This window comes from Triticum dicoccoides, chromosome 4A, assembly GCF_002162155.2.
Source record: "Triticum dicoccoides isolate Atlit2015 ecotype Zavitan chromosome 4A, WEW_v2.0, whole genome shotgun sequence".
Classification (NCBI taxonomy): domain Eukaryota; kingdom Viridiplantae; phylum Streptophyta; class Magnoliopsida; order Poales; family Poaceae; genus Triticum; species Triticum dicoccoides.
This window is the reverse complement of record NC_041386.1, coordinates 151,449,671-151,521,759: the sequence shown is the minus strand read 5'-3', so window position 1 is coordinate 151,521,759 and position 72,089 is coordinate 151,449,671.

Genomic DNA, 72,089 nt, shown 5'->3' with positions numbered 1-72,089 from the left:
CAGGGGCACGCCTGCTCCTGGCATTAGAGCCTCAGGAAGGGTGTTGGATCCCGGAGCTCAAGAACTACCTGATGCAAGGGACTCTGCCGGAGAATGAGGAGGAAGTGGAGCGTGTGGCGCGGCAGGCCACAACTTATTGCATCAGGGATGGAGAGCTCTACAGTAAGCGACCAAAGGACGTGTCCCTACGTTGCATCTCTCGAGAGCAAGGGAAGGAGCTACTGGCGGACATACACAGCGGAGACTGCGGCCACCACTCGTCGTCACGGACCCTCGTTGGCAAGGCGTTCCGTAGTGGATTCTATTGGCCCACAGCACTCAACGACGCTGTTGAGCTTGTGAAGGCTTGCGAGGCCTGCCAGTTTCACGCTAAGCAGATCCATCAGCCTGCGGGGTGTCTACAGACTATACCCCTCTCATGGTCGTTCGCAGTTTGGGGGCTGGACATTCTGGGCCCGTTTCCTCAGGCGCCAGGGGGCTATCTCTACATCTACGTCGCCGTGGACAAATTCACCAAGTGGGCTGAGGTGGAAGACGTCCGCACAATCCCGGCAGGCTCAGCGGTCAAATTCATCAAGGGCCTTGTGAGCCGATTTGGGGTGCCCAACCGCATCATCACCGATAACGGTTCGCAATTCACCAGTAATCTCTTCAAAACATACTGTGCTAACCTTGGAACGCAGATATGCTACGCTTCGATAGCACACCCCCGGAGCAACGGCCAGGCCGAGCGGGCCAACGCGGAGGTCCTGAGGGGCCTCAAAGCCAGGACCTTCAAGAAGAAGCTGGAAGCTTGCGGCAGGGGCTGGTACGACGGGCTCCAGTCCGTGTTGTGGTCAATCCGCACAACTGCGACCAAGACGACTGGCGAGACCCCGTTCTTCCTCGTCTACGGAGCAGAGGCTATTCTCCCTCACGAGGTCAGGCGTCGCTCCGCACGGGTCCTGGCGTTCGATGAGACACAGAAGGACACCATGCGGGGGACAGATCTCGTGCTGGGGGAGGAACACCGTCGAGAAGCCGCGCTGCGAGCGGCAAGGTATCAACAGGCGCTGCAATGATACCACTGCTGCAACATCCGCCCCAGAACTCTTGAGGTAGGGGATCTCGTGCTCAGACGGGTTCTCTCCAGGGAGGGGCTGCACAAGCTCTCTCCCATGTGGGAGGGCCCATTCAAGGTTGTTCATGTTTCCCGGCCTAGCTCCGCACGCTTGGAGACCCTGGAGGGGGTACCCGTCCAGAACGCGTAGAGCATTCAACATCCCCGGAGGTTCTATCCCTGAGCGAGGCCTAGCGCCTAGGAAAGGCCTGGTGCCTGTGAAGAAGGCGAATGCCTGTGAAGCTGCTGCGTTTTGGGAAAGGCCCGGTGCCTGTGAAGAAGGCGTATGCCTGTGAAGCTGCTGTGCTTTGGGAAAGGCCCAGTGCCTGTGAAGAAGGCGAATGCCTGTGAAACTGCTGCGTTTTGGGAAAGGCCCGGTGCCTGTGACGAAGGCGAATGCCTGTGAAGCTGCTGCGTTTTGGGAAAGGCCCGATGCCTGTGAAGAAGGTGAATGCCTGTGAAGCTGCTGCGATTTGGGAAAGGCCCGGTGCCTGTGAAGAAGGCGAATGCCTATGAAGCTGCTGCGTTTTGGGAAAGGCCCGTTGCCTATGAAGAAGGCAAATGCATGTGAAGCTAGCCGCCCGTGACACTCTCACGTAATAATGAGTGGGGCTGTACATGCCCCGGAGTCTCCGGAGTGCCGCCCTCGGGCCTCGGGGGCTCCCGCCCACGCCCAGTGGCAGCACTTACCTCCGGGCTGGTGAAAAGACGTCGAAGACTAGAATAGGTGCCGGACGCGGCTTTCCCATTTGCTTTCTGCAGTTGGCTTGTTTATTCCCGTTTGAAGTTTTATTGGAGTTGCTGACGTTCCTGGCTTGTGACTCTTTGTCTTTCTCTCTCGCTTGCCTCGTTTTCTCTCGCACAAGTCTCGCAAGGGAGGTTCACGGGCGCCCTCGCGAGTGTTTTCTGCCCCGATCGTTTGGAGCTTTCCTATCCGAGTCCTCTGCAGGAGCACCCCTCCCAGTCCATGCCCCACGGGCATCGTGACACGGGCGCAGGACCTAGGCCGATCGCCCCCACAACCAAGACCGTAAGTTACCCCTCCTACTGATCCTTGCAGGGCACGAAGTGCATGAGGAGGCCACGGCCTCAGGAGGCGAGGACCGCGCCAAGCCCCACCGAGCTAAAATAGTTCCCGCACATGGGTGCGCGGCGCGGAAACAGAGCGCAGAAATAGCGGAAACAACGCGATGGTTAAACAACAGCAGTTCTAACACGCCCCCGCGGGGCCCTACATTACTTTCTATTTTTGCGCAGGGTAAGAAAGAAAACAAAATGGGCGTGATTCATCCTGCGCCAGGCCACAGCGAAGGCTCGAGCTGCTCCTGGGGCTCAGGCGGATCCCTCCTCTCGCTTCATCGGGGCGCGACGGCGGGCTAACCCGCTACCTTCACCCAAGCGGGCGCGACGGCGCGGGGGTTGGTCGAGGCCACCGCTGGAGGAGCTGCTGCCTGAGAGGGGGTCGCCGAAGCTCAGCGAACCCCGAGCACCGCCGCATGTACGCCAGTCGCCATCTTCATCCTGGTTAGTGTCGGGGCTGGGCAGGCGGCCGCGGTCGTCGTCTTCAGGGCAGCACTCGGCACGACGACCATCTTCCCCGAACACCCTCACGTAGAGGGTGGCGTCGCCATCAAACTTGAAGTACATGGTGCACCACCGTTCCAGGCCGCGCGCGCGGGCAAACGTTTGCCAGCCGCGTGTCAGAGCCTCATTCCTAGAAACGGAGACCTCCAGCGATGCCCAGGAGGCCCTGCGGCAGCAGCCGTCTACCTGGAGCCAGAAGCCGCACCGAGCGCTGGCCGGCAGTTCATCTACGAAGAAATGGGGGAGCTGGAGTCGGGTGCTGGATGGGTCCGCAGACCACACGATGAACTCCGGCAGCACCTCCGCAGAGCGAAAGCGTGGCCTAGGGGGGCGCACACCCACGGCGTGCCCCCCGTCGGCAACTGGGCGCTCACCACCGCGCAGGGAACCGCCTCCATGGCCGTGGGAGGCCACCACAGGGACCGTGGTATACTTGCGAGGGCGGCCTCGGCCGCGCTTGGTCGGGGGGAGTCAGGCCCTGCCTGGGGGGCCTTTCCTTTCTCCGCGGCCGAGAATCTCTTTGGGGCCATGGGGACGGCGAGTAGCCAAGAAGAAGAAAAGGAGCAGCAAGAAGGGACGGGCTGAAGGGGCTCACGCAACCCCGTACTTATAGCCGGAGGAGACCAACCACCGAGCACCATGATCGCAGGTAATCATGACCGATCTCTCTGCATGCAAGGACTTGTCAAGTCATGCGGCCGCCGAGGCGTCGTGGGGAAGCGCAGACGCCCACGTCCAGTCAACTGCCACGCGGCGCCCAAGGCCGCAGGCTATTGGGGCCCATGGTGGTTCGCGCTTACCCCTTCGCTTCCCCGCCAGGCCAAGCCCGGGCGCGCCTTGGGCCCAGGGGCTACTGTCTGCGTTTTGGGAAAGGGGCTCCCTAGACTTGCCTGCCTGCGGCCTGCGGCGTGGCTCAAGTGGGGGGCCAGCGCGGCCCATCTTCATCAGCTCAAGCTCAAGACCCTCGCGAGGGGCCAAGCCTCGTGGGGCGGATGACAGAAAGCCTCCTCGGAGGCAGCCTCATCAGGCAGGCTCGCGAGGAGGCAGAGAGATCAAGGCAGGGGTACATCGCGAGGAACCCATGACACAAGCCATCACGATCGAGACCAGGCGGGCGCCAGGCCGGCGCCGGCCTGTGTAGTGTCCTTGTTTACCCTTTGGTGCAAAGGGGGCAAGCGCAGGCCAAGGCATCGGGCAAAGGTTGCCATTCCGGTGCAACGAGACCAAGACAAGCAGAGCGGCAGGACGGAGGTCACCGTGGAGCCCAAGACGGCATCATCACCAGTACTTTTGGCAGTCGAAGACCACCTTTGGTCAGGATAACTTGTACTAGATGTTCCCCTTCAAAATGGCCAGTTGTTGGCGCCCTTCCCGCTCATTATTTGGGGAGAGGCCCAGGGCCTCTATAAATAGAACTAGCCACACAGAGTAGAGGGACATCTAGAAATCTGGTAGAGCCCTAGAAGAGAGAGAGAGAGAGAGAGAGAGAGAGAGAGAGAGACGACTGAACTCACCCTAGCAGTTCATCGCACCAGCTCAAAAACACCTCTCGCGAGGTTGTTCTTCCCTTGTACTGTTCATCAGCAGCCCCTGAGGCAATCCACCACACCTCACACTGGAGTAGGGTATTACACCACAATGGTGGCCCGAACCAGTATAAACCTCGTGTCCCTTGTGTTGTTCGCTGTTTCCAGCTTTGATCACGCGAGGAGATCGGACGTAGATCGGTACGAGAGAGATCTCCGCGCGCACCCCAGTGTTCGAACCTCAAGGGTTTGTCGGAACCCAAAATCCGACAAAATACTAGTATGTATGTACTGAAGAGTTAAAGTACCAAGAAGAAACATAACATAGTTCTACTGGGGGCTCAGCACAACACACCTCTCAAATAAAACTAAGCACACCTGAAATTAAACTAAGCAACTAATCAGGTAGACACTCCATTAGAAACACCATGATCAACATCGACACTGCCACCTTACTCGGACTCCTCGTCCACGTCCTCTTCCTCTTGGCCGATACTTCTTTGCTTGAACCGCACACTTGGCTCTTGCTCTTCATCCAACCCTTGTAGATATTGAAACAAAGGTAGCCATCCATTGCAGTGTAGTGGATGTGGTCTATATCTAGTACATTCCACTGCCATGCATGATGAAACTTGGGCGGAGGTTTCTGTAGTTTACCGTATGAAGGATAAACCATGGCTCCTGCCAGGGTCAGCATTGAAGGCTGATCACGGGGGGGCACCAGCCCCTTCTTCTGGAAGTCGAGGGGTTGCCTACAACGAGTCCTATCTGACCCAGGATTGTTTTGTCGTCCGTAAAGTCTACAGTAATGAATTTGACTAGGCCACCATTGAGGAAGTTCTTAAATTCCTCGCACTCAATGTCGGCATGGCATATGTGGTAGACCAAGCATAAGCCATGCACGCAAACCTGGATCATGGTGGGTTGCATCTTCTCTTCCTCCTTCAGATTCTTCTCTTTGTCCAGGGTTGTGGTGTACTCAACCTCTAGCCCAGCGACCCACTCATCATTTGAGTTTTCGAACATGCGTCTGAAGCGAGCAATGCATCCTTTCACCGTCACGAAAGAACGGGTGTAGATGACGTCAAACTCATCGCCGGTGATGGTTCTAACCTTGTACTCACCGCTGATCATGGAGATTTGGGATGCAATGGATTTGGGAGGAGGGTTTGGGTTAGTGGAACTGCCGTAATGTGAAAGAATGGGGTGACTAGGAGTGAACTGCCGTAATGTTAAAGGACGTCAAGGGACAAGTAGGAGCGAACTACCATCGGTTTTTCGATTGTAAAAATGTTGAGTGGGGCGTGCGAACGGCAGGGTAGTGGCTTGCCTGGTGGATAAATGGATTCATGCACAGTACTATGGGGGCCCAATTAGATGTCATGTCTACTCAATGCCCAATTAAATGGCTTTCGATGTCATGTCAAGCATCGGGAAAATTACAGGTGACACAAAGCTTTCCATTCTCCCATGATACGGGCTTCCGATAGCCCTTGGGTCTGAGATTGAATGGTTGCATGGCGTAATTCTAGATGTATGGGTGAATATCCTATCCTGGAGGGTTATTCTGCAAATTTTCAGCAACTTAGCATGCGACAGTTCGATCACATATCGAAGGGCTGCCAGTGGCCCATATCATGGTCGCGCCTACCACGACCGACGCCTCGCTCGCGCGGTCGTACCCTTGGAGATTTAACATGGTCTGTTAGGCTATCTGTTGTTGGCATGTCATACATAGTCATCACTTAGTCACTCATACAACAAGGTTAGCTATAAGGTTGGCTATAAGAGTTTTTTTACTTCTCTCTATCTCTTTCTTCGTAGTATTTATTGCATTTTCCAAGGAGTGACCTCTTCCAATGAAATGGTGCTTAGATGAGGTGCTAAGGGCATTAAATGGCTTAGCAACTCAAGTCCCCAATGCATTATAGGTGCTTAGTTTTTTGTTGCTAAGTTTGCTTCATTTAATTAGCTATAGACTCAAAATTGTCTTTTCACCTAGGTACACGCGCTTAGCATAATTTCTTCCTAGGGTCACCAAACTAGTCTCTCTCTTCTTAATTAACTTGCCACATCAGACTTTATGCCTATGTGTCAGGCTTAGCACCCATATGAGCAAGTACAATAGTCGGCTATAAGCTTGCTTACATGGCATTTTTGCATATGTGGAGGAAAGAGGCAAGGAAAAAGTGGAGGGATGGGCTCTCATGCAAGAGCCAGCCTCTACATGCTGGAGCATTGGGAGAGGCACCTGCATACCATGGAGGTGGTCAGGAATCGGGAGACTCACGCCGGTCGTAGTGCCGTAGTTAAAATGATAATGGCAAGTCAAATCACGGGACCCAACCTGTCCAGCAGTAACTCACTGTTAAATCACACAACCCTACGTTTGCAGCAGCCTACTCCTTCATCTTCTCGCGTCTCTGTCGAACTGACTAGGCGGAACTTCCCCACCTACCGCACGGGAAAATGCCCGCCCTTGACTTTTAAATAGTACAGTATACTAATTTTGTATCCATGGATTGCGCCATGGAGCAAAGCCTCAAGAAAACGGTGATACACATGTACAGAGTATACAACACGCCCGTCACGTTCGTGTCGCACCCCAGACTGTTGGTCGGTCTGGCACGCCGCTCTCCAAATGGAACGCGCGTCATATTGCGTTTGCACACACATGTGGGACCACAATTGAGAACCCACCATAGACACACTCCCCGACCCCGCAAGTCGAGTAAGTTAATAGAAGAGAGAGACGAGTGATAGTACTAGAGAAGTGTTGTACAGACGTTGGTGCCTGGATGATCCCTGCATGACATGGAAGATCAGTTCGTCCATGCATGTGACCAAACTCCAGCAGACATGCCTGGATTAGCTGTCGTCTACATATCGTGCAGGTTGTGTTGTATAGGGTTGTAGTTCTGATGAGAAATCTAAAAAAAGTTATCTTGTCATCTCGCAATATTAGGTGTCATGTGCTTCAGATTACTGTGAGGGTTAAACAGCGACAATCGAGTTCCTCCAAGGCACTGGTCATTGGGGGCACATGTATGAAGACTACTTTGCTGCCATCTAGGTCAAGCCGGCTATGTTAATTAGGACATTTGTCGATGGACCCCTTTTCTATGAGTTTATCTTTAATTTGAGCTTTGATCCTTGTCGGGGATATATCCCGCGGTATGATTCGGCCGGAAGTATGACCCGACTGGGCTTGGCGTTTTCATTGGTAACCCGTCGGAGTGGCGACTCACGAGCCTGGCGACTCACAGATGGCCCTAACGGTGGGTCAGATAGAAGACTAGGCCAAAGGCCCAGAATGCCGGCCCATGTTATGGTGGGCCGGTTTACGAGGAAAGGCATAAGGAGTTCTCCCTTAAGGGGGCAGACTAGGATTCCACTTGTCATAGACTAGTCCTAATCCTAATAGGACTCCACATGTAACCCGCCCCTTCAACTTATATAAGGAGGGGCAGGGCACCCCAAGAGGGAGAGGCAACAAACAATCTCTAGGGCTAGACACAAAGGGGGAGCCGGCTTATGCGGCGGCTCTCTCATGAGCATAATGAGATCTAGCCACAAACAACATGTAGGGCTATTACCGGATGATGTTTCCCGGGGCCCAAAGCTGTCTAAATCCTTGTCTTGTGCGTCAATCCACCCTGCATCTCTCATCCCGATCAACCCCTCTCAAGCTACCACAAAGATGCGCTGGCCTCACGACTAAGTCCTCACACTAGGACATCTGCCGTGACAATTCCACGACAGTTGGCACCCACCGTGGGGCTCGCGCACGGTGGTGTTGAGTTCTTGAAGGGATCTCTTATTAGGGATTGAGAAGCTCGTGATTAGTCAGATGAGAAAAGACCTAGCTCGGAAGGATCGGCGTCAGTTTTCAAGTTCATCGGTCTGGATTTACAATCAGTGGGATTTAATATCGAGAAAAGATTAGGATTATATCTTTGGTTAGCCGCCGTCTTATGATCGTCTGGACTGATTTCAAGTCGGCAAGGCAGACGGATTTCTGAAGAAGACATGTCAAATCAACTGACAAGTCGCTGATTCATATGTTCATGGTTACGGCTACTCTTGAGAAGAAGAAAAGTTATACACGTGATTGATTCGCCGAGACCGACTGGGTGTCGTCCGTATCCAGATCAACTTGACACGATTCGTAGGACTACAGCAGTACCGAGGCGAACTCTGCAACAACGTGCAATTGTTTCCTTGTTGCAGAGTGCAGACAAGATCAATGGGCGTTGGTGGCTGAAATAGTACAAAAGGAAAATCACGTGATGCGATCTGCGGTCTTGGTGTCCAGATCAAGGTACTAAAGTGAATCAAAGGTACTATTAGGAAAAGACAAAACTATTACTACTACTTTTCTCAAGCCTGGGAAATACCTCCCTTACGTAGAGATAGATGGATTCCATCATACGAGATGTTAGTGCTACAGGCCACGAGCCCACCACCTGGAAGTGGAGACAGCCTTGACCCGGTCTCGTCGCGCTGCTTTCCTTTGCTGGCATTGCTTCTGGGCCGCCATAGTCGAGCCCCCACCTGCGAGTCTCCACCTCGGGCCGGCCCTCTCGCCTCCGAGCTGCGCGCCCGAACCGGGTTGCCATTCTGGCCAGCTCCGGCGCGCCCCGCCGCCTCGCTGCCTCTACTCAACTTTGCTCTTGCAGCCTCCGGGTCACCGCGCCCTGACGGCCGCTTCAACCGTCGCTAGCCGGAGCTGCTGCTGTTCACCTTTGCAGAGTTGCCAGACCCTTTGCAATCAAACTGACAACAACCGGGACAGAAATGGGAACGGGGAATTGATTCAGACTCTGCCGCCTCGCCGTTCTGCCTCCGCCCGTGAGCCGCCCCGGCAAGTCCATTCCTAGTCGCCCACGCCTCCAGGCGTGATGTCTACTACACAACCTTGTTCTTGTAGACATTGTTGGGCCTCCAAGTGCAGAGGTTTGTAGGACAGGAGCAAATTTCCCTCAAGTGGATGACCTAAGGTTTATCAATCCGTAGGAGGCGTAGGATGAAGATGGTCTCTCTCAAGCAACCCTGCAACCAAATAACAAAGAGTCTCTTGCGTCCCCAACACACCCAATACAATGGTAAATTGTATAGGTGCACTAGTTCTGCGAAGAGATGGTGACACAAGTGCAATATGGATGGTAGATAAAGGTTTTTGTAATCTGAAAATATAAAACAGCAAGGTAACTAATGATAAAAGTGAGCACAAACGATATTGCAATGCGTTGAAACAAGGCCTACGGTTCATACTTTCACTAGTGCAAGTTCTCTCAACAATAATAACATAATTGGATCATATAACTATCCCTCAACATGCAACAAAGAGTCACCCCAAAGTCACTAATAGCGGAGAACAAACGAAGAGATTATGGTAGGGTACGAAACCACCTCAAAGTTATCCTTTCTGATCGATCTATTCAAGAGTCCGTAGTAAAATAACATGAAGGTATTCTTTCCGTTCAATCTATCCTAGAGTTTGTACTAGAATAACACCTTAAGACACAAATCAACCAATACCCTAATGTCACCTAGATACTCCAATGTCACCTCAAGTATCCGTGGGTATGATTATATGATATGCATCACACAATCTCAGATTCATCTATTCAAACCAACACGAAGTACTTCAAAGAGTGCCCCAAAGTTTCTACCGGAGAGTCAAGACGAAAACGTGTGCCAACCCCTATGCATAGGTTCATGGGCGGAACCCGCAAGTTGATCACCAAAACATACATCAAGTGGATCAATAGAAAACCCCATTTTCACCACGGGTATCCCACGCAAGACATACATCAAGTGTTCTCAAATCCTTAAAAACTCAATCCAATAAGTTAACTTCAAAGGGAAAACTCAATTCATCACAAGAGAGTAGAGGGGGAGAAACATCATAAGATCCAACAATAATAGCAAAGCTCGCGATACATCAAGATCGTACCACCTCAAGAACACGAGAGAGAGAGAGAGAGATCAAACACATAGCTACTGGTACATACCCTCAGCGCCGAGGGAGAACAACTCCCTCCTCGTCATGGAGAGAACAGGGATGATGAAGATGGCCACCGGAGAGGGATTTTCCCCTCCGGAAGGGTGCCAGAATGGGTCTAGATTGGTTTTCAATGGCTACTGAGGCTTCTTGCGGCGGAACTCCCGATCTATTGTGCTCCCCGAAGTTTTTAGGATATATGGGTATATACAGGAGGAAGAAGTACGTCGGTGGACCTCCGGGCTGTCCACGAGGCAGGGGGGCGCGCCCAGGGGGGTGGAGGCGCCCCCACCCTCGTGGGCAGCCCGGGACTCTCCTGGTCCATATCTGATACTCCATGGGCTTCTTATGGTGCAAATATAAGTTCCGTGAAGTTTCAGGTCAATTGGACTCCGTTTGATTTTCCTTTTCCGCGATACTCTAAAACAAGAAAAAAAATCAGAAACTAGCACTGGGCTCTGGGTTAATAGGTTAGTCCCAAAAAAATATAAAAGTGTATAATAAATCCCATAAACATCCAAAACAGATAATATAATAGCATGGAACAATCAAAAATCATAGATATGTTGGAGACGTATCAACATCCCCAAGCTTAATTCCTGCTCGTCCTCGAGTAGGTAAATGATAAAAACAGAATTTTTGATGTGGAATGCTACCTAACATATTCATCATGTATTTCTCTTTATTGTAGCAAGAACATTCAGATCGATAAGATTCAAGACAAAAGTTTAATATTGACATAAAAATAATAATACTTCAAGCATACTAACTAAGCAATCATGTCTTCTCAAAATAACATGGCCAAAGAATGTTCATCCCTACAAAATCATATAGTTTGGTCATGCTCCATTTTCGTCACACAAGAATGCTCTCATCATGCACAACCCCGATGACAAGCCAAGCAATTGTTTCATACTTTAGTAATCTCAAACTTTTTTCAACTTTCACGCAATACATGAGCGTGAGCCATGGATATAGCACTATGGGTGGAATAGAATATAATGAGTGGGTTATGTGGAGAAGACAAAAAGGAGAAAGTCTCACATCTACGTAGCTAATCAATGGGCTAGGGAGATGCCCATCAATTGATGTCAATGCAAGGAGTAGGGATTGCCATGCAACGGATGCACTAGAGCTATAAATGTATGAAAGCTCAACAAAAGAACTAAGTGGGTGTGCATCCAACTTGCTTGCTCACGAAGACCTAGGGCACTTGAGGAGGCCCATTGTTGGAATATACAAGCCAAGTTCTATAATGAAAATTTCTCACTAGTATATGAAAGTGACAACATAAGAGACTCTCTATCAAGAAGATCTTGGTGCTACTTTGAAGCACAAGTGTGGTAAAAGGATAGTAACATTGTCCCTTCTCTCTTTTTCTCTCATATATTTATTTATTTATTTATTTTTAATTTTTTGGGCCTTCTCTTTTTTTATGGCCTTTCTCTTTTTTTTCCTCACTTGGGACAATGCTCTAGAAAATGATGATCATCACACTTCTATTTATTTACAACTCAATGATTACAACTCGATACTAAAACAAAGTATGACTATATGAATGCCTCCGGGGGTGTACCGGGATATGCAATGAACCAAGAGTGACATGTATGAAAGGATTATAAATGGTGGCTTTTCCACAAATACTATGTCAACTACATGATCATGCAAAGCAATATGACAATGGTGAATGTGTCATGATAAACGGAACGGTGGAAAGTTGCATGGCAATATATCTCGGAATGGCTATGGAAATGCCATAATATGTAGGTATGGTGGCTGTTTTGAGGAAGATATAAGGAGTTTTATGTGTGAAAGAGCGTATCATATCACGGGGTTTGGATGCACCGGCGAAGTTTGCACCAACTATCAATGTGAGAAAGGGCAATGCACGGTACCGAAGAGTCTAGCAATGATGGAAGGGTAAGAGTGTGTATAATCCATGGACTCAACATTAGTCATAAAGAACTCGCATACTTATTGCAAAAATCTACAAGTCATCAAAAACCAAGTATTAAACGCATGCTCCTAGGGGGATAGATTGGTAGGAAAAGACCATCGCTCGTCCCCGGCCGCCACTCATAAGGAAGACAATCAAATAACACCTCATGTTTCAAATTTCTTACACAACGTTTACCATACGTGCATGCTACGAGACTTGCAAACTTCAACACAAGTATTTTTCAAGTTCACAACTACTCTACTAGCACAACTTTGATATCACTACCTCAATGTCTCAAAACAATCATCAAGCATCAAACTTCTCTTAGTATTTAATGCACTCTATATGAAAGTTTTTATTATATCCATCTTGGATGCCCATCATATTAGGACTAGTTTCATAACCAAAGCAAAATACCATGCTATTCAAAAGAACTCTCAAAATAATATAAGTGAAGCATGAGAGATCAATTATTTCTATAAAATAAAACAACCACCGTGCTCTAAAAGGATATAAGTGAAGCACTAGGGCAATGACAAACTACTCTGAAAGATATAAGTGAAGATCAATGAGTAGTAGAATAATTATGCAACTATGTGAAGACTCTCTAACATTTAAGAACTTCAGATATTGGTATTTTATTCAAACATCAAGAAAAACTAAATAAAATAAAATTACGCTCCAATCAAAACACATATCATGTGGTGAATAAAAATATAGCTCCAAGTAAAGTTACCGATGGAAGTAGACGAAAGAGGGGATGCCTTCCGGGGCATCCCCAAGCTTAGGCTCTTGGTTGTCCTTGAATATTACCTTGGGGTTCCTTGGTAATCCCCAATCTTAGGCTCTTGCCACTCCTTATTCCATAGTCCATCGAATCTTTACCCAAAACTTGAAAACTTCACAACACAAAACATAACAGAAAACTCGTAAGCTCCGTTAGCGAAAGAAAACAAAACACCACTTCAAGGTACAGTAATGAACTTATTCTTTATTTATATTGGTGGTAAATCTACTGTATTCCAACTTCTCTATGGTTTATAAACTATTTTACTAGCCATAGATTGATTAAAATAAGCAAACAACACACGAAAAACGGAATCTGTCAAAAACAGAACTGTCTGTAGTAATCTGTAACTAACGCAAACTTCTGGAACCCAAAAAATTATCAAATAACTTTTTGGACCTGATTAATTTATCTATTAATCATCTGAAAAAATAATTAACTAAATATCACTTTCCAATAAAAAATGGCAGCAATTCTTGTGAGCGCTAAAGTTTCTGTTTTTTACAGCAAGATCGCAAAGACTTTCCCCAAGTCTTCCCAAAGGTTCTACTTGGCACAAACACTAATTAAAACATAAAACCACATCTAAACATAGGCTAGATAAATTATTTATTACTAAACAGGAGCAAAAATCAAGGGACAAAAATAAAATTGGGTTGCCTCTCAACAAGCGCTATCGTTTAATGCCCCTAGCTAGGCATGATGATTTCAACGATGCTCACATAAAAGATAAGAATTGAAACATAAAGAGAGCATTATGAAGAATATGACTAGCACATTTAAGTCTAAAACACTTCCTATGCATAGGGATTTTATGATAAAACAACTTATAGGAACAATAATCAACTAGCATAGGAAGGCAAAACAAGCATAACTTCAAAACTTTAAGCACATAGAGAGGAAACTTGATGTTATTGCAATTCCTACAAGCATATATTCCTCCCTCATAATAATTCCCAGTAGCATCATGAATGAATTCAACAATATAACCAGCACATAAAGCATTCTTTTCATGATCTACAAGCATAGAATTTTTATTACTCTCCACATAAGCAAATTTCTTCTAATGAATAGTAGTGGGAGCGAACTGAACAAAATAACTATCATGTGAGGCATAATCCAATTGAAAACTAAAATCATGATGACAAGTTTCATGGTTATCATTATTCTTTATAGCACACGTGTCATCACAATAATCATCATAGATAGCAACTTTGTTCTCATAATCAATTGGACCCTCTTCCGAAATAGTGGATTCATCACTAAATAAAGTCATGACCTCTCCAAATCCACTTTCATCAATATAATCATCATAAATAGGAGGCATGATTTCATCATAATAAATTTGCTCATCAAAACTTGGGAGACAAAAAATATCATCTTCATCAAACATAGCTTTCCCAAGCTTGTGGCTTTGCATATCATTAGCATCATGGATATTCAAAGAATTCATACTAACAACATTGCAATCATGCTCATCATTCAAATATTTAGTGTCAAACATTCTAATGCATTCTTCTTGTAAAACTTTGGCACAATTTTCCTTTCCATCATACTCACGAAAGATATTAAAAAGATGAAGCGTATGAGGAAAACTTAATTCCTTTTTTTGTAGTTTTCTTTTATAAACTAAACTAGTGATAAAACAAGAAACAAAAAGATTCGATTGCAAGATCTAAAGATATACCTTCAAGTGCTAACCTCCCTGGCAACGGTGCTAGAAAAGAGATTGACGTCTACTACACAACCTTCTTCTTGTAGACGTTGTTGGGCCTCCAAGTGCAGAGGTTTGTAGGATAGTAGCAAATTTCCCTCAAGTGGATGACCTAAGGTTTATCAATCCGTAGGAGGCGTAGGATGAAGATGGTCTCTCTCAAGCAACCCTGCAACCAAATACCAGAGAGTCTCTTGTGTCCCCAACACACCCAATACAATGGTAAATTGTATAGGTGCACTAGTTCTACGAAGAGATGGTGATACAAGTGTAATATGGATGGTAGATAAATGTTTTTGTAATCTGAAAATATAAAACAGCAAGGTAACTAATGATAAAAGTGAGCAAAAATGGTATTGCAATGCATTGAAACAAGGCCTACGGTTCATACTTTCACTAGTGCAAGTTCTCTCAACAATAATAACATAATTGGATCATATTCATATAACTATCCCTCAACATGCAACAAAGAGTCACCCCAAAGTCACTAATAGCGGAGAACAAACGAAGAGATTATGGTAGGGTACGAAACCACCTCAAAGTTATCCTTTCTGATCGATCTATTCAAGAGTCCGTAGTAAAATGACATGAAGCTATTCTTTCCATTCAATCTATCCTAGAGTTTGTACTAGAATAACACTTTAAGACACAAATCAACCAAAACCCTAATGTCACCTAGATACTCCAATGTCACCTCAAGTATCTGTGGGTATGATTATACGATATGCATCACACAATCTCAGATTCATCTATTCAAACCAACACAAAGTACTTCAAAGAGTGCCCCAAAGTTTCTACCGGAGAGTCAAGACGAAAACGTGTGCCAACCCCTATGCATAGGTTCATGGGCGGAACCCGCAAGTTGATCACCAAAACATACATCAAGTGGATCAATAGAATACCCCATTGTCACCATGGGTATCCCACGCAAGACATACATCAAGTGTTCTCAAATCCTTAAAGACTCAATCCGATAAGATAACTTCAAAGGGAAAACTCAATTCATCACAAGAGAGTAGAGGGGGAGAAGCATCATAAGATCCAACTAAAATAGCAAAGCTCGTGATACATCAAGATCGTACCACCCTCAAGAACACAAGAGAGAGAGAGAGATCAAACACATAGCTACTGGTAAATACCCTTAGCCCCGAGGGAGAACTACACCCTCCTCGTCATGGAGAGCACCGGGATGATGAACATGGCCATCGGAGAGGGATTTCCCCCTCCGGCAGGGTGCCGAAATGGGTCTAGATTGGTTTTCGGTGGCTACCGAGGCTTCTGGCGGCGGAACTCCCGATCCTATTGTGCTACCCAAAGTTTTTAGGGTATATGGGTATATATAGGAGGAAGAATTACGTCGGTGGACCTCCGGGCTGTCCACGAGGCAGGGGGCGCGCCCCCACCCTCGTGGGCAGCCCGGGACTCTCCTGGTCCATCTCCGATACTCCGTGGGCTTCTTCTGGTCCAAAAATAAGTTCCATGAAGTTTCAGGTCAATTGGACTCCGTTTGATTTTCCCTTTCTGCGATACTCTAAAACAAGAAAAAAAACAGAAACTGGCACTCGGCTCTGGGTTAATAGGTTAGTCCCAAAAATAATATAAAAGTGTATAATAAAGCTCATAAACATCCAAAACAGATAATATAATAGCATGGAACAATCAAAAATTATAGATATGTTGAAGACGTATCAGGGCGTCGCCCCCACCAGGTCGTCGTCTCAAAAAGTCACCGGACTCATCCACCGCGGTCGGCCCAGATTTCGCCAAGAGCTGCCCCCACTGGTTTGGTTCCGCCTTCTGTCAAGCCGGCCACATCGCCACCAAACGCCACCCCGTCGGCTGCGGCGCCTTTGTATCCGTGACTCACCACGCTGATACCTCCTCCGGCTCAGCTGCATGTAGACCATCCGCCCGCCGGCTCGTCTGCTGCGTCCTCTGCCATAACTCGGTCGCTCCGCTCCCTACTGCGGCCTCCTTCACGCTCCAGCATCGGTTCTACGACCGAGCTCTGAGTCGTTGCCGTCGTGCCTCGCTGATCTGCTATGGACGCCGCTTCAGCCGCCATGCCTTGAGTCGCCTCGATGGCCTCCTCTCTGGAAGTGCGCCTCGCTGGCCTCGCCAGCCTTGCTCCAAGTCGACTGCTTACGTCTTCAACCTACTGGCGTTTGCCTTTGACCCACTGTGGCTGTGGCCTCATCTTGTCGTTGTGAGCCGCTGCCCGTGAGCCGCCCCTCTGTTTGGCTTCCTCCAAAACCGCCATGAGATGGACTTCGTCGAACCGCCGTGGCCTCGCTGTCAAACCACCGTGGTCTTGTGTCACCTCAAGCGCAGCCCTTGTGCTTTGTAAACCGCCACCTTTGAGTTGCCGTCATGCTCACCTCTGCTTCAACCCGGCTCTGCCGTGCGTCGCTGTCGCACCGGGTCGCCGCTCCGTCCTCGAACCGTAGCTTTCTGACGAGCGCTGACGAATGCCTCGCGCCTCCGTTGGTGTTGCCCCTGCATTGAGCATCGCCCGCTCCGTACCGTACCAAGCTACTCACATCTGTATGGTGTTACAAGTTGCCAAGGATCAGATCTGGAGGCTACAAGTGAGCGTTCAAGTCACCAAGGTGTTTGTTTGTGCTATTGTTTTCCACTTTGTCACACAAGCGGTCAATCGAGTTGGTACTACTCGCTGTTGTGCAAAGCAAATTCAGTTATGGAGTAGTACTACATGAGTACTGTTTACACAGGCCAAGTTGATAAGGACACCCAAGTTCAATGCGCTGCTCAGGCATGATTCATTTAAAAATTGGATGGATGCGTGGTTATCATTTGGTCAAGTTATCGTGCAGTCGCTTCATCCGAAAAATACGTCAAGTGATACCTATCCTATTTATTTCATCTGTATATAATAATATGTCTGCAAACACCTACTCTGTTTTGCGATATTTTCTGATGCAGGACAATTGTTCGCTGCAAAAGCGATGGCCGTATCATGGATATAAAATTCACGCCAATATTATTAAGCACCAGCATCCAACCATACTACATTGTTCAACAAATGTGTGCGCAAGCCGCCGCCCGTGCATCTCGATCTACATCAACTCGCTGAAACCACCCCGCGATTGACTCGCCGACCGCGTGGCTTACCACTGTTGCGATTGATTTACCCGTCCGCACTGGCTTACAACGCCGCGACCGGCTCATCTACCTGCTCCCGTGGCCGACTCGGCTGTGATTGATTTGAGATTCACCATGGTAATCATCAACTCCGCGGTGGATAATTACTGGCCTAACTTATCAGGTGAAATCCGTCCAGTATATTTTATATTACATATTATTTTCTTTAAAAGAGCAATTACTTTGGCTTGCAAGTTCTCCCATGCAGGACTTAAACCGGTCTATATCACAGTCAACTATGGAGAATCTCAAGCCAACTCCTCAAGTCGCCTTGAGACTCGGGGGCTATGATGACATGGCTCAGTAAATGTTGCCTGTTTAAAAGCCATCAGAAAATTTCTGGCTCAAAATGAATAATTCCGGTTTACAATCCGGCTCAAGGTAAACCTGTCTCCCACAAGGCTTTGAAAACTCTCAATATCCGGTTCAAAATCCCGGTTAAAGAAGAATTTATCTCTTGCAAAAAGTTAAAATTTGCCGAAGAGGACCTGTTGCTATGATGCGTAGTTCAAACATGGGTATCCGATCCGGCTTATACGCCTTGTTACAAAATACATGGGGGCGTCCTGCTCACTGAGCATAGCTATGACTACCCTTTGATCTGGCTTATAGGCTGGGTTGTAAAGGTCATTTGGGGGCTTCCTGTTCAAACATAGGTCGTATTCGAACCAAAGAGAACATAGCTGTCGGTACCCTCTTGATCGGCACAATGCCAAACTCATTAGGGGGCTTCTTGATCGTATTCGAGTCATAGCTTAACCCCTTTTGGGTCTGACTTTGATCGTATTCGAATCAGAGTCGTTAAAAAAACTCTCAAGGTCATTTGGGGGCTTCCTGTTCAAACATAGGTCGTATTTGAACCAAAGAGAACATAACTGTCGGTACCCTCTTGATCGGCGCAACGCCAAAGCCACTGGGGGCTACATGATCGTATTCGAATCCTAGCTTAACCCCTTTGGTCCGGTTTATTGATCGTATTCGAATCCTAGCTTAACCCCTTTGGTCCGGTTTATTGATCGTATTCAAATCAAAAGCCTCAAAGTTTTCTCTCTGTTTGACTTAAGTTTTTTGAAAACAATCTTTTGAGTTTGTCTTGAGACTTTTTGCTCATATCTGAAGCATACATATGTGGTTTCTGTCGGATTTCGGGTTCCGGCAGACCCTTGAGGTTCAAACACTGGGGTGCGCGCAGAGATTTCGCCTTCTACCTACCTGCACCCCTCCGCCTCGCTAAGATCTAAGATATGGAAAGAACAGCACAAGAGACACAGGGTTCATACTGGTTTGGGCCACCGTTGTGGTGTAATACCCTACTCCAGTGTGTGGTGTGCTGGATTGCCTCTTGGGCTGATGATGATGAGCAATACAAGGAAGAACAGCCTCGCGAGGGTCTATTCTTGGCTGGGGCGACGAACTGCTAGGAGGAGTTCAGTCACCCTTCTCCCTCTCTCTCTTCTCGATTGCGATCCGATCTCGGTTTCCCTCTTCTATGGGTGGCTAGTCCTATTTATAGGCAAAGGCCCTGGGCCTCTTCCCAAATATTGAGCGGGAAGGGCGCCAACAATTGGCCATTTTGGAGGGGAACATCTGGTACACTTATCCTGACTAAAGTTGGTCCTCGCCTGCCAAAGGCTCTGGTGGTGACGTTCGCTTGGGCTCCACAATGACTTCCTCCCTGCCGTCGGGCTGGTCTTGGTCTCGTTACACCGAAACGGGTGCCTTTGCTTGATGCCCTCGCCTGCGCTTGCTCTCTTTGCACTAAAGAGGAAAGGAGGACACTGCGCGGGCTGACGCGCGCCTGGCACCCTTGGTCGTCATGGCTTGTGTCACGGGCACGTCGTGAGGTGCCCCGCCTTGATCTCTCCGCCTCCTTGCGAGCCAGCCTGATGAGGCCGCACCTGACGAAGCTCTGAGTCGTCCGCCCCACGAGGGTCTTGGGTCTGTGTTGATGAAGATGGGTCGTGCTGGGCCCTTCCTCGAGCCACGCCGCAGGCCGCAGGTAGGCAAGTCTGGGGACCCCCGTTCCTAGAACGCCGACAGTCGCCCCCGGGCCCAAGGCGCGCCCGGACTTGGTCGTGCAGGGAGGCGAAAGGGCAAGTGCGAAGCGCCGTGGGCCCTAACAGCCTGCGGCCTTGGGCGCCGCGTGGCGGTTGATTGGACGTGGGCGTCTCCACTTCCCCATGGCGCCTCGGCAACTGCACGGATTGGACAAGTCCCTGCATGCAAAGCGGGTCATGATTACCTGCGATCGTGGGGACCGACGGTTGGCCCTCGCCGGTTATAAGTATGGATCGGCGCGCGCCCTTCCAGTTCATTCCCCCTTGCTTCTCCTTCTTCTTCATGGCCCCGTCGAGGAGGTTCTCGACCGCAGAGAAGGGGAAGGCTCGCCAGGTTGAGCCCGCCTCTCCCCCGCCCAAGCGCGGCCGAGGGCGCTCTCGCAAACATCCTGTGGCCACCACGGCAGCTTCCCGCGGCCGTGGAGACGATTTCCAGCACGGTGACGGGCGGACTGCTGTGGCCGGGGGGCGCGCTTCGGTCGCGCGTCCCCCTAGGCCGCGCTTTCGCGCTGCAGAGGTGCTGCCGGAGTTCGTAGTGTGGTCGGCGGAGCCGACTAGCACCCAGCTTCAACTTCCTCGCTTCCTCCTCGGCGAGCTCCCGGCCGGTGCCCCGGGTGACCTCTGGCTACAGGCAGACGGCTACTACAGCCGGGCCTCATGGGCTTCACTGGAGGTCTCCGCAGCCAGGAGCCTGGCCTTGACCCGCGGTTGACAGATGTTTGCCCGCGTGCGTGGCCTGAGCCGTCGGTGCACCCTGCACTTCAAGTTTGACGGCGATGCCACCCTCTACGTGAGGGTGTTTGGGGAAGCGCGCAGGGTGCTGTCCCGAGGACGACGACCGCGGCCGGGAACCCAGCCCCGGCGATGATGGAGAGGGCAGCGCTCGCGTGATTGGTGGCGCTCAGGGTTCCCCAAGCTTCACCGGTTCTTCTTCAGGCGGCGACTCTTCTAGCGATGACCGCGGTCAGCCCCCACGCCGTCGTACCTGCTTGGGAGGTGGTAGCGTGTTTGCCCGCCGTCGCGTTTCGGTGAAGCGCGAGAGGGAGTCTGCCTGAGCCCCGGAGGCAGCTCGAGCCTTCCCTGCAGTCCAGTGTGAGGCGAGCTGCACCTGATTTGTTCTTTCTTTTCCTTTTTCCTGCGTAAAAAGACAGTAGCGTGGAGCCCCGTGGGGGCGTGTTTGGGTTATTGTTGTTAATCATCGCTTTGCTTCCATTATCGTGCCTTCCGGCTATGTTCCCGCGCGTGGATAGTTCCCGGCCCCAGCCGTGGGGGGGCGACCGACCCAGGCCCTGTGTTCGTGTCGCGGTGCCCATGAGGCACGGACTGGAGGGGTGCTCCTGTAATGGACCCAGGCCGCGACACCTTTGAATGACTAGGACAGGAACACTCGCGAGGGCGCTCGGCTGCCCCCCTCGCGAGGCCTTGCATAAGAGAAATTGAGGCAGGAGAGTGAAAAGACGAAGAACCACGAGCCAAAGACGGCAACAGCTTCAATAAAACTTCAAATGAGAATGAACAAGCCAACTGCGGAAAGCAAATGAAAAAGCCGCGTCCGGCACCTAATCTAGTCTTCGACGTCTTCTCACCAACGCGGAGCTAAGTGCTGCCACTGGGCGTGGGAGGGAGCCCCAGGGCCTGAGGCCGGCGCTCCTGAGACTCCGGGGCGTGTACAACCCCAACTCATTATTACGTGAGAGTGTCACGGGCGGCGAGCTTCACAAGCGTTGACCTTCTTCACAGGCTCCGGGCCTTTCTTGGGGGAAGCAGGCTTCACAAGCATTTGCCCTCTTCACAGGCTCCGGGCCTTTTCCAAAACGCGACAGCTTCACAGGCATTCGCCTTCTTCACAGGCTCTGGGCCTTTTCCAAAACGCGACAGCTTCACAGGCATTCGCCTTCTTCACAGGCTCTGGGCCTTTTCCAAAACGCGACAGCTTCACAGGCATTCGCCTTCTTCACAGGCTCTGGGCCTTTTCCAAAACGCGACAGCTTCACATGCATTCGCCTTCTTCACAGGCTCTGGGCCTTTTCCAAAAAGGATAATCTTCACAGGCATTCGCCTTCTTCATAGGCTCTGGGGCTTTTTAGGGGTAGAACCTCCGGAGGTGCTGGATGTTCCATGCGTTCTGGACCGGCACCCCCTCCTGAGTCTCCAAGCGCGCGGAGCCGGGCCTGGAAACATGAACAACCTTGAACGGGCCCTCCCACATGGGAGAGAGCTTGTGCAGTCCCTCCCTGGAGAGAACCCGCCTGAGCACGAGGTCTCCTACCTCGAGAGTTCTGGGGCGGATGTTGCGGCAGTAATATCGTCGCAGTGCTTGTTGGTACCTCGCCGCTCGCAGCGCGGCTTCTCGATGACGTTCCTTCCCCAGCACGAGGTACATCCCCCACATGGCATCCTGCTGCGCCTCGTCGAACGCCAGGACCCACGCAGAGCAACGTCTGACCTCGTGAGGGAGGACCGCTTTGGCTCCGTAGACCAGGAAGAACGGGGTTTCTCCAGTCGGCTTGGTCGCGGTTGTGCGGATGGACCACAACACGGACTGAAGCTCGTCGTACCAACCTCTGCCGCAGGCCTCCAGCTTCTTCTTGAACGTCCTGGTCTTGAGGCCCCTCAGGACCTCTGCGTTGGCTCGCTCGGCCTGGCCGTTACTTCGGGGGTTCGCCACCGAAGCGTAGCATATCTGCGTTCCAAGGTTAGCACAGTATGTTTTGAAGAGCTTACTGGTGAACTGCGAACCGTTGTCTGTGATGATGCAGTTCGACACCCCGAACCGGCTCATGATGCCCCTGATGAACTTGACTGCGGAACCTGTGGGGATGGTGCGGACGGCCTCTACTTCAGCCCACTTGGTGAACTTGTCCACGGCGACGTAGAGGTAGCGGTAGCCCCCTGGTGCCTGAGGAAACAGGCCCAGGATGTCCAGCCCCCAGACTGTGAATGGCCACGAAAGGGGTATAGTCTGCAGGCCTCCTGCCGGCTGATGGATTTGCTTTGCGTGGAACTGGCAGGCCTCACAAGCTTTCACCAGTTCGATGGCGTCATTGAGTGCAGTGGGCCAATAAAACCCACTACGGAACGCCTTGCCGACGAGGGTCCGTGATGATCAATGATGTCCACAGTCTCCGCCGTGTATATCTTCCAGCAGTTCCTTTCCTTGATCCCTGGAGATGCAGCGCAGGGATACATCGTTTGGTCCCTTCCGGTAGAGCTCTCCATCCTTGATGCAGTATGTCGTGGCCTGCCATGCCACACGCTCCGCTTCCTCCTCCTTATCCGGCAGGGTCCCTTGTGTTAAGTAACTCCGGAGCTCCATGATCCAGCACCCCTCCTGAGGTTCCATCGTCAGGAGCAGGCGTGCTCCTGAGGCCGGGCCACAGACCGGGGCTCCTGAGGCAGGTGGCTGGGGGAGCTCCTCCCGAGGCCAAGCCGTGTTTAAAAATGACGGCAGGGCTGAGGGCTTGAAGAGCCACTCCTCGAAGACGCCAGGCTCCTGAGGTAACCGCCTGTACGCACGTTTGGCGATGTCGTCGGCCTCCTGATTGGTGCCACGGGGCACATGCTGCAACTCCAACCCCCAGAACTACTTCTCCATCCTGCGGACCTCCGCAAGGTAGGCTTCCATGTGCTCATCTTTCGGATCATACACCTTGTTGGAGAAATTGACAAGGAGCTGCGAATCGCCCTTGATGGTGAGGCGTTTCACCCCCAGGGCAGCTACGGCCTTCAAGCCCTCTATTAAACCTTCATACTCCGCTATGTTGTTGGAGACCTTTTCGCCTTGCTGGAAACAGAGCTGTACAGCGTAGTAGAGCTTGTCCTGAGTGGGCGATATAAGCACCGCCCTAGCCCCAGCGCCATGCCTGGAGAACGCACCATCTAAGTACATGACCTAGCCTTCTGGCGCCTCGCTTCCTGGGGAGAGGGACCGATCCTCGTCGGCCTTTAGGACTGGTGCCTCTGTCCATTCTGCCACAAAATCCGCTAATGCTGCTCCCTTGATGACTCTGGTCGTGCTGAATTCGAGCTGAAACGCTTGCAGTTCTATGTTCCACTCAGCGACCCTTCCAGCTGAGTTAGGGCTCCTGAGCACTCTCTCGAGGGGGTATGACGAGACGACCTTGATGGGGTGACCCTGAAAATAGTGCCGCAGCTTGCGCGAGGCCACCAGTAGCGCGAGGAGGAGCTTCTGAGGCATGGGGTACCATGCCCTCGCGTCCCGCAACACGGTGCTGACAAAGCACATTGGGTGCTCAACGAGGTTGGGTGCGTCAGTGCTGGTGGCGCCCTCCGGGGACCATGGCGCCTCCTGAGGAGATGAGGCCTCCTGAGGCTGGCCATCTGGGAGAGGGGCCTCTTCCGCCTCCGGTGCACTCCTCTGTGGCGGTTGATCCTCCTCAGCCGTGGTGGCAGTTTCTGTGGGCCTTCCTTGTTCCTGTTTTGCCTTGTCCCGAGCTGCTGCTGTGGTTTTGATTCGACGCTCCTCCCTAACCACCACCAGGGCTGCGCTGGCCATCTGGCACCAGGGGCTCTTGAGGGCGCGGGGCCACCATGACCGGTGGGCTAGTCAGGTATCTCTTGAGATCCTGGAACGCCTTGTCGGCCTCTTCAGTCCATTCGAAGGGCCCCTTTTTCTTCATTAGCTGGAAGAAGGGCAGCGCTCGCTCCCCCAACTAGGAGATGAAGCGCCCCAGCACGGTCACGCGCCCAATGAGCTTCCACATTTCTCTGAGGGTCTTTGGCGGGCTCATGTCCTCGACCACCATGACCTTTTTCGGGTTAGCCTCGATGCCTCGGTGGGACATGAGGAAACCCAAGAGCTTGCCCGAGGGGACTCCGAACACACACTTCTCTGGGTTGAGCCGCAGGTTCACTGTGTTGAGGCTCGCAAAGGTTTCCTCCAGGTCTTGTATCAGGGTCCTGGCCTCCCGAGACTTCACCACAATGTCATCGACGTAAGCCTCAACATTCTTCCCAAGCTACGGGCCCAAGGTGATGTGCATCAGCCGCTGAAAGGTCGCCCCTGCGTTACGCAGCCCGAATGGCATGCACGTGTAGCAGTACACCCCACACGGGGTTAGGAAGGCTGTCTTTTCGACGTCTTCTACCGCCATCTTGATCTGGTGATACCCAGAGAAGGCATCCAAGAAGCATAGCAGGTCGCATTCTGCGGTGGAATCGACGATCTGGTCGATGCGGGGGAGCGGGAACGGATCTTGCGGGCATGCCTTGTTGAGGTTGGTGAAGTCGACACACATGCGCTCCTTCCCTCCCTTCTTTGGTACAATGACAGGGTTGGCCAACCAATCCGGGTATCGGACCTCGTGAATGACCCCAGCGGCTTCTAGTTTGCGGGTCTCTTAGACGATGAAGGCCTGCTTTTCTGTGGACTGCCGCCTTGCCTTCTGCTTCACAGGGCGCACGTTGGGGCACACGTTGAGGTGATGCTCGATTACGCCCCTAGGGATCCCCGCTAACTGGTCAGGCTCCCAAGCGAATACCTTCTTGTTTGCACGCAGGAACCTGACCAGGGCCTCCTCCTGCTCGGGCTCGAGGTTGGCGCCTATGGTGAAAGTGGCATGGGTGGACCCGTCCTCATCGACGGGTATCTGCTTGGTTTCTGCCTTGTCTTGGGTGAACAATTGTTTCTTCTTGGCGGGTGCAGCCCCCTTGGGTTCGGGGGTCTCCAAGTCGGCGGGCTGTGCCGCCACCGCCGTCTTGAAGGCGAGCTTGAGCACTCGCAGCGCGTCTTCGGTGTCCCCGTGCACGGTGAGGACACCGCTGCTCCCTGGCATCTTCATGAGGTTGTACGCCGGGTGCGTCGCGGCCATGAACTGGGCCAGCACTGGGTAGCCGAGGATGGCGTTGTAGGGGAGGCCGACGGGGGTGATGTCGAAGTCGACCAGCTCTGTGCGGAAGTTGTTGTAGGTGCCGAAGGTTACCGGGAGCCGGATCTGTCCCAAGGAGCTGGATGATCCGCCTCCAACGCCTGAGAAGGGACGGCTGGGTTGCAACCGTTCCAGGGGTATGCAGAGGAGGTTGAAGGCCTCAATCGAGAGCACGCTGAGGCCCGCACCGCCATCGATGAGAGTTCTGGTGACGGCCACCTGGCAGATGGTGGGGGTGCACAGCATGGGGAGCGCACCAGAGCAGGCCGAGTTGGAGGGGTTGTCCTCCGAGCTGAAGGTCAGGCCGGCCTTGGGCGCCGCCCGGTCCGGGGCAGCCCCCTGCCGTGTGGAAGCGGCGCTGACCGGGCGGATGAACGGCTTGACGTGGTGACTTGTAGGCGGCGCCTGCGAGCCGCCCAGGAGGGCCGTGACGACCGGGGGTGTTGGTGTAGCGTGGTGGGCAGGGAAGAGGCTGCGGAGCTCTTCCCAAGAGGTCACGGAGGCTGCCGGCAGGTGGAGCAGCCATGCGCGCAGAGCGCTGGTGAGGGCTGTGGGGAGCCAGTTGGCCATGACCTTATCGTCACCTCTAGCTTAGAGGATGGCCTCCTCGTACGCCAGCAAGAAGGCCAGCAGATCAGTCGCGCCGCTGTAGCACGGCGGCGTCATTGGCTTGAACTTGTCCGGCCACCATACCCATTGCAGGGCTGGGGCCAGGGCTCGGATTCCCCCGTCCCTAGTGCTGGCGCCGGCGGCCGGAGCAGGCGACACGCTACTCATCATGAGGCAAGTCGTCGTGGTGGCGGAAGGGAGAACTCCGGTGCACCCCTACCTGGTGCGCCAAATGTTGGATTTCGGGTTTCGGCAGACCCTTGAGGTTCGAACACTGGGGTGCGCGCGGAGATTTCGCCTTCTACCTACCTGCACCCCTCCGCCTCGCTAAGATCTAAGCTATGGAAAGAATAGCACAAGAGACATAGGGTTTATACTGGTTCGGGCCACCGTTGTGGTGTAATACCCTACTCCAGTGTGTGGTGTGGTGGATTGCCTCTTGGGCTGATGATGATGCGCAATACAAGGAAGAACAGCCTCGTGAGGGTCTGTTCTTGGCTGGGGCGACGAACTGCTAGGAGGAGTTCAGTCACCCTTCTCTCTCTCTCTCTCTTCTCGATTGCGATCCGATCTCGGTTTCCCTCTTCTGTGGGTGGCTAGTCCTATTTATAGGCAAAGGCCCTGGGCCTCTTCCCAAATACTGAGCGGGAAGGGCTCCAACAATTGGCCATTTTGGAGGGGAACATCTGGTACACTTAACCTGACTAAAGTTGGTCCTCGCCTGCCAAAGGCTCTGGTGGTGACGCTGGCTTGGGCTCCACAATGACTTCCTCCCTGCCGTTGGGCTGGTCTTGGTCTCGTTGCACCGAACGGGTGCCTTTGCTTGATGCCCTCGCCTGCGCTTGCTCTCTTTGCACCAAAGAGGAAAGGAGGACACTGCGCGGGCTGACGCCCGCCTGGCACCCTTGGTCGTCATGGCTTGTGTCACGGGCACGTCGTGAGGTGCCCTGCCTTGATCTCTCCGCCTCCTTGCGAGCCACCCTGATGAGGCCGCGCCTGAGGAAGCTCCGCGTCGTCCGCCCCACGAGGCTTGACCCCTCGCAAGGGTCTTGGGTCTGTGTTGATGAAGATGGGCCGTGCTGGGCCCTTCCTCGAGCCACGCCGCAGGCAGGCAAGTCTAGGGACCCCCGTTCCTAGAACGCCGACAGTTTCTATTAACCCAGCCTGGCTTTCGATGACACGTGGCCAACATATGACAATATTAATATTTGGAAGGTTTGGCTTCTATGTTTTGGGTTATCACCCTTACTACATAGGTATCATAAGCCAGCAATACAATTCAATATCACAGGTATGATATTGTTTATACATGATTATGTTTAAACCGGCCCTGGCTATGGATTTTAAGCCGACAGTATATTTTGAATTGCGCCATTGGAATCATGCGCATATTAATCTTTGGGCTATTTCCCTTATTGGATATGGCGATATAAGCCGGCGGTATGAGCCAATTCCACAGGTATGTTTTCCTGATTATATAAATATGCGAGGTTTGATAACCCGCCCTGATTTTTGACATTAAATCGCCATTATGTTTAGGCTTGAATGGCCTTAACTCTAGTTTTTTCCATACTTGCATAAAGGCTATATTATGTTTGGGTTGTTACCCGCCCTTGCTTTTGACGTTAAGTTGCCAGAGTTCATGTTGTTTAAACTCTATGCAGGTTTTGCAGAACTATGGCTTATGTAAATGCTTAAGTCCAAGCTCTTCATTAAAATTGATGCTTCAAAATGATTATCCATTCTGGATTTTCTCAAAGGCTATAAGCCACCAGGTTATAAAAATGCCAGCTTACAATGGAGGTGTATTAAATCGCCATCGGCCAAGAGCCGCCGGGTATTTAAACTCCGGACTTACTTATCAACAGATGAGGTATTCAAAGTCGCTTTGGCGCAATGGCTATTATTTTATCAATGGATATGATTTGTTCTACAATGGAAGGAATAGTCCCGAGTCGCTGCAGTCTTACGACCCGACACTTGGGGGCTATATTATTTAAATTGAGATTACATCAAATATGCAAGTCTCATGTCACTGCCAGCATGCACCATGGCACTTGGGGGCTAATCTAAAGTCACTTTTTGTTCAACTTATTGAAGACCCGACTCATCACATTGTAATGAGCCGACGCTTGGGGGCTACCAATTGCTCCTGTCAACAATTGAAGGTACACAAGCATTAATCCATTATATTGAATGGTCCACTATTCAGTTGGTAGAGTACAAAGCTCTTAACCTTGTGGACGTGGGTTCAAGCCCAATGGTGGAGATTATATTATATGATGTTATTAACAATAAATTATATACAAAGTCCCGGCTCAGTATTATCTTACTAAGCCGGCCCTTGGGGGCTACACTGGTTGAAGTTTTCATGAGCATAAGGCAATTACAAGTCCCAGGTTGCCGCAAGCTTGACAACCCGGCACTATGGGGCTACAGGTGATATGCATATAAGGGAGAAAAAAATCTTCAAATTCTTAGTTTGGAGTAGACCAGATTAACCCAGTGTCTGCAACAATCATGACCCGACATCATTTATTTATAACCCGGCAATTTTGGCAATCATAAATCAGCAAGATCTACATCTTTAAACCGGCCGAATATCAGTTGAATATTTCAAGACCAATAATTTTGTCAAGTCAGGGCGTTGAAGGCCGACTCAAATGGATTATTTCTCATAATATTTTTCTACAAGAGCCAATGTCAGCAAATTGGTTATGAAGCTGGCCTATTGACCTGAATTTTTTTGAAGAAGTGCGTGGATTTTTTGCATTGGCAAGGTTTGGGCATATCTGTTAAAAGAGATTTGCTATAAGATCTTGAGTATGCATCCAGGAGGAAATGACAAGGACTTAAAGATGATCAGGTGACGGTTCAGGAAAATATTTAACCCGGAGCACAACCTATCAAGTTTGTTCTTGTGTTTATTTTACATGATGATTTTAACATGGATAAATCCAAATTAAACTGGGGGCTAATGTCGGGGATATACCCCGCGGTATGACCCGGCCGGGTTTGGCGTTTTCATTGGTAACCCACCGGAGTGACGACTCACGAGCCTGGCGACTCACGGATGGCCCTAACGGCGGGTCAGATAGAAGACTAGGCCAAAGGCCCAGAAGGCCGGCTCATGTTATGGTGGTCCGGTTTACGAGGAAAGGCATAAGGAGTTTTCCCTTAAGGGGGACTAGGATTCCACTTGTAATAGACTAGTCCTAATCCTAATAGGACTCCACATGTGTCACATCCCTAGCTTCTGGTTTGCTCTGAGCTAGCTAGTCATGTGTTGCATCATGTTTAAATTTTGCCTAAAATTGAAATGGGGATGTTCAAACCCTAGCATTAAATCAACTCAACTAGGGTGAATTAAAATCTTTTCAATAAACCCAAAAGGTTCCTAAGAAAAGTTCATGATTTCTGGTTAAGGTGGAAACCTCTCCCAAAAATGATGAATATATTCTTAGGTCATTTTTGGATTTTTGAATTAAATCATATTGTATTTGACTTTGGGCATTTAAATACTATAAATAATTTAAATGTTCAAATAAATGTTGGAAATTGTTAAGGGTCACTGAAATAATTCAGAAAGCACCCATAATTGTTTCCAGGATTTTATTAAATGATTTGGTATTTTAAATCCAATCAAAAACAAAATAATAGAAATAGAAAAGAAATAAAAGAGAGAGAGAGAGAAGGAAGTTACCTGGCGCCCACTTACCTGGCCCAGCACGGCCCAGCCCATCTCCACCCCCCCTGTCGTCTTCCTCTGCCAGTAGGCAGAGGCGAGGCGTGGCGCGCGCCCGAGAGGCCTCGGCCACCTCCTGCTTCCCCCTGGCCACCTCTTGCTTCCTCCTCGACGCCCGGAGACGCCACGCACCTCCCTGCCTCTCTCCCTCACTCTCCCGCGTCCTCATCCTCTCCCCTGGACCTCTCTCTCACTCGCCCGAACGGAGCCGCCGCCACCGACGAGCTCCCTCACGGCCACCGCCACCCCTAGCCTCGCCGATGCGCTCAAAGGCTCCGCCTCGACCCCCTCTTTCTCCCCACCGAGCCACAAGGTCCCGGACACGCTGCAACGCCGCCACCATCGCCGTTTCCATCGCCGGCCGCCGAGGATCTTCACCGTCGATTCGTCGCCGTCTCCGCTTCCCCGAGCTCGTCATCTACCCCATCCGAACCACCGTGAGCTCCTGCACGTTTTGCCCCTAACCCCGTGGCTTGCCGCTCGCCGTAGCCGCCATTTCATAGCTGGCCGTAGCATGCCGCCGCCTGAGCTCGTCGCCGACGTAGCTCCGGTGACCATTTGGTCACCCTGGCATGCCTAACTCGCTCCCCGCACCGCGTAGCGCCCCGCTAGCCGCTCACCTCGCTCGTTTGCGCACCGTAGCACTAACTCGCCCCAACCCCAAGCTCCGGCCGCCGCCTCGGGCTCCACTCCGGCGAACCCCAGCCACCCCCGCACCTCCCGTTGGTCCCCCTAGATGCGCACGGGCACGGGCTACCTCCTGGTGCCCTTGGCGCGTCGATCCGATGCCCTAGCGCAAGTCCGGCGTCCCCCGCCGTGCTCTGTGGTCGTCGCCGGCTAAACTCCAGCGAGAGCTGACGTGGCCGGTCATTAGGGCCTAACCACCCCGCTAACCCAGGCCTAGAGCCACTGACATGTGGGCCCTAGTGCCCCTAATCTCTAATTAAACTAAACTAACCCCCCCTATCTAATCTGTGTCACTGACGTGTGGACCCCACACGTCAGGTTTGACCTGGACCTGGCCGTTGACTCGCTGACGTCATGCTGGCTTCAGGCTGACGCAGTTAAATCATTTTCTGGATTTATTAATATTCAGGAAATTCCAGAAAATGCCTAAAACTTCTAAAAATCATAGAAATTCAACCGTAGCTCCAAATTAAATAATTTATATATGAAAAATTATCAGAAAAATTCAAGGAATCCATCTGTACCATTTTCATGCATGTTAGAACAACTTATAGATGCTGTTTTGCACAAATCATATAAAGGGCATTTAAATATGGAGTTTGAATTTGAATCTTGTATTCAAACCAACTTCATTTAATCTGTTGCTAGTTGCATTAGCTCAAAACACATTCATATTGCCATGTCATGAGCATGCATCATATTGTGCATTGCATTGATTGTATTTCTTCTTTGTTGTCGGTATCTGTTCCCTCCCGGTAGACGATGTTCCGACATGGTGATCGTTGACACTGATGAAGACTCAATGTTATCTTCAGAAGTGCCAGGCAAGCAAAACCCCCTTGTTCATTCCGATAAAATCCCACTCTCTCGCTCCTGCTCTCTATTACTGCATTAAGACAACAACGATTCAACTGTTACTTGCTGCGGTAGCTGAACCCCTTTATCCTTTGCATGACCTGTCATTCCACAGTAAATAGATGAAACCCACTAGCATGAGTAGGAGTTGTTTGAGCCCTGTTGTGCCTACTCATTCATGTTTGTTTGTCATGCCTGCTATTGCTTAGAGTTGAGTCAGGTCTGATTCATCGGGGATGTATCAGAGGCGTGTGAACATGTCCTACTGTGTGTGAGCTAAGTGTGTGAACACGATTTGGTAAAGGTAGCGGTGAGAGGCCATGTAGGAGTACATGGTGGGTTGTCTCATTGCAGCCGTCCTCAGGAACTGAGTTCTGTGTTTGTGATCCATGAACAGTTACTACCACACATTGGGTTCCGGTAACTCGACCCCTCTCGACTTCTTAATCACCCTTGTTCTCTGTCCAGGAGTTGCAACTAGTTTCTGGTGTTTGTAGGTAGTGTTAGTAGTCTACCAAGTGGCACCCGGTACAGGTGGGCTTGGGACAGACTAGGCACAGTGGCCCGGTGTACCAAGTGTCACCCGGATGGTGGACTTGGGAACCCTGCACACATCGTTTGGGGCCGTGAGCGACACCCCGGCCGGATCTCCTTGCGGATGGAACCCGAATAGGCGATAAACCTGGACAAGAGACTTGAGTGTTTAGGTAGGCCGTGGCTGACTCCCTCGCCCGGCTTCCGCTTGAAGGTTGCCGAGATACATGACGTGTACAGGGCGATAAGTGGCGAGAGCGTGTGTGAAGAAGTACACCCCTGCAGGGTTATCATTATCTATTCGAATAGCCGGATTCCTCGGATATGGAAACTTGGACCCCATTGCATAGTTCATAGACAAGTGAAAGTGGATACCCTAAAATACGCAAGATAAGCGTGAGTGCTATGGATGGCGTTCTCGTAGGGAGACGGGAGCGGATCCATAGTGGTGTATTGATATGGTGAATATGTGGACTCGTGTGCGCCACCTCAAAAGAGTTACTTGCCGTCGTAGTTCAGGATAGCCACCGAGTCAAAGCTGGCTTGCTGCAGTCAAACTCCACCATCCCCTTTGTTGATAATGATGCATATGTAGATAGATCTGATGTAAGTCTTGCTGGGTACATTTGTACTCACGTTGCTTAATTTATGTTTTTACAGAGAGACTTCAGTCTCACCAGTAGTTCCACGTGGACTTCGACGTTTAGCTTGTTGCCTCAGCTACGATCTTGTGCCCTCGGCAGGATCTGGTAGATAGTCAGGCTTCTCAGCCTTTTTCATTTATAAATGTCTGTACTCAGACATGTTAAGCTTCCGTTTGTGCTTTGACTTGTATGCTCTGGTTGTTGGGTCATGAGACCCATGTTTGTAATGTCTCGCTCCTCGGAGCCTATTGAATAAACTACTTGAGTCGTAGAGTCATTTTGTGATGCCATGTTGTATTGCACATATCGAGCATATTGTGTGTATGCTATTGAAATGCTTGGTATGTGTGGGATCTGACTATCTAGTTGTTTATCTTTAGTAGCCTCTCTTACCGGGAAATGTCTCCTAGTGTTTCCACCGAGCCATGGTAGCTTGCTACTGCTCCGGAACACTTAGGCTGGCCAGCATGTGTCCTTCTTCGTTCCTGTGTCTGTCCCTTCGGGGAAATGTCACGCGATGAATACCGGGGTCCTGTTAGCCCGCTACAGCCCGGTTCATCGGAGTCCTGCTAGCCCAGTGCTACAGCCTGGATTCACTCGCTGATGACCGACACATTCGATGCTGGGTCATGGATGCCTGTCCCTGTAAGTTTGTGCCACTTTGGGTTTACGACTAGCCATGTCAGCCTGGGCTCCTTATCATATGGATGCTAGCGACACTGTCATATACGTGTGCCAAAAGGCGCAAACGGTCCCGGGTAAAGGTAAGGCGACACCCGTGGGAATACCGTGCGTGAGGCCGCAAAGTGATATGAAGTGTTACATGCTAGATCTATGTGGCATTGAGTCGGGGTCCTGACAGCGTTGGTATCAGAGCTTGACTGCCTGTAGGTTTACCAAGCCAAACTGGTCGAAGTTGAGTCTAGAAATGCTTTAGTTATATAAGGGAATTGATTGTGGGATGGAACGTAAGGCTCTTTTTACTCCTTATACCTCATGCCCTTCTGATCTGAGTCATCTTATCTTTTCTACGGGGTTAAGGAACTAGGCTTTCTCTTCTCTCTATCAGGATCACGTGTTACTAATCCGTAGACTTATAAGATTGTTGGACTTAAGCCTCTGTTCAGTTCCTACTACTTCTGTATGTTAATTGTTGATCTCGAAACCTTGATGTTGTGCTTCTGAGTGGTTATGCCACCATTTTTGTGAATGTCTCAAATCTTTCTGAGCATTTACAGCCGTTATGCTGTCCGAGTCATCTCAGGTCTCTAAACAGTCTGATGCACTTGCAAATTCCTTCCTCCCGTTTCAATGTTCCTTTGGGCCAGATTAACCACACTAGTCAGTGAGTTGAGGTACTCTGTTACCTTGACATATATGTTGGAGATGTTATTATGACCCTAGGTGTCTTAGGGGATCACCTAGTAATCCAGTCGTGCCTTGTGTTCCCAGTGTGATGATTCTGGCTATCATTCTCGAAAGCATCTCGTGATGCTACTTAGTAGTAGGTATTCTACTCCTTGGGTTTTTGAATCCGAGATTCACCCTACTTACTTCATGTGGATAGTAATTGCTAGCTCCCTTAGGTTATTAGTAATCTTTGCGATAGTCCTTGGAGTCCGTGGTATCTTCCTCTTCCAAATACCATGAACTACTTATGGCAGAAGTTCCTCGTTGAACTGAACGATGACAACCAGAATGCTCTTGATGAGTTCTCCATTATATATTGTGACTCTGCCAGTTCAACCTTTCCGCATAGGTTATCCGGAAGAAACATGTTGAGCTCTGCTCGACATACTAATCTATGCATCCACAACTCAGAAAACATATGTTCCTTTGGGTTGTCCCTCGTTAGTTGTCTTCTGACCCTCGTCTATCAATTGATAGTCAAGAGTATGTGTGCAATCGTTCATCGATGCCTATTATTCTTTTGGTCCGTCAAGCCATTCTATTCAGGATGACTAGGAGAAACAAACTCCAGTACCTCATCCATATCTAGGATTGGGTCAAAACAATTGTACTCCGCAGATCAAAATGCCAATCCAGCTTTTGCTCTGTTCTACCTTGGAGTATTACCATCTTTTATATCGGGACTATGGTAGGAATTGCACACCATCCTATGAACTCTTGGTACAGTGATACTTCTTGCCATCATTGTTCATTCCTCGGTTCCTGTGTTATTGTAACCGAAATGCCGACAAGTGAATCGTGGTGTGTGAAATCAATACTGCTAGCAACTCTGTTGCTTGGTAGTAAATGGACAATATTCTCATTCTTAGCATGTTGGTTATTGAATCACCATTCTAAGATAGATTGTGCTACCTAGTCCTTATTTCCTGGTGCACTCTTTGATTGATGAGTTCGGATTTTTGGCAATCCCTCGCCCTTTTTATCATATCGTCTTGCCCTTAAAAGCAAGATTGTTCTCGGGTTCAGTAACATACGGTGGTTCGTGATTTTCTGAATATCTTCTCGAAAGTATCACCAGGTTGTCACCTGACTGTTATGTTGAGCTCGTGATCAAGTTGGTTTATCCTGTAAACCACCCCTCTCTCCAAGAATTCGTGTTGGATACCCCTGAGCTAGTTGGATAAGCTAAACAACAACTTGGAGAGTTGGAAGATAAAAGCTTGCCTGACTTAGTTCGTTCCAAAGGAATATTCTTGTGTAGTGTGTGTTGAAGGAAGATGATATCTTCATCAATTGGCCCTTGTGAACAATTGTTGGATCTATTATCTTACCCAAACCTTTGTTTGAGTATGGGCTATCATCAAATCAAATCAGAACCAACGATATTCGTAATGTTGTCTTACTCGTGGTTTTTCCTCGAGCATATACCATTACATCTTTTGGTCTGACCAATACTATCACCGTGTTCACATGATGGTGGAAGTCCAGTGATATGGAAATTCCGATGAGTTGCTATTGAGCCCATCAGCAGCATTTTGTCTCCACCATGATTCATGTTGAACATCAACCTAGTGTTGGAAACCTTGTAAGCAATGCCTTCGTGTTCCGTTCATGAAGCATATGTTGGATGGAAGAAGTGACTTCCTCGAATTCATGTGCATTTGGTGCAAGTTGCCACCATGAGTTTGAGAAAGATTGTTTTATCTCCTCTGGTACCATCTCAAGTCAATTACGCATGTGCAAATGTATTCTATGGTTTGGTAGATTAATTACCTCCACTCCATATGTATTCCCTAGCACACCAAGCCACTGATTGAATTGTTCAAGGAAAAGGAGTTGCTGTGCAAATACTAGTTCATGCACAAGATTCCTATATCCTCAATGATGGTTCCCTACCAGAACTCGGTAGTGTTCTATTGTAAGACTACCATGTGATCATGTTTGTCTGAGACAGCGTGTTCACATATGTGTAGCAGAACCAGCTCATGTTTTGGAGCTTGCTATCGTAGTTCATTTCCCGAGAATCTCGCAACGTCATTTCGTCGATTTGTGTTGCAAACTTTCATTTTTCTTCCTAGACTCGATGAGTCTGGAATATCCTGACACCAACCAGATCTGAATCTCAGGCAGATATGATGGTTGGAACATTTCCCAAGAACTATAATATTGGTCCCTCGATAACCGGTAAAGTGGATGTCGTGGCCAACACACCCAGCCGGAAGACCTATTATTGTAGTATCTTGTTTGAGGAAGTTGGCCACCTTCCATAAGGATTTCGCAGGATTTACCTCCGTAATTGATCTTATGGATTTTGTGTTCTCGAAGTCTGACCTTTTACTTGATGTCTAGTTACCAAACCATTTCAATGAATGGGATATGCTAGCACATCAAGGAGAACATTAGGAGTGGAGTGCTAAATGTCTCTCGGTCGATCATCCAAATTTTGTTTCCTTGGCCTCGCTAAGGTGGAATCTGAGAAGGTGTTATCTCCTTTGCATCTGCATCGTCCATCGATATTCATCATGGTAGTATGTTGAGTTGTCAGCACCCTTGACGCGGTTGTTGATAAAACCTTGATGATTGTGGAAATGCTCAAGTTCTTGAGAGCACGCTCAAGCGCTAGGTGTTATCATCGACGCTAACTGGGATTTCTCTCAGTTTCCTCGGCAATGCTATGACCTTTTCAACCAGTGACTTAACTCTCTAGTGTTGGGTTCTTCCCCAGTTACCAGAATCATTCCCAACATTTGCATTTTGTTTCCAGCTTGCACCGCCAATGTGCCATTCTACCATGGGTCTCTTCCATTTCCGGTGATAAGCAAAAATCATACATTGCGTTGTCTTCAACAAGGTAGTCCACATCATCCAAGTCCGAGTATGCCATTCTACCGACCCCCTCCAAACGATCGCTCGAGAATTGTCTTAGGCTGGTTTAAAGAGTTTCAATGATCTTTGAATCAAAGGTAATTCTTTTTGCCACTTAAGGGGATATTTCTACGAGTCACCTTCCCTAAGGTGCATCGTTATGGTATCATGGCAACTCAAACTCCTCGCTACGTGACAATCGTTTACCACATTCTTGAGTCTGGAATTGTTGTCTACCTAGTGAACCTTTGTCATCTGCTTCACTCCAATTCCTATGGATGTGTACTTCGTCTCTCAGCTCGAGAGATGTTGTTATGTCTCATTCTGTGGGTTAATCCTGAGTTGTTCGACCTTCGAGAGGAACAATTCTTTTAGGGTCTTTCCTTTCCTCTCGTTGTCATGATAGTTGGAGTTCTCAAGGCAAGACTTCAAGACAATGATGGTGAATGAATCAACATTCAATTGAAGTGCACCCTGGATCGTGAAGATTATACTAGTCTGCGTTACCCCTTCACCTTACCCTACGCTTGAATCTCGAGACGAGATTCTTGTTTAGTGGGGGTGAGTTGTCACATCCCTAGCTTCTGGTTTGCTCTGAGCTAGCTAGTCATGTGTTGCATCATGTTTAAATTTTGCCTAAAATTGAAATGGGGGTGTTCAAACCCTAGCATTAAATCAACTCAACTAGGGTGAATTAAAATCTTTTCAATAAACCCAAAAGGTTCCTAAGAAAAGTTCATGATTTCTGGTTAAGGTGGAAACCTCTGCCAAAAATGATGAATATATTCTTAGGTCATTTTTGGATTTTTGAATTAAATCATATTGTATCTGACTTTGGGCATTTAAATACTATAAATAATTTAAATGTTCAAATAAATGTTGGAAATTGTTAAGGGTCACTGAAATAATTCAGAAAGCACCCATAATTGTTTCCAGGATTTTATTAAATGATTTGGTATTTTAAATCAAATCAAAAACAAAATAACAGAAATAGAAAAGAAATAAAAGAGAGAGAGAGAAGGAAGTTACCTGGCGCCCACTTACCTGGCCCAGCACGGCCCAGCCCATCTCCACCCCCCCCTGTCGTCTTCCTCTGCCAGTAGGCAGAGGCGAGGCGTGGCGCGCGCCCGAGAGGCCTCGGCCACCTCCTGCTTCCCCCTGGCCACCTCTTGCTTCCTCCTCGACGCCCGGAGACGCCACGCACCTTCCTGCCTCTCTCCCTCACTCTCCCGCGTCCTCATCCTCTCCCCTGGACCTCTCTCTCACTCGCCCGAACGGAGCCGCCGCCACCGACGAGCTCCCTCGCGGCCACCGCCACCCCCTAGCCTCGCCGATGCGCTCAAAGGCTCCGCCTCGACCCCCTCTTTCTCCCCACCGAGCCACAAGGTCCCGGACACGCTGCAACGCCGCCACCATCGCCGTTTCCATCGCCGGCCGCCGAGGATCTTCACCGTCGATTCGCCGCCGTCTCCGCTTCCCCGAGCTCGTCATCTACCCCATCCGAACCACCGTGAGCTCCTGCACGTTTTGCCCCTAACCCCGTGGCTTGCCGCTCGCCGTAGCCGCCATTTCATAGCTGGCCGTAGCACGCCGCCGCCTGAGCTCGTCGCCGACGTAGCTCCGGTGACCATTTGGTCACCCTGGCATGCCTAACTCGCTCCCCGCACCGTGTAGCGCCCCGCTAGCCGCTCACCTCGCTCGTTTGCGCACCGTAGCACTAACTCGCCCCAACCCCGAGCTCTGGCCGCCGCCTCGGGCTCCACTCCGGCGAACCCCGGCCACCCCCGCACCTCCCGTTGGTCCCCCTAGATGCGCACGGGCACGGGCTACCTCCTGGTGCCCTTGGCGCGTCGATCCGATGCCCTAGCACAAGTCCGGCGTCCCCCGCCGTGCTCTGTGGTCGTCGCCGGCTAAACTCCGGCGAGAGCTGACGTGGCCGGTCATTAGGGCCTAACCACCCCGCTAACCCAGGCCTAGAGCCACTGACATGTGGGCCCTAGTGCCCCTAATCTCTAATTAAACTAAACTAACCCCCCCTGTCTAATCTGTGTCACTGACGTGTGGACCCCACACGTCAGGTTTGACCTGGACCTGGCCGTTGACTCGCTGACGTCATGCTGGCTTCAGGCTGACGCAGTTAAATCATTTTCTGGATTTATTAATATTCAGGAAATTCTAGAAAATGCCTAAAACTTCTAAAAATCATAGAAATTCAACCGTAGCTCCAAATTAAATAATTTATATATGAACAATTATCAGAAAAATTCAAGGAATCCATCTGTACCATTTTCATGCATGTTAGAACAACTTATAGATGCTGTTTAGCACAAATCATATAAAGGGCATTTAAATAATCACATATGGAGTTTGAATTTGAATCTTGTATTCAAACCAACTTCATTTAATCTGTTGCTAGTTGCATTAGCTCAAAACACATTCATATTGCCATGTCATGAGCATGCATCATATTGTGCATTGCATTGATTATATTTCTTCTTTGTTGTCGGTATCTGTTCCCTCCCGGTAGACGATGTTCCGACGTGGTGATCGTTGACACTGATGAAGACTCAATGTTATCTTCAGAAGTCCCAGCCAAGCAAAACCCCCTTGTTCATTCCGATAAAATCCCACTCTCTCGCTCCTGCTCTCTATTACTGCATTAGGACAACAACGATTCAACTGTTACTTGCTGCGGTAGCTGAACCCCTTTATCCTTTGCATGACCTGTCATTCCACAGTAAATAGATGAAACCCACTAGCATGAGTAGGAGTTGTTTGAGCCCTGTTGTGCCTACTCATTCATGTTTGTTTGTCATGCCTGCTATTGCTTAGAGTTGAATCAGGTCTGATTCATCGGGGATGTATCAGAGGCGTGTGAACATGTCCTACTGTGTGTGAGCTAAGTGTGTGAACACGATTTGGTAAAGGTAGCGGTGAGAGGCCATGTAGGAGTACATGGTGGGTTGTCTCATTGCAGCCGTCCTCAGGAACTGAGTTCTGTGTTTGTGTCCATGAACAGTTACTACCACACATTGGGTTCCGGTAACTCGACGCCTCTCGACTTCTTAATCACCCTTGTTCTCTGTCCGGGAGTTGCAACTAGTTTCTGGTGTTTGTAGGTAGTGTTAGTAGTCTACCAAGTGGCACCCGGTACAGGTGGACTTGGGACAGACTAGGCACAGTGGCCCGGTGTACCAAGTGGCACCCGGATGGTGGACTTGGGAACCCTGCACACATCGTTTGGGGCCGTGAGCGACACCCCGGCCGGATCTCCTTGCGGATGGAACCCGAATAGGCGATAAACCTGGACAAGAGACTTGAGTGTTTAGGTAGGCCGTGGCCGACTCCCTCGCCCGGCTTCCGCTTGAAGGTTGCCGAGATACATGACGTGTACAGGGCGATAAGTGGCGAGAGCGTGTGTGAAGAAGTACACCCCTGCAGGGTTATCATTATCTATTCGAATAGCCGGATTCCTCGGATATGGAAACTTGGACCCCATTGCATAGTTCATAGACAAGTGAAAGTGGATACCCTAAAATACGCAAGATAAGCGTGAGTGCTATGGATGGCGTTCTCGTAGGGAGACGGGAGCGGATCCATAGTGGTGTATTGATATGGTGAATATGTGGACTCGTGTGCGCCACCTCAAAAGAGTTACTTGCCGTCGTAGTTCAGGATAGCCACCGAGTCAAAGCTGGCTTGCTGCAGTCAAACTCCACCATCCCCTTTGTTGATAATGATGCATATGTAGATAGATCTGATGTAAGTCTTGCTGGGTACATTTGTACTCACGTTGCTTAATTTATGTTTTTACAGAGAGACTTCAGTCTCACTAGTAGTTCCACGTGGACTTCGACGTTTAGCTTGTTGCCTCAGCTACGATCTTGTGCCCTCGGCAGGATCTGGTAGATAGTCAGGCTTCTCAGCCTTTTTCATTTATAAATGTCTGTACTCAGACATGTTAAGCTTCCGTTTGTGCTTTGACTTGTATGCTCTGGTTATTGGGTCATGAGACCCATGTTTGTAATGTCTCGCTCCTCGGAGCCTATTGAATAAACTACTTGAGTCGTAGAGTCATTTTGTGATGCCATGTTGTATTGCACATATCGAGCATATTGTGTGTATGCTATTGAAATGCTTGGTATGTGTGGGATCTGACTATCTAGTTGTTTATCTTTAGTAGCCTCTCTTACCGGGAAATGTCTCCTAGTGTTTCCACCGAGCCATGGTAGCTTGCTACTGCTCCGGAAGACTTAGGCTGGCCGGCATGTGTCCTTCTTCGTTCCTGTGTCTGTCCCTTCGGGGAAATGTCACGCGATGAATACCGGGGTCCTGTTAGCCCGCTACAGCCCGGTTCACCGGAGTCCTACTAGCCCAGTGCTACAGCCTGGATTCACTCGCTGATGACCGACACGTTCGATGCTGGTTCATGGATGCCTGTCCCTGTAAGTTTGTGCCACTTTGGGTTTACGACTAGCCATGTCAGCCCGGGCTCCTTATCATATGGATGCTAGCGACACTGTCATATACGTGTGCCAAAAGGCGCAAACGGTCCCGGGTAAAGGTAAGGCGACACCCGTGGGAATACCGTGCGTGAGGCCGCAAAGTGATATGAAGTGTTACATGCTAGATCTATGTGGCATTGAGTCGGGGTCCTGACAACATGTAACCCGCCCCTTCAACTTATATAAGGAGGGGCAGGGCACCCCAAGAGGGAGAGGCAACAAACAATCTCTAGGGCTAGACACAAACAGGGAGCCGGCTTATGCGACGGCTCTCTCATGAGCATAATGAGATCTAGCCACAAACAACATGTAGGGCTATTACCGGATGATGTTTCCCGGGGCCCGAAGCTGTCTAAATCCTTGTCTTGTGCGTTGATCCACCCTGCGTCTCTCATCCCGATCAACCGCTCTCAAGCTACCACAAAGATGCGCTGGCCTCACGACTAAGTCCTCACACTAGGACATCTGCCATGACAATTCCCCGACAATCCTCGCCTAGTTTGTCAGTCGGGATTCATGTTGTCTCCTTTGGGCAGTGAGCTTATGGTTTCTTGTCATGTGGCATTTTTTTCGTGTTATATGTTATAATCCAGTGCTTCAGATCAAAATGACGACAACTGCACCTCCGGGGCATATGCATGAAGACTTCTCGATAGTCATTGACGAGCTCAAGCCGGCTTCGGTAGACAAAAGAAAACTAGTACTCCACTATATAGGTAGGAGCCTCCGCGCTTGCTTGCTAGTGTTGCTCTCTTCACACTGTTTCGTCCTCTCTAGATCTAAATGCGACAGCGGTGGCCACACACACACTCTCTCTCTCTCTCTGCTCACCGCTGGTCACAGATCCAGCCGGATCCTCTCCGCCGGGGAAGGTGAGAAGTTGCAACGTTCCCGCGGTCGTCCTCGGCAACGGCTCTTACCCACTGCCGACATGTCCCGATCATGGTGCCTTGTCGTTATCTCCCAAGCACCGCTGGCTAGGAAGGGCCTCCGACCCCTTCTTCCTCGCTGTCGTAGTGTGGGCAGATCCGGCCTCTCGCCGCCCACCTAGCGACCTCCCGGCAACCCTCAGGTATAACTTCCTTCAAAACCGGCCTTGCTCTACTTCCCGAGCTCCTGACGTCACTGCATTTGTATCTTTTACTATTTCTCTGGCTCCCTCATGGATAGGATCGATCGGCTGTTCGAAGGCCACCTAATTTTTTTACTATTAAGAGGTAAAACTAGTTCATGCACTTGAATCTAGTACTACTTGGTTCAAACAAGGAAGAAAGGGGGTGGGGTGGGGGAAGATTTGTTACCTGAATCTAGGACTTGGTCGAAAGAGGAAATAATGGGGGCGAAAAGTAGCAGAGACTGGCTATCCAACTGGTCTCTTGGTCTAATAGGGAAATAGAGGGAAACGCAGTACAAACTCAATATAAACCCGATCTATTGGTTGAAAAGGAAAGAAAGTGGGGACTGGGGGACAAGTCAACAGAGTAAGTCCAGCACTAGATTTGCTAGCCTCACACAGTATAAGGTGGCTATACCAAAAAAATGGGACCAACCCAGATATCCTGTTCTGATGTTTGTTACCCCGAGCCACTCTTATGTAATGCCACTGGTAAAATGTACCAGTCGCACTGTTAAAAGTAAGGACATGTTAAACCAATGTTGTTTTCTATGTAATGCCTCCAGTAATATGAATCAATGGCACTTTTTTTATGTCCTACTAAATTTCCCATTAAGATAAGTTTCTTGTTTTCGTTAGAAATGCAACTGCCCTGGTCCGCCTACTCTCTCGTGCCCAAATACCAACTCCGTAGCAGCTGCTAATGTAATGTTGCTGGTAAAATGAAGCAATGGCACCATTAAAGTAATGTCGTATGTAACAGTTGTCATAGTTAATCATAATGCCCACACTAATATCTAGGAATGCTGCTGCTTTAGAAGTTGCTACTTTCCTTGTACGATTGCCATTCAGATAAGGAACATGCTTCTTTTCATTTGATGTATGTTTCATCACTTGTTAGTCACCCTCCTTTCCACCTTTTCTGTGCAAACAAAGAAATACATTTCACGCTTGATCTTAGTTGAACTGCACAAATGATATCCAAATTATAGTTGAACATTCCAGGAGCTTCACAACCAACCTTGATGTTGCTCAATTTTATTGCAATTAGTGAAGAAGAAGCTCTGTGGGTTTCGTTTTCTGATGGAAATGGAACCGGGGCTGAAGCCCTTTTCTTAAAAAAATGAAGAAGCTACTAGCTCATGGAACATTGCTTCATTTTTGGTGAACTGCACCAAAAGGTCCCATGAATTGAATCATCCATGTTGGTGACTGGTGTCATCCCTTCTACGATGGCATTGACTGCAGATATGGTTCCCATCACGAGGTATGTTCCTTTTTGGTCTGACCGTTTGCCAAAGATCCTGCATGTTGAGTCTTCTCTTGTGCTACTATTTTGGCACTGTCATGATAAAGCAGTAATGTTATAATTTTGCACCTTAATCTAGTGGCACCATTAATTTGAGGCAATGTTTTGGAACCGCTAGTGCCACTGATATTTTTTTATATATCGAAAGAGGAGGTTTCCTCCGATTTCATTAAAGAAACCCAACCATAGAGAACCATTATCTGACAACATCTCAGTGTAAACAGGCAGTTATGCAACTACTACTAGAACGGACAGAGTACTAGCAGGAGACAAGTTCGCCACATAAGCTAGGCAGGTAGGGGGACGCAGCACTAGCTCGACCAAGTTTGTATTACAACCCAAATGCTACCACAGAAACATTAGGGGGGGAAGATAGGGATTGAAAGAGCCAGCTTCAACATCCCAGTCTAAGCTCCCCTGGCCTCCATCCTTGTGATGCATGGTACACCTCATTTGCCACCTGCTCGACCCTAGTGCCATTGATAAAATGAAGTAATAATACAGTTAAAATAGAGCGAGTGTCCTCTCTATCATTTCATTTCCAATGTAGATAAAGAAAGTGCTTCTCTTTGTTAGTATATGTTTCATCAATTAGTCCCATTGTTAATGTTTAAGCGTTTCTGCAAACTAGGGTGCTTAATTTTAGTTGATGTGCACAAAAATAGAGATTGGAATGTCTCAAGGCCCCTCCTTGTACTACTACTATATACTGATGTTCATCACTGGCAGAAGGTGTATCGGCGAGACTTGGGTCGATTTCCAGTATGAGGCATACTGTATGAGGTGTCGCAGGGCCCATCTCGCCCTCGCAGCATGGCATGCTATGATACTATCACAATATTTTCTTCTATTTATTAGTGAATGTTTCATCAACTAGTGCTACTATAATGTAATCATGCTTTTTCATGATCTGTGCAAACAGGGTTATTCAGCTGCATTTTGGTTGAACTGCACAAATGTATGGATGGAACCGACATATATGCAGAGTGCGAGGTGTGCCAAGCAATGTTGGAGATATCGCTTATCGGGAACTTATCGATTAACCCATGATAGGGGGTAAAACGACATGTTTATCGGCATATCGGCCGATTTATCGCCATATCGGCTGATTTATCGTCCGATTTATCTTATTGGCCAGACAACGATAAGCGATAAATCGGCCGATTTATCGGAATATCGGAAGATATCTTGAACAGTGGTGCCAAGTAAAAATTACGGACACCAACCATGCTCCATGCACACATTGGCATCCACCACCACTAGTGGGATGTGTGACGCTCTCTGTGGACGGATCTTTCTCTTTAGCAAATCCTCTAACCAAATACTAGTAGCTTATATTGGCAGTTTTCTAGGGAGTACTCTTTTCTGAAAGAAGCACCAATCTATTTTTCTTTATTTGTACCAGTGTCACAACTTTGACCCAAAGGTCCAGAGCTATTTTAGGGTGATTGACCTAGTACTCGGACACTGATTGTAAGCATGATTTTCATTAGCTGTCACACTAATTGTAAGCATGAGCAGATGGAAGATTAGGTTAGTGCGAAGCTTACCTTAAACCCTACCACCGCTGTTGAAATGAGGCGAGCATCGAGGGAATCATGGAGAATGGCGGGGAAGCAACGTCACGCCATCCGACCTCCTCTTGCGGTGGGAGAACAAATACTCCTATGGCTCCGGCTGGCTCTGCACCCTCACGAATGGCACACCGTACGCTATCGATTCGTTATCCTGTGGGTGCTCGGCCTTCTACCTGTATGCCCACCACCTCCGCCTGACTTTTGCCTTGGGCGAATCTGTCTGCTCAATCACCCAAAGGATATACTCGATGAACTTGAAGGACTGGTGGCGTTACTGCCGCCGAGGAGTACATCGCCACCCTCATCACCGCCGTCTCGCTCTTCCGCATACATTGTCACATGGCCCTCACCATCCTTGAAATCTCCCACTCATTGTCAAACCAAGTATGGGTCTCCTTCAACCTGGCTAACTTTGCCTGGTCACCGTCGGCAATCTGCATGATTCACTGCTGCATCCTCTCCATAGATATCCTTCTGAGTGGTCCGGTGCTAGCTTTGGAAGATGGGAGGAGAGACGGTGGTCTTGCAATAGAGAAGAGGGAGAGGCGAGACGGTGGTTTTGGATTGGAGATGATGGAGAGGAGAGGGGGTGGTTTTGCAATGGAGAAGAGGGAGAGGCGAGACGGTGGTTTTGGAATGGAGATGATGGGGAGGAGAGGAGGTGGTTTTGCAATGGAGAAGAGGGAGAGGCGAGACGATGGTTTTGGAATGGAGATGATGGAGAGGAGAGGATGTGGTTTTGCAATGGAGAAGAGGGAGAGGAGCGTGCGGTAGCGATTTAGGATTGGACAAGAGGGCCGACGCGCTGTGACTGGATCAAAATCAAAATCAATTTACCCTTCAATTAAGAAAGCGACCCCACATTAACTAGTCTCCCTTTTATTCTGGGTCATAATTGATGATGATTTTCACAAATAAAATATATGTTATACGTTGCAAAAATAATATAATTTGAAAGTACATTCAGATATGAACCAAATGATACAATTTTTGGTGACATGCATTCACATTTTGCTTGTCAAATATAGTACGTGGTCAAACTTTGACCCAAAATATGCAAAACAAAAAAAGAGTTCCAAGACCAGCGCCGCTCCTCTCCTCTTAAACCACCGCCGCTCCTCTCTTGTTCCAATATAAATCCAGCGCCGCTCCTCTCCTCTTCCATTTCAAAACCACCGCCCCTCCTCTCCTATTCCAATCCAAATCCAGCATCGCTCCTCTCCCGTTCAAATCCAAAACTAGCGCTGCTCCTCTCCTCTTCCATTCCAAAACCATTGCCGACGAGTGAAGGTGCCGTGGAGAAGTAGATCGATGGAGGAGTACAACCGATACGTGAGGATCGCATACGGCGACCCTGTGAAGCTAGGTAGGATGTTGGAGATACAGTCTTGGTTTGACAGCAAGGACCAACTTGCGGCGACGACGACATCCATGACCAAATATCTGCAACAGAGCGAAAAGGCGGCGATACTCCTGAAGGGAGTCGTGCGGGAGTACATAGAGCTGCTCCTATGGGCCATGGGGCAAATAGATTCACTGAATACGATCATGAGGGAGCGGTGGTGGGAGTATCAATCCCAGATGGAGCATCCACCAGAGATTGAAGGATCGAGCATCTACAGAGTGCCGTTTGTGAGGGTGTCATGCCAGAGCAAGCCGGTGGAGTCTTCATTGCCCGAACCCAACTGCAAGAGGAGAAAAGCAGTTGGCCCGATGATGCTTCCCCACCATCCTCTCCCTCACCGTTCACATCATGTCACGGGGTAGTTGTCTGCCGCCGAGGAATAGGAGGGGACTTCCCCCCAGCCCAATAGTCAGGTAGGTTGTGAATTGTCAGGAGGAGCTTAGGGTTGGCAGTATTTGCAGGTTGTGAATTGTGTTTTGTGTTGTGTATTTTGCGAGTAATTTCAGATATGAATGTCTTTTGAATTTCAGATTTGCAGTGTTGAGCATATGAAGTATTTTATGAATTCTAGAGATCTATTTTCAGCCCTTAAAAAGATGAAGTTTTATAGGAGTATAAAAGTGCGGACAATGTGATTCTCAAAGAAGAAACTGCAAGTTTCAGTTTCAGATAAGAAACTGTAACTTTCATAGGCAAAGCATTTATATTAACATGGCCTTTTCAAACAGGGATAACATCATGTTGGAAGTTTTATTCATGGTCGAAAATGGAACTACCAGCCAGTTAACATCGTGCCGATCAACATTCATGCATAGCACATCTTCATATGATGCACAGTCAAAAAGATATGCTATTTTCAAGGTGCCCACACAATGTCGAGTGTGTGAAAAACAGAGAAAACGAGGGACGAAGTTTTGGCAAGTGTTGGACGTGGTGTGCATAGATGACAATGGGGACCCACATGTCAATAATGGCAGAGGCAAAAAATTGGAGATATTTTCCCTGCATCAGGTGGAATCAAACCCGGGCGGAACAGCTGTCGGGTAGTGTCACTTGGCCACTGGGCTAGTTCAGTACTTTCGTTGCAAATAAGGCATTGCCTTAGGTGGTTCGATCTCCTCATGCGCCTTTGTGCGCTCGCCGCAGCGCCGCTATCTGCTGTTGTGAACAAGCTGAACAAACGAGAGGAATCTGGAGAGGACTGTGTGTGGAGAGGCAGACAGTCGAGACCCACCAGGTCTATGGCCGTACGCAAGCAGGTGCCGCATTGAGAAAATACTTCCTCCTAATGCTATACTGACGTTGAGGCCCACGGGTTTGTCAACATAGTTACATTTTCTTAGGTGCTTCAACGAAGTTACAAAAGTAGATAAATTCACAACGAAGCCGGGGAGCTAGCAGGTATCATTTATTATCACTGGGGCAGCAAGTATCAGCTGGGTTGTGGGCTGCCCCGTCTAGGCTTTCTTTTTTAACATGCGCAACCCAAGACATGCCGGTTTGTATTTTCTTGAGGGCCATCATGTATCGACCGGCCTATGGACCTCCCATCCGAGGTTATAATTTTCATGATACATCGGCAGCCCAATTTATGTAATTTTTTTGAAGAAAACGCAGAGGTCTGTTCTATTTTTCAATATAAGAATAGGAACGCGTGGTCCAAGTTATGTTTCCCTTCTAAGTATATTATATATATTTAAATTATTTTATATGTTATTGTATATTATTGTTATTGTCATCATATATTTAACAGATACTTACATATGTAAGAAAACAATATCCCACATCTTATTAACTTATAAAAATAATTCCTTAACAATAAAATCCTGGATTTTTTTTGCCACGAAAATCCTGGTGATTGTGTACAAAAGCTTGGTAAGATTTAAGGACCAATGTAATAATAAATAACTTATTATTTAAATATATTTATAACAAAATGCTCAGCCCCTGTTTATTTTCTGATAACATTGCTGCGCCCAACCCAACATTATAATTAGAATCAGCCCAGCAAAATTGTGTATTTCAAGAAAGTGCAAATGGCCTGTAATTTTTTAGGAAAAAATAAATGGGCCGCATGGACGCTACATTATTTATTCACCCAGCCTAGCAAATGGACTGTAATTCTAAAAAAGAGATCAAATTGACTGTAAATTCTGAAAAATGGGTTGAATATGTGCCACATTTTTTGAGGCTGAAATGTGGGCCAATAGGTCGAAGCCAACACAAGTCGTTGTCAACTTAGTCAACAAATAATTCTGGCATCGTTAGCCGTTGGATTTACATCCAACGACCGCCATTCATCTTCAATCTCTCGTCTTCTTCCTCCAGCGCCACCAGGACCATCTGCTCACGTCTCCTGCTACTAGTAGCTCTGCTTAGCATGCTTCTCTATGAAGCGCTACCCCACTGCCAGCCAGGCCATCCCTCCACACCTCTTGTTCTTCTCCACCGACTGTTGAACCGCACCGCACCAGAACCAGTTAAACCTCGTACACCTCTCTGTCTGCGACTCCACTCCCGCGTCTTCCCATCTCCTGCTCGTTGCTGTCCGGGGCCTCGCCGTCGTCCACCACCTTGGATGCGCTCGGCGCCGAGTGGTCAACATGGTCAACGAACGACATCCATCGGAAGTGGACCGTGCGTGGAGAGGCTGACAGCTGGGTCCATGGCCGCACACAAGGAAATGCCTCCTTATTACGCACAAAATAATGATTCCTCCACCTAATAGCTAGGACCCACCGGCAGGGCCTATGTATTGCGAAAAAATGCCCCCCTGACAAGTTAGACCCACCAGCTATATCTTCACACGCAAGGAAGTGCCTCCTTATTACGCACAAAAAATGAATACTCGCTGCTAGTTGGGACCCACCATAGTGGGGGGCTGACTTGTGGGCCTACTAAGTTGACGGGGACGAAGGGCTTTGTCAACTTAGTCAATATGAATGATTCTAGCTCCGGTGATCGGACGATGCCCATCCAACGGCCGTAGTGCTTCTTCAACCTCTGGTCTTCTTGGTCCAGCCGCCCAAACCAACGTCGGTCGTGCCGCGTGCTCCTGCCTCCCGTGGCCGGTTGTGATGCCGCAAAGGCCTCACCGCCCCCTACTACACCCACCGCTGGCCAGGCCATCCCTCTACTCCCCCACACCCCCTGTTATTCTGCGGCGACGGCACCTCACACCATAGCCGAACCAGTGAACCCTTGTACTCCTATCTGTGTAGGCATCCACTGTCGCATCTTCCCAAGCTCTGCGTCGTCCCCTTCCTAGGCCTCACCGTCGTCCATCGCCCTTGTGCTCTCAGCACGGCGTGGTCGACGCGTTCAAGGAAAGACTTCCATCGGAAGAGTACCACGACCGCAGCAAGGAAGTGCCTCCTTATTACACAGAAGATAATGATTCCTCCACCTGACAGCAGGGACCTACCGGACGGGCCATCGTATTTTGCGAAAAAACATTTCCCGCCTGACTGGCTGGACAAACCAGCTACATCTTCGCAAGTGCGTGACAGTCGGGACCCACCTAGTCGAAGCGTACGTAGCATTGTCATTTTGGTCGCGAACATGTACGTACATACTGGTCGATCAGTCTGTCTACAGGCTGCAACGATGAACCATGGCCGTGTAAGGAAGGGCACGTGTCGTAGTAGAGGCACGCACGTAGCATGTCACCCAATGTCGTTAATATCGTGTACACATACGTACAATGGCCAGGGTGCAAGAAAGTAAATATGGCCATGTACGTACATACGGGCGGGGTCTCGAATGCCTATCGCGCATACGTACGGCCAGGTCTCGTGTATATGGCTCGGTCAGAATGGAGAAACTGCATTGTCATGTTCATCGGGAGGCAACGAAATGCATTGTGTTCATCGAGAGGCAACGGAATACGCCGTGTTCATCGGGAGCCAACCAGCTTGGATGGAACAACAGATCGAAACGAGGCCTGGCATACCGCAGAACGGAGGAAACGGCCTTGTGTTCGACCGACCATGGTCGAAACGGGATCCTTTTCATTTGGAGGGGTCTGGAGTACCATAAAACAGAGGAAACAGACTTGTCTTGGACCTCCTACGATCGAAACGGGGTCCTGTTGATCGGGAAGGGTGTGGCGGACCGCAAAACGAAGGAAACAGACTTGTGTTGGAGCGCTAGGTCGAACCGGGGGTCCTGTTCATCATGAGGGGTGTGGCGTACCGCAAAATGGGACTCCACGGGATATTGTTCATCCACCGCCGACCTCCTCTAGCCACCACCAATGACTGTTCATCCACGGGCTCCTGTTCATCCAGCCTCCACCGCTCCTCCACCGGCTACTGTTCAACCAACCCTCTCCATGGGGTCCTGTTCAACCACCCTCCACGGGCTACTGTTCATCCAGCCCTCCACCGACTACAGTTCAACTAGCCCTCCACGGGGTCCTGTTCGTCCAGCCCTCCACGGAGTCTTGTTCATCCACCCCCAACCGGCTCGATTAGGGTCCTTTTCATCCAACGGCAACACCACAGGGTCTTGTTCATCGAACCCCCCACCAGGAACTGTTCATCCAACCCCCCAACAACGCTCACTGTTCATCCAGAGGCAGCATCGATCGGCTTCAGTTAGCAGCAGTAGCAAAGGTATCGCTCGATCGGGTTCAATTAACAGCCATCAATCGATCACTCGGGTTCAGTAACGCGTAGCCTGTAGTGCAATCGCTCGGGTTCAGTAGGCGAACGCCTCGCTCGGGTTCAGTTAGAGCCCAACACCTCATACCCACGTGCGTATGTGTACGAGAGAAACACGCATTGCTCAGCCCCCGACCATCCAACGTAACTGGGAACTCCCCGATATTTTCCTCGCCCTCGCTTCTACCACGGTTATTTCCGTCATGGGCGGCCCAAAGAATGTCATGCAGCTGCGTCTCTGGCCCACCCAGGATGAAAAGCCCATTTTCTGTCATGAACTTTTGTCATATAAGTAGGAGCCCACCATATCTATGATGATACCGGGTTTTGTCACAATTATCGTCATAGAAGTGTCATAAGCATGACAGGAAAAAAAATCGTTCGGCCAAAATGTCACGGATGTGTCTTTTTTTGTAGTGTGAGTAGTTCTTTGTAGACCTTCGGGTTCGTAGTTAGTAGCTAGATGGCTTCCTCTCTCTCTCTCTCTTGATTCTCAATACAATGGTCTCTTGGAGATCCATATGATGTAACTCTTTTTGCGGTGTGTTTGTTGGGATCGATGAACTTTGAGTTTATGATCAGATCTATCTTTTTATATCCATGAAAGTATTTGAGTTCATTTGATCTCTTTTATGCATGATTTCTTATAGCCTCGTATTGCTTCTCCGATATTTGGTCTTTGTTTGGCCAACTTGATCTATTTATCTTGCAATGGGAAGAGGTGCTTTTTAGTGGGTTCGATCTTACGGTGCTTGATCCTAGTGACAGAAGGGGAACCGACACATATGTATCATTGCTACTAAGGATAAAACAATGTGGTCTATCTCTACATAGATAGATCTTGACTACAACATGTCATCATTCTTATTGCATTACTCCGTTTCTCCATGAACATAATACACTAGATGCATGCTGGATAGCGGTCGATGTGTGGAGTAATAGTAGTAGATGCACGCAGGAGTCGGTCTACTAATCTTGGACGTGATGCCTATGTAATGATCATTGCCTAGATATCGTCATGAGTATTTGAAGTTCTATCAATTGCCCAACAGTAATTTGTTCACACCGTTTGTTATTTTTCTCGAGAGAAGCCACTAGTGAAACCTACAGCCCCCGGGTCTCTTTCTCAGATATTTGCATTTGCGATCTATTTTATTTGCCTTTTATTTTCACATCTACTAAACCAAAAATACCTTGCTGCAATTTATTTTATTTGGCGTTTGATCTATCAATATTTACAACTCTCTCACATCCGTTTGCCAATTTCTGGTACCGTTACCCGAAAGGGATTGACAACCCCTTTTACACGTTGGCTTGCGAGTATTTGTTATTTGTGTGCAGGGGCTGTTTACATTGTGTTGCTTGGTTCTCCTACTAGTTCGATAACCTTGGTTTCATATCTGAGGGAAATACCTACCGCCGTTGTGCTGCATCATCCCTTCCTCTTTGGGGAAATACCGACGTAGCTTCAAGCAACATCAGATAGCAACTACTTACCTGTCTCAGAAGAGGATATTAGCCTCGGTGAAGAAGATTTCATCGTCCCAGAGGAACCCCTCAAACAAGAGAGCTTCAAGAGACAGCTTATCGCCATCGCGTGAAGCCTGAAAAAGAAACATCAACATATTAAAGCCGAACAAGATACACTCAATGATAGATGGACTAAGGTCCTAGCCGCCGAAGAAGGATATGGCTTTCAGCGCCCAACTAAGAGTTACCCAAAACGTAGTCTACCGCCACAATTCGACGATGAGGCCCTTACACCGATACTGTCAAAATACAACCAGGTTGATCTATCGGACCGACCATCACGTGGACGGGACAAAATGGCTAATCATGCGGCCCACGCCCCCTCGCCATAGGGGCAGGGAGACAACGGCTCCGGGCTACATGTACGACCTACGTCAGGACCTAACCAATAGAGCCGGCCAGTCCAGGTCAATCTATGGATCAAGAGGACGTGCCCCCACACGAGATGATGGCTATCAAGCCTTGCACGACAAACATAACCAACTCTGGGGTCAGCACCGAACACAGATGTCGTCCGAACTCCATCGCGATGTCGCCCGGTATAGAGGTGCCGCACACCCCATGTGCTTTACCGATGAGGTAATGTGGCACCAATTTCTGGAAGGGTTCAAACCCGTGAACACGGAGCAATATGATGGAACGACGGATTCCGTCGTATGGATTGAAGATTTTCTTCTCCACATTCACATGGCTCGTGGAGATGATCTCCACGCCATTAAATACCTCCCTCTAAAACTGAAAGGACCAGCACGACACTGGTTGAACAGACTCCCAGAGAACTCCATTGGAAGCTGGGAAGACCTACAGGATGCTTTTCAGGCCAACTTTCAGGGCACCTATGTCCGGCCATCGGATGCTGATGACCTCAGTCACATAATCCGGCAACCCAGAGAGTCAGCTCACAAACTTTGGAATCGGTTCTTAATTGAAAATAACCAAATCGTGCACTGCCCGGACGCCGAAGCCTTAGCGGCATTTAAGCATAGCGTCCGCGATGAATGGGTAGCCCGACACCTTGGTCAGGAAAAGGCGAATAGTATGGCAGCTCTTACTGCACTTATGACCCGCTTTTGCGCGGGCAAAGATAGCTGGTTGGCTCATAGAAGCAACAGTACCAGCAACCCGGGCACTTCTGAGGCCAAGGATGGCCACGGAAGGCCACGACGCATCAAAAACAAGCGTCGGGACAACAACAAAGAAACATAGGATACAACAGTAAACGCCGGATTCAATGGCTCTAAACCTGGTCAGCGGAAGAAGTCGTTCAAAGGTAATAGGGATGGTCCATCCAACTTGGATAAAATACTAGAGCGACCTTGCCAGATGCATGGCACCCCTCACAAGCCTGCCAACCAGACCAACAGAAACTGCTGGGTTTTCGAACATACTGGTAAAATAAATGCTGAACATAAGGGGAAAGGACCTCAAAGTGAGGACGGTGATGAGCCTTGCCCGCCAAACACCAGGGGACAGAAACAACCCCCCCCCCCCGTGGTGAAAACGGTGAACATGATCTATGTCACCCACATACCCAAGAGGGAGCGCAAATGCGCATTAAGGGACGTCTATGCCGTAGAGCCTGTCGCCCCAAAATTTAAACCATGGTCAGCTTGTACGATCACCTTTTGATCGCAGGGACCACCCAACCAATATCCATCATGGTTGTTTGGCGGCGCTGGTACTCAATCCTATTGTTGACGGACACCATCTCACTAGAGTCCTTATGGACGGCGCAGTAGCCTCAACTTGATCTATCAGGATACTGTCTGTAAGATGGGTATTGACCCGTCAAGAATTAAGCCTAGCAACACTACCTTGAAAGGAGTGATACACGGCGTGGAGGACCGCTGCACGGGCTCATTAACACTGGAAGTAGTATTTGGCTCTCCCAAAAATTTTCAAAGCGAAGAATTGATCTTCGACATCGTCCCTTTTCACAATGGTTATCACGCACTGCTCGGACGAACAGCTTTCACCCGCTTTAATTTAGTCCCGCACTATGCTTATCTAGCACTAGAAATGTCTGGACCTCGTGGTGTCATCAAAGTAAATGGGAATACAGAGCGCTCCCTCCGTACTGAGGAGCATACCACGGCCCTAGCAGCCGAAGTACAGAGCGGCCCATCGAGTCGAACAACTCATGGGCCGTCAAGACCCACGACACTACTAAACATGTCCGAGCCGCGTTACAATGCGGTAGCTCGGTGGAACCTAAGATCGAATAGCAGTTTAGCCTCTGACGATTTCCCCATAAGGTTGCAGTGTATGTACCTCGATTACACAATTATGCCCTTAAAATACCTTGGGCAGCGCCGGAGGCACACTTCAGAACAGGCCCATAGTATGGTTTGACCCTATTCGGACCTCATATATTCTTCCACTACATGTTCGTTAAAGAACCTACCTGATCTACGGTCCTGTGGGGACCTTTTTCTAGGTTCCTCGTTTTAAGCAGATGATCATCAGACTCCTCCCCTTCAAGGATATCTCACCAAGGAGAAACAGCGTAGACGTGCAACAGGGCATCATTGGGATTCTTAAACCATTTCGTTTAGACTTTGTGTAAACCTTTCCCTTGTATAAACTTCTGGCATGTAAAATGACCTCGATGTTGTTGGCATTATCTGTAACAACACGGCTCGACGTATTCATCAGGGTATAAAAGGAAACAGTTGATCACCATTTTGTTTGGCAGTCATTTTATTTTATATTATCATCTGTGTTCCCTGCCTACCTCAGACTGTCACACGTGCCTTAGTCCGACCTTAACATCGGGGGTTGTATTCGGCCCTGCACATTTCAAGTCTAAACACCCATAGGGAACTCTTCCGCATCCCGGATATTGCATTATATGCATCAGCTCCGAATCATGTCTTTGGTCTATATTGGGTTGCCCGGCTCCTGTGCTTACCACCTTATGTTTCGCTTGTTCGGCTAAGGTACTAAAGGGAGAACTACTGCAATTGTATTTCTAGTTCGTCCGTTCAAGTACCTCGGTAGAGAAAGCCGAAAACTGACTGTCATGATAGGCGAGAGCTGGTCGGCGATTCGGTGACTGAGTATTATACTACAAATTGTTAGCAATTCACCTTGTTTCATACAAGGGGCTAGTCTTCGTCCAGCCGCGTGGAAAATGCACCATAGCCCGAATAGCTGCACACGCACAAGGGGCTAGTACTTAGCTCCATAGTCAAACTCCTATGGCTAAGTGAAAGTAATAAGGCCGCATAGTCCGATTGCCTAGTTCACCTCGCGGACACCTCCTTTATGGACAAAGACGTTGGATAAAGTGTGGTGACGCATTATGTCGAACACCCCTGTAGCATCTACATGGGGGCCGAAGCCGACGACTTGCAACTTTCAAAAATATAACAATAAATGGCTGCACAGGAGGGGAAAAATCGCATGAAACAAAAGGCGACAACATACACTACAAAAAAAAGACATATCTGTGACATTTTGGGCCGAACGAATTTTTTTCTGTCATGCTTATGATACTTCTATGACGATAATTGTGACAAAGCCCGGTATCATCATAGATGTGGTGGGCTCCTACTTCTATGACAAAAAATGGGCTTTTCGTCCTGCGCGGGCTGATGGAAAAACCCATGGTAGAAGCGAGGGCGAGGAAAATATCGGGGAGTTCTCGGTTACGGTGGGTGATCGGGGCCGAGTGACGCACAGAGGTTTGCGAGTTTCTCTCGTACACATATGCATGTGTGTGCGAGGGGTTGCGCTCTTACTGATCCCGAGCAAGGCATTGGGATCTACCTGAACCCGAGCGATTGCACTAGCTACGTTACTGAACCCGAGCGATCGATTCCTTGTTGTTAACTGAACCCGAGTGATTCCTTCGGTACTGCTGCTAACTAAAGCCGATCGAACCCTACTGCCTTCTTCCCTTGATGAACAGTGAGCATTGTTGGAGGGGGGGTTGGATGAACAGTTCCCGGTGGGGGGTTGGACGAACAGGACCCCATGGTAGTAGAGGCCGTTCCTGCTAGATGAATAGGACCCCGGCGGAGCCGGCTAGGGGTGGATGAACAGGACCCCGTGGGGGCTGGATGAACAGGACGACCCCGTGAAGGGCTGGTTGAATAGTACCCGGTGGAGGGTTGGATGAACAGTAGCCCGTGGAGTGATGGTTGAACAGGACCCCATGGAGAGGGCTGGTTGAACAGTAGCCGGTGGAGGAGCGGTGGAGGCTGGATGAACAGGAGCTCGTGGATCAACAGTCACGGGTGGAAGCTGGAGGAGCTGGATGGTGGATGAACAGTAGCCCATGCAGGCTGGAGGAGGTCGACAGTGGACATGAACAATATCTCGTGGAGTCCCGTTGTCGGGACCCCGATCCCAAGTCACACCGATCTAGCATGTAACACATCATATCACTTTGTGGCCTCACGCACGGTATTCCCACGGGTGCCACACCTTACCTGGCCCGGGACCGTTTGCGCCTTTTGGCTCACGTATATGATAGTGTCGCTAGTAAGAACCTAGGCCGACATGACTAGTCGTAAACCCAAAGTGGCAATAACTTATAGGGACAGGCATACATGACCCAGCAACGAACGTGTCGGTCATTAGTGAGTGAATCCAGGCTGTAGCAAGTGGTCTAACAGGACTCCAGAGAATCCGAGCTGTAGCAAGCTAACATGACTCCGATAGGCACCGCGTCACATTTCCCCAAAGAGACAGACACGGGAACGAAGAACGACACATGCCGGCCAGCCTAAGTGTTCTGGAGCAGTAGCAAGCTACCATGGCTCAGTGGAAGCACCAGGAGACATTTCCTGGTAAGAGAGGCTACCAAGGATAAACAACTAGGTTGTCAGATCCCACACATACCAAGCATTTCAATAACATACACACAATATGCTCGATATGTGCAAATACAACATGGCATCACAACATAACTCTACAACTCAAAGTATTTATTAATTAGGCTCCGAAGAGCCAGATATTACAAACATGGGTCTGATGACCCGGCATTCAATTCATACAAGCAATAAGCACAAGCGGAAGCTTAACTTGTGTGAGTACAGACAACTACAAATGAAAAGGCTGGGAAGCCTAACTATCTACAAGACCCTACCGAGGGCACCAGATTGTAGCTGAGGTAACAAGCTAAACGTAGAAGTCCACGCGAAACTACTAGCGAGGCTGAAGTATCTCTAGAAAACATAAATTAAGAAAACGTGAGTATAGATGTACCCAGCAAGACTTACGTCAGAGCTAACTACATATGCATCAGTATCAACAAAGAGGGTGGTGGAGTTTAACTGCAGCAAGCCAGCTTTGACTCGGTGGCTATCCTAAACTACGACTACAAGTAACTCTTTTGAGGTGGTGCACACGAGTCCACATATTCACCATATCAATACACCACTATGGATCCGCTCCCGTCTCCCTACGAGAACGCCATCCATAGCACTCACGCTTATCTTGCGCATTTTAGAGTATCCACTTTCACTTGTCTATGAACTATACAGGTAACCCAGAAGTCCTTTGCCGCGGATGCGGCTATTCGAATAGATGATGTTAACCCTGCAGGGGTGTACTTCTTCACACACGCTCTCGCCACTTACCACCATGTACATGTTGTGTATCTCGGCAACCTTCAAGCGGAAGCCTGGCGAGGGAGTCGGCCACAACCTGACTAACCACACAAGTCTCTAGTCTGGGTTTATCGCCTATTTGGGTCCCATCCGCAAGGAGATCCGGTCGGGGTGTCACTCACGGCCCCAAACGATGAGAGCAGGGTTCCTGAGGCACCAAACGGGCGTCTCGGTACACCGTGCCTCGTGTCTCTACCGCATCATAGCCCACCCCTAGGGTCAGCGCTATGCACGACCCCCAACACATATCCTACAAACACCAGAAACTAGTTGCAACTCCTGTACAGAGAACAAGGGCGGTTAATAAGTCCAGAGAGTCAATTAAGGATCCCAATGTGTGGTAGTAGCTATTCATGGATCACAAACATAGAACTCAGTTCCTGATGACAGTTTCAATGAGACAACCCACCATGTACTCCTACATGGCCCCTCACCACTACCTTTACCAAATCATGTTCACATGCTTAGCTATTAGCAGTTGGACATGTTCATAACTTTCCAATTCATCCCTGATGAATCAGACCGGAATCAACTCTAAGCAGTAGCAGGCATGACAACACGCATGAATGAGTAGGCACATCAGGGCTCAAACAACTCCTACTCATGCTAGTGGGTTTCATCTATTAACCATGGCAATGACAGGTCATGAAGAGGAAAGGGGTTCAACTACCGCAGCATGTAACAGATGAATCGTTGTTGTCCTAATGGAGTAAAAGAGAGCAGGAGCGAGAGAGTCGGATTGTATCAGAATGAACAAGGGGGTTCTACTTGCCTGGCACTTCTGAAGATAGTATAGTTCTTCATCGGTGTCATCGATCTCATCTTTGGAACCATGTATACTGAGAGGGGACAAATACTAGCAACAGAGAAGGAACACAATCAATGCAATGCAACAATATGATGCATTACCATGACATGTCAATATGCTGTGATTTGGGCTAATGCAACTAGCAACATGTTAAATGGAGTTGGTTTGAACACTAAATTCAAATTGAAACTCCATATGTGATCATTTAAATGTCATTTATTTGATTTGTCCTAAACAGTAGCCAAAAGTTATTCTAACATGCATGAAAATGGTACAGATGGATAGATTGGATTTTCTGATCATTTTTCATATATAATTTATTTCATTTGGATTTATAGATTAATTTCTATGAATTTTTGAAGTTTTAAACATTTTCTGGATTATTTTTAAACCAGAAAATAATTAATGATGTCAGCTGTGCGTCAGGGTGACATCACTAGTCAACGAGGCGCTCCAGGTCAAAACTGACCGGTGGGACCTGCACGTCAGTTTCTAGGATAATTAACAGAGTTAGTTAGCACTAACTTAATCCTAAATCTAGATTAATTAGGGGCCTGGGCCCATACGTCAGTGAGTCATGGGAGTCAAACCCCCGGTCAACTTGGGTCAATCCCACTGGCGAATGGTCGCCGGCGAGGTCATACGCGACAGTGGTGCTCGGGATTGGTTCTCCGGTGACCAAACCAACGGCGGAGCCCATCCACGAGTAGCTGGAGCTCGCGCGCATCGAGTGGTGCCCTCAGCTTCACCGGAGGCGTGCGAGCTCCAGCTACCCGTGGATGGGCTCGGGAGCGTGCGCGTCGACACGCCTCTGCCTATTGGCAGAGGTTGAAGACGATGGGGCTCCTGGTGGGCTGGCCAACAGTGCCAGGCAGGTGGGCTGGGCCAGGTAAGCTACATGTAACTTTATGTACTATTTTATTTCTCTTTTCTATTTCTCTGTATTTTGTTTTGATTTGATTTCAAACATCAAATCATTTTCTAAACTTTCTGTAAATTGTTATGTGAGCTCAGAAACTAGTCCAAGGTCACATGAAACTTACAAAAATATTTGAACTTTATTTCTTATATAACAGAAATAAATCCAACTCACATATGTCATTGATTTAATTCAAAGGCTCAAAATAAATATTTCTGTGATTCCAAAAATATTGGTTTGAATTTTACCTCTTACCAATATTTTCACAGAGTAACAGGAACATTTCCTTGGACTCATTTGATGAGAATTAAATGTTGATTATTTTTGAACTGATTCTGAGGGTTTCAACAAACCTCAATTCAACTTTCAGAAATTTTAGACATGATGCATGAGTGCAGATGCAACTATTTCAATTGGGTATTGTAGGCCTGTGACACCCGTTTTGCGGTATGCCAAACCCCTCCCGATAAAAAGGACCCCTGTTTCGACCGTAGCGCTCCAACACTAGTCCGTTTCCTCCGTTTTGCGATACGCCACACCCCTCCCGATCAACAGGACCCCGTTTCGACCGTAGGAGGTCCAAGAGAAGTCCATTTCCTCCGTTTTGCGATATGCTAGATCCCTCCCGATGAACAGGATCCCGTTTCGGCCGTGGCAGGTCGAACACAAGGCCGTTTCCTCCATTCTGCGGTACGCCAGGCCTCGTTTCGATCGGCTGTTCCGTCCAAGCCGGCTGGCTCCTGATGAACACGACGTATTCGTTGCCTCTCAATGAACACGGCGCATTTCGTTGCCTCTCGATGAACATGAGGACGCAGTTTCTCCGTTCCGACCCAGCCATGTGCACGAGCCCTAGTCGTACGTATGTGCGAGTAGGCGTTCGAGACCCCGCCCGTATGTACGTATGTGGCCATATTTTTTAGCGTGTGGCTATATGTACGTGTATACGGTTTAGACAGGACAGCCTGAACTGTTACGTGGGGGGGCTCTACTATGACATGTGTCGCTACTTACTCAGCCGCGGTTCATACTTGTAGAGAGACCAATCGACCAGTATGTATGTACACCTTCGCGACCAGACAGACAATGCTATGTATGTCCCGGCGGCCAGGGAGGATAAGGACGCACTTCGTTGCACGCGAAGTTATAGCTGCTCGGTCCCAGCTGTCCGGGGGAGGAATCATTTTTATTTTGTGAGTAATAAGGAGGCACTTCCTTGTGTTCGAAGATGTAGCTGGTGGGTCCAGCTGTCAGACTCACCGCTTAAAGTCCTCTTCGGATGGCTATCGTTCGTTGACCATGTTGACCACGTCGCGCCGAGAGCACCAATGCGGTGGACGACGGCGAGGCCTAGGAAGGGAATGACATGGAGCCGGGGAAGACGCGGCAGTGGATGCCCACACGGAGGGGATTACGTGGGTTGACTGCTTCGGCTGCGGTGTGAGGCTGCCGTCGCCGGAGAATAACAGGAGGTGTGGTGAGTATAGTGGGATGACATGGCCAGCGGTGGCAGCACAGCTGGACAAAGGAGGCAGGAGCATGCGGCACGGCCGATGCTGGTTTGGGCGGCTGGAGCAAGAAGACCAGAGGTTGAAGAAGCACGGCGGCCATTGGATGAACATCGTACGGTCACTGCAGCTAGAATCATTTATATTGACTAAGCTGACAAAGCCCTTGGTACGCGTCAACTTAGTAGGCCCACAGGTCAGCCTTCGAAAGGGTGCGCCCCAGATGTCACGGGGATGAATCATGGGACATTTACATTTATGCCCTAATTTGCGCCCACTCTTAGATTTACCTTTAATTTCAAAGCCTGCTCAAATTTGCCCCTCCGCCGTTAGGTGCACTTACAAAAATGCCCTTCTGTGTCATTACCGTCCGGTCAAAGCAGGTCAAAGCCAGTCAAAGGGCTTTGACCGTCCTGAAAAAATAGCAAAACAAATCTAAAAAATATGAAAATTTGTGGGATCAAAGATACTCAGGTTCGCAAGGTGCGTGCAAATTTTTGTGCTATTTGGGCATTCCAGGAGCTCGTGTCAAAGGAAAAACAATAAATATGTAAGCATGTGAACAGAAAATTCAAAAAAATAGCAACAAAATTCAAAAAAATATGAAATTTTTTGGCATCAAAGAGGCTCGGGTATGGAAGTTGCGTGAAAATTTTTGTTGCGTTTGGATATTGGAGGGACTTGTGGAGGAAAAAAAATTTGGCTCAAGAAAAAACTTGGGAAAAATGACTATTTTTTTCTTGCTAGAGCTCCTCGCATGTCATTCAATCACAAAAACTTGCAAGCACCTTGTGCACCCAAGCCTCTTTGATGCCAAAAAATTTCATATTTTTTTGAATTGTCTTGCTATTTTATTTCAATTTTACTGTTCACAAGCGTGCAGATTAACTGTTTTTCCTCGCCACGAGCTCCTGGAATTTCCAAATAGCATGAAAATTTGCTCACACCTTGCGCACATGAGTATCTTCGATCTCACAAAATTTTTTATTTTTGAGATATTTTTTGCTATTTTTTTAAGGATGGTCAAAGTTGTTTGACCGGATGGTAACGGCGCAAAAGGGCATTTCTGTAAAGGCACCTAACGGCGGAGGGGCAAATTTGAGCAGGCTTTCGAATTAGGTGTATATCTCATTAGGTGGTTCGAGTTAGGGACAGAAATGCAAATGGCCCATAAATCATTATTTGGGCGGCTGAAGCTAGATTATCCAAGATTGAAGAAGAAGCACGACATCCGTTGGATGGACATCCAACAGCCACTACTACTAGACCGTGTGCTGACTATAAGTTGACAAAGCCTTGCATATGCGTCAACTTACTTTTTTTAGGGGACACGTCAACTTAGTAGGCCCACAAGTGTGTGGTAGAGAACTTATAGCCCATTTGCGATTTGTAAGAATGTACAGCCCATTTTTGAATTCTAATGGAACTTACTACAACCCATTTACAGTTTGTTAAAAGTACAACCCATTTTCTTGCTAGGACAACGATTAATAATTTCAACCAACAACTAAAAACAGAATTCAATAAAATTTCCCACATTTTGATGGGATCCGAAATATTCTTATCCCGAAATTTCTAGTCAAATTAAATACAATTTTAATATAAAATTGTATTACGAAAAAATCCAAAGAAATATTGCGCACGCAAGAATTAATGAAATTAAAAATTTCAAAATCCAAAAATAATATTTTATAAACTAATTACGTGTTTGGTGCAGTTTTTTATAGTTACTGCCTACTTTTTATAATCACATCCCATTTATTATTTCTTAAAGATCATTTTCTTGTTAAGCCTAATGCATCCCTCCTAGGAAAGATTTGCAGCCCAGCGGGGCGGAGAATAACAAGTTGACCTTGCCTGGGTATTCCTCAAAAAAAGTATAGCTGGGCTAGCCATTTTCAGCTTGAAAAAAATTAATATCCGGGCTAGATATCTGGCCTGGTCTAGACGGGCCACATTCTCCTCTGAACAACAACGAAGACATCGCTCAAGAAAAACTCTGCAGTGCTCACACCTCAAACACACAAATACTGCTCGAGTTGCTTGGTCCCAGCTGTCGGCCGCTCCTTGTGCAATTCTCTCACTTATTGACTACATAGGTTGACAATGGTGTGGGACTGTGATGTCAGGAAACCAGGAGGAAGCAAAAAAAATTATAGTTGTATATAATAAGGAGGACTTGCGTACGTGCGGCTATGGCCCTGGTGGGTCGCCACAATCATCCTCTCCAAGTAAAGTCATCTCCTCATTCCTCATGCCGTTGACCATGTTGACAACGCGAGACGGCGGCGCCACGGCGAGCACAACAACTCGAAGGACAATGGAGAGGGCCTCGCGGGCCCTACAGATGGGCTAATACAGTGCCCGCCGCTCATTCGGGAAGCCAAGATCATACGGCCACATGTCCGCGACGGCACTGTTGTTCGCTTGTTCACCGGTGCTCGTTGAGGAGATGGAGGTTGCAGCACAGCTCCTCCTGCACTGGTAGCTCTTGCCATTAGGGCGTCGAAGTGCGGCCACACCTGCTCTATGGTGAACACAACATGAACCGGCTTGGAAAGTGGCGCCAGCTCCTAGTCGGAAGCTACGTCCATCGTCTGATTGTCGCCGCTCAGCTCGGCAAGCTCGCTGTTAAGCCAGCATGTTCAGCTGCTGGACTGACCCGCTGCCAAGCACGAGTCTGACTGCCCTGGCCCACCCAGACAGCCTTCCTCGCCCGCGTACGCTTTCTGCCCGAAACGGTCAGCGCTGCCCGCCCCGCTTCCCCGTGCAGGCGATTGCTCCGCCTTCAAATGACACAAGTGTTGTCCGTCCGTCCGTCTGCCGCCCACATTTATGATATGCGATTACCAAGACGGTTGCTCCGACGCCACATGTCCATCCCTCTGCCGCCCACCATTGCTATATAAACTGCTGCTCCGGCCATAGTCGTAGTCATCCGCCTCCGTTCCCTTTATTCTGTCCACACTACTACTGCCCACCATGGCTTCCTCGCGCTCCAGTGCTCTTCGGGACGGGAGGACGACGGACCATAAGGAGATGGCAGCCATTGCTGCCGACTGGCTGGACGGCTGGTAGCCGAAGGATGTTGATTTTCCAATGGAGAACATGGTAGTCGATGATCCGGCGCCAACTCCCTCCCCCGCGCCATCCACGCCGGTGCATTGCACCATGACCATCGGCGAGGCCCGTGCCCAATACATGGACAAGGTGAAGCAGAAGCGTCAGGAGCAGTTCCGGGAGGCGCAGGCCGACGCCGCCTATAACCACCATATCCTCCAGGAGCACCTACAGGTGGAGGAGTAGATAACCACGGAGCGAGCGGAGCAGGAGGCGCTGCTTGACTCATACCGCTCCACCCGCGAGGGACGCCTCGAGCGCTGGTGGTGCCGCATGCGGGTGGCGAAGGCTGTGGCCGCCTACAAAGAGGTCGATGAAGCAGGCGCTGTTTGGCGAGACCGAGGACGAGGCAGAGGACAATGATGGCTCCGATGAGTCCCCGCTCCCATGGCATCGATGAGGCCCTGCTCCGCCAAGGCCCAGTGGCGCCAATAATGAGGAAGAGGACACCGCCGGCTCCGCCGATGCCCCGCCCCACCGGCACCGAGGCGAACGATTTCGTCGGCTTTGGCGAGGACCTTCTCCATCGAGGACCCGCCGCGCGAACAACGAGGCAGAGGAGATCGCTGGCTCTGCCGAGGCCCTGCCCCGCCGGCACCGAGGCAGAGGGCCTCACCGACTTCGGCGAGGTCCTACTCTGCCGAGGCCCCGCCCCACCAACAACGAGGCAGAGGACATCACTGGCTCAGCCGAGGCCCCACCCTGCCGGCAACGAGGGGGAGGATTTCCCCTGCTCCGCCGAGGCGCCGCCCCACCGTCACCGAGATAGAGGACAACACCGGCTCCGTCGAGGCCCCGCCCCGCTGTCAACGAGGCTACACCACACAGAAAATGAGGAAGAGTAGAACACGGTAGGTCACCGCCGCTCGGGTCCAAGTAAGGCCACCAATGCTACCCTCCGATTGAAGCCAAGCTAGGCGGGTCGACCGTTGACGGTCGATTAGCTTCTTGGCGGCGACGTGGAGTCGGAGAGCTATGTTGGAGAAGGACGCTGCTTCAGTTACTTAACTACTGGTGCAGTTGGGTCACTGACACGTGGGCCCAATAGGCATCTGGGCCACATGTGAGTTACGCAACTGCACCTGTAGTTAAGTCACTGAAGCTCAGACCACTGGAGAAGAAGCTTCTGTTTAGCTGAGCCTGACATAGGTGGGTATCTTCGGTTAATTAATTATACCTCTAGTGCACCCCTTTTTAGTTGAAGAATGTATGAAATGTAATGAAATCTGGCATGTTTATATGAAATCCGACCATGTATGAATGAATTTAGTTCGATTAGTTTGAATTCTTGTATCACTGGCATTGGATGAACATGCAAAACAATACATACTAGCATTATTCCCAGGCTGATCACCTCGTTTGCAGCAGTTTCACATATACTCCCTCCAGTCCTTTTTAGCCTGCATACAAGTTTTGTCTACAGTCAAAGTATATCTACTTTGACCAATCTTATAGAAAAAAGTATGAACATTCACAATGTAAAATCAACTGACTTGAAAGAAATCTAATATGCGAAGTAAAAAGGAACAGAGGGAGTACAACAAGTTTGATCAGCCTTTTAGCATTCCTGTACATTGCAATCAAACACACATGCCTGGCAATTCATAGAGAACATTCAAAACAATCGATGATTATGCATCTCAGCGATTCACATGTCAGGGACAATATTTACTTCACAACTAAAGAATAAATAAAAATTGATCGATGCTCCTAACAGCAAAGGGTGTCCCATTCGAAAATATCAAACGCATGTCTTCTTGCTAACATCAATGAGCAAAATTTGACAAGGTTGTCCCATTCCAAAATGTTAAATGCGTGTTGTTTTGCATACATCAATGAGCAAACTTTGACAAGGTTTTCCCATTCCAAAATATCAAATGCCTACGATTGTGTAATGGGCAGGGTTCGCCATCAGTTCGGACATTGACATGGCACCTCGTGCTAAATAAACCAGCTGTTCTTTTTGTGCAGTTCCACCAAAATCAACCAAATTCGTGCGTAGCTTGTATGATTTTGCCTTTATATGTTGCAACGCCTTGAACATGTTGACACCTCCTTTCTTGTGGTGGAAATGAATGATTCGATGTACTCATGAACATTTTGTGCAGTTCCCATTGAAATCAATCTAAGCACCCCTGTTTGCACAAATACAAAAAAGGCGATTAGTATAAAGAAAATTGTACTATGAATTGACAGTTTAAACAGGCACCTACATGGTCCATGTAGAGCACACTTTTAAAAAAATGGAACTCACCAGAAAGAATCCTAGAACAACATTGTACTTGCACATCATAGCAAAAAGATGGAGGTCTGTCAGTCCTTCTGAGCTGAAGTTAGTTTGGTCTTGTGGGGAGTAATGTAACTATCCTTCAACTGCTCCTTCTGATGAGAAGATAGACAAGGCTTCTTCATCCTGGCATAATAGGAACTAGTCACTTCACGTACTCCATATTCTTCTTTAGAGGAGGATGATCCTATTGTGCACAGACAAGAGGACAACTAAATGCTAGCATCCCTGTTTGCTCGAAAAAAGGAAAGAAAATATTTAAAAAAAGCACAGATGAAGCACATCTCAAGGATAATACCACTTTCTCATGACAGTATCTAAATAGTAGCACAACACCAATAGAGATGACAAAGCTAAATCATATGGATGAAATCCGTGGGCGAGTCCCAACCTTTGTCAGGAGGCTTATTGTGTAGAGCATACAGATCAAGCACTTCTCCGGAACCATCTATTGTTATCTACTGTGGTTGCCATGCTTACTATATACTCCTCAATTAGTTTAATGTTTCCAACATCTTCTTGTGCAGTTCCACTAAAATATATGGTATCTTCAAAGAAGTTCCCTATTTGCACAAGTAGAGATAATTACATATTACATTAAGAGTGGCATCAAATCAGTGGCAAAACAATTGCTTGTTCCAGACATAGTAATAAATTAAGATGCAAAACTATATCATTACTTGTGTTATCATAGTTCCAGTGCTTCATTACAGCACCGGGAGTTAATTTTTGTTTTTCTTCCACATGTTATTCCCCTTCATCACTTGGTTCAATAACAGACAACCTTCACCTTCAATGTAAGTTTTGGCATGTCAAAAAGGGAGCCCAAGTATAGCACTAAACAACGACATTAATTTTTTGATGGAAGTGGCAAAATACAGGCTAACAGTTGTGAAATATCCTTATCTTACCTCAATGGGATATTACGGTGCACATACAGATTGGAAGTTTTGTCTCCATTTGTGCAGTTCACTAAAATCAAGCAACAATACCATACAAGTAGCACAACATATGAAAGCACACTACACAAATCATGTGAAAGAAGGCTAGTACTGACCTGTCATGACGCGAAATTCAAACAACTCACAAGAAGAAGATCTAGACCAAATTTGCCAACACTAATAGGAAGTAAGATCTCCTCTTGTGCAGTTCCACTAAGATCAAGCAATCAAGCAACATTGTCGGTGTGACATTTTGGTTGAACTGCACAAAACACTCTTAAAACAAAAGTGTTTTGTGCAGTGCAACAAAAGGTCATAATAGCAACAAGGTGATGTAGATAACCCTGTTTACACAGAGGTGCAAAGGAAACAACTAGTGGTCAATAACGGTGGATGACACATAAGCCAACAAAAAGAAGCATCTAACTTATCTAAACGGGAAAGAAAGCAAGGCAGTAGCATTTTTCAAACAGTGGCATTGATTCATATTAACAGAGAGAATATGTTAACAACAAAATTCATTAAACATATAATTTGCTTTTAATTGTGGCATTGCATTAATTTTCCAGTGGCATTATTAGAGGGTGTTTGTTTGCAGGGACTTTTTGGTGTAGGGACTAAAAAAATTCCCTTTCAGACCCATCTAAACCAAACAGGAGGGACTTTTAGGGACTAAAAGTGGGCATTTGGGACTAAAGAAAGAAGACCCTGAGGGAGAGTCTTCTTGGGACTTTTTCCAACAGTTGCCCCTACCCCGCATGACACCTTATCTGTATTAGTTCATTACTAGGGGTAACATGGTCTTTTAGCATGTCATTTAATAACCTCTAGTCCATATTTAGTCACTAGAACCAAGCAGGTAGGAACTAGGGACTTTTTAGTTGGGACTAAAAAAATCCTAGGACTTTTTAACCAAACAGGGCCTTAGATTAACAACAGCTAAAGAGTTTCACGGGACAATGGATGCACCAGCACCATGTGCATCTATCGGTGTATGAAGGGGTGATGCACAGTCTGTTGCAACAACGAACAAACTACCAAGGAGCATAATTGTGTTGGTCCCAGTTATGTTATCTTTAGACACCTTCCCTATGTGAGCGCAGCAAATCTAGTCCTGCTCAAACTCTACAGTCTTGTCCCCCAAAACGAAACACTAGTACAACGAGGTGCTATACAAACGGTTTTTAACCCCTTTCCACAACGGCATTTGGAACCATCACCTAGTGAGTGACGGTGATAGGGGGTCCTTCCCACACGACCCCGAAATCGTCGGGGATATGGCCCTCCTGGCACACACGCTCGGCGAAATGAGTTTGTGTGCGACCATCGAGCGCTCAAATATGGAAATACATACAATAGAGCTAAACAAATACAATATTCCAGGAAAAATTGTTTCCGGTCGCAAGTACATCCCACACATTTAGTCCCCGCTAAACGTTTCCGTTCATATGTACATCCCACACAGTCGCTCCAAGGAAAACATTTCCGTTCACATGTACATCACACACAATTTTTCCCGTTAAATCGTTTGTGATAGCATTGCCATTACACATGATATTAACAATTTTATCATTTGCGTTATTGAATGCATCACACACAGTGTGTAGAAGAAACTGTGTGGCAAAGGTTTTCCATCACACACAGTTTTTATGTCGTAAACGTTTGCGCAAGGTGGCCTAATGCAAACAGTTTTCAAGAGAAGGTCATGTGTGATTGTTCATTAATCCAACACGGTTTATTCCTAGAGATTGTGTGCATTATTGAATGCATCACACATGGTGTTTTCTCCATAACCGTTTGCAATAGAAAAACACAATTAGCATGATAATTATCTGATTATTAATTATCCATTTATTAATTTAATTGACATTTCATATTAAGCACACAATATATTTCATTTTCATAATTCAAATACATCAGAGTACAACATCATATAGCTTCAGCACTCAGCTACCCCATTACACAACTACACCAGCACCATGTTTCACATGCAACATCTATAACCTTTCGATATTAGCATCATAGATGGTACATAGACAGATGTAACTCATCTAGAAAACTGCTGAAGCAGAAGGAGAATATTCATCCTTCATTGATGTTGAAGGTCTTTGTAACTTTAGGCCACTGCCTGTGTTGGATTTCGGCTTCTGGCAAAACCCTTGAGGTTCGAACACTGGGGTGCGCACGAAGATCTCTCCCCCTCTCTAGCTCACACACATCATGATCTCATAGCCTAGCTCAACGAACCCAAAGAACAAGAGACACAAGAGTTTATACTGGTTCAGGCCACCGATGTGGTGTAATACCCTACTCCAGTGTGGTGTGGTGGATTGCCTCTTGGGCTGAGGATGAACAGTTACAAGGGAAGAATAGCCTCCTCAGGAGAGGTGTTCTCGTGCTTGGTGAATTTGTGTGGTTGAGGATGGTCTCTCTCTAGATGAGCCGCTGTGTCCCCCCTTTCTAGGGTGGTGGCTAGTCCTATTTATAGAGGCCCTAGTCCTCTTCCCAAATATTGAGCGGGAAGGGAAACCACAATGGCCGAATTCGAAGGGAGACAACTAGTACAAGTTATCCTGACAAAAGTAGTCTTCTCCTGCCAAAGGCTCTGGTGGTGACGCCGTCTTGGGCTCCACGGTGACCTCCGTCCTGTACCTCGCGAGCCTAATGCCTCGGGACTCCTCGCATGCGCTTGCCTCTTTAGCACCGAAGAGGAAATGAGGACACTGTGCGCTGGCGCCCGCCGGGCTCTAGTCGTCATGGCTTGCGTCACAGAAACCTCGCAAGTTGTCCCTTGCCTAGATCTCTCCGCCCCTCGCGAGCCAACCTGGTGAGGCCGCCCCTGAGGAGGTCTTGCGTCGTCCACCTCGCGAGGCTTTGCCCCTCGCGAGGGTCTTGAATGTTTGCTGGTGAAGATGGGCAGTACAGGACCGATGGTGGAGCCACGCTGTGGGCCGCAGTCAAGCAAGTCTGGGGACCCCCATTCCCAGGATGCCGACAGTAGCCCCCAGGCATAAGGCGTGCTCGGACTTGGCATCGAGGTGAAGCCAAGGGGCAAGTGCGGAGTGCTGCGGGCCCCAACAGCCTACGGCCATGGTTGACGCGTGGCGACTAATTGGACGTGGGCGTCTTCTCTTCCCCACGCTGCCTCGGCAACTACCCGACTTGACGAGTCCTCTCTACATAAAGAAAAAGATCATTATTACCTTAGACCGTGGAGGCTAGCGGTTGGCCTCCCCTTGGCTATAAATGGGAAGAGGGGGGCGGAGCCCCCGTCACCCATCCCTTCCTTTGCTTCTCCTGTTTCTTCTTCTTCCTCGCTTCAATGCCGGCAGCGATGTCCATGGTGCCCGCGAAGAGGCTCTCAGTCGCAGAGAAGGGGAAGGCTCGCCGGGAGGGGCCCGGCTCACTGCCGCCCAAGAGGGGGCGTGGCCGTCCCCGCAAGCACACCGTGACCCCTGCCGCGGCCCCTCGTGGCCATGGTGGCACCTCTTCGTGTGGTGGTGGTCGCCCAGGTCGTGGCAGCTGCGTCGATGAAGGGAGGCGCGCCATGGTCGCGTGGCCCCCTAGGCCATGCTTCCACTCGTCGAAAGTGCTGCCGAAGTTAGTTGTGTGGTCAGAGAACTAGGCCGGTCACGGGCGAGCTGCCAGCCACAGGTCCAGGCGGTCTCTGGC